We start from the raw sequence: 72,089 nt of genomic DNA on the forward strand, positions 1-72,089 counted from the left end.
GTCACAGATTAGAACCATTCTTCAAAGGCATTGGGGCATTCTTACCACTGACTTGTCTACTTCTAGGGTGGTGGGTGACCAACCACAACTTACAGCCAGAAGAGCACCTAATTTTAGAGACCTTTTGACAAATAGCCATTACAAAAGACAAACTATCAGGCTTAATCGGGGTATTGACCTTCGTGGGTCGTTCGCATGTGGGAACTGCAATATTTGCCCACATATGTGTCCCACTAGAGATCATTTTGTGAACCCCACCAACCAGAGTAGACATAGGTTATGTGCTTATATCAATTGTAAAACGACCTTTGTTGTCTATGCCCTTATCTGCCCTTGCCAACGTGTTTACGTTGGCCAGACATCTCAGGAGTTACGGCGCAGAATACAGAAACACTTCTCTACCATCAATCTGGCACGCAGTGACTCCTTGAAGGGCAAAGTACTCACTCCAGTAGCATCACATTTCTTGGCCTACCATGATGGCCAGATTTTGGGTACTAAAATCATTGGGCTGGATCGAGTACGAACAACTAATAGGGGCGGTGCATACAGACATTTACTTCTGCGCATGGAAGCGAGATGGATTTTTAATCTCGGTTCCATTACTCCCGCAGGTCTAAACGAAGAGTTGTTGTTTACAGGATTCCTCGGATAAATATCCCTTCATGTGTGGGTCTACTGCTGATGGGTCTGGAAGTGGATGTTATGGCTTATTTTGGAAACTGCCTCTCTTCATCTTCCATTATAATTTGGTGTACTTACCATCGTCTTCTTGCCTGGACCATGGACTCTGTTGGCTCTAGTGTGTCTCTTTAGTTGGGCTTGTCCCTTATGCCTAACTGTCCCAATGGACACTTTAGAATTTTCATCGCATGTATTCTGGGCTTTTTCAGGCCCATATTTGTCTACTCGTACATTACACTGGCCCAAGGGGTGTAATCGTTAAATATAACAACACAAAATATGGATTTTGGCTCATGGGGGGTGCCGTCTTTCATCATTGCGCACACTTGGCCATAATGGTCTTTTTCTCCCCTATTATCTCTAAATGGTCAGGATATGACAGGTTATATGAATTGTCGTATACTTTTGTACCAGTGTATAACTTTATAAAGTATTAACCTTACACACGTCATGTCGTTTATTTATTGTATGTATTATACTGTTTAATAAAGTTATGTCTTGGCACAATGGGGATTGCCTCAATATTTTCATCCAAATTTTCATATGTGAGGATTCTAGCTGAAGTGTGTGCGTGAATGCCCCCGGGGGATGTCTGGCTGTATATGACTGGTATATATGTGTGACTTTGGTTTGGCATTATTAAATATATCTATATCTGGGATCTCAGATAGGTCCCTATAAGTCCGACTTAGTCCCGCTATCTTGCCGGGTTTACTCCAGCATCAAATGTTATGTTTATTCGGCTCCCCCCTTCTCCCAGGTGTCAGTAGCGGGAAGTGTGCCTCGCTTTTTAGTGCATATACTTATTCATGCCACTGGTATGGCTTGGAGCTCCCCTTATAGCCTCCTCTGCCCTTTGGGACTTATACACCGGTCCCTGTATTGTGCGCTCCGTATGTAGCACTACTGTGTTTTTTAGTAGATGCTGTTATCCTCTGCTTTCGGGGATCGGTCACTGCGCATGCGCCTGTACCTTGTCCTTATTGGTCCTTATCGGCGCCTGCGCAATGTGCCGGTCTCGGCTCACTTCTTCTGCGCATGATTGCGCTATACGATTAGGACACCACGGACCTTTTGTTCACAGGTACCTGGTCCGTTTGTTCTTCCTGTCCGCCGTTTCCTCTGCGCATGTCTGCGCTGGTTTTTACGGTGCACGTATTTAGCGTTCAGCACTGACTTCCGTTTTTGCGCACACCGGAATCTCATTAGCGATCTGGCATATACTACTTAAGGCTGGTGTACGGGTCAGCACACATCTCCCCTGACGAAGCCTGGTCCGCCGGGCGATACGCGTGGGGCATCACGTCACCAGGTGGTACTTATATGGGAGGTTTCTCCCGTTTATATTGTATGTCTCAGTTATACCATTATGTATAGGTGACTTATTAATTTGCCTTTTTTGGCTCGTTGCGGTCTGGTAATCTTTTTTGGACAGTTTTTTGTGCCTGCTATCGCTTGCTTGCTCTGTGCCGTGCTTGCGGCCGTATGAGCTACTTTTTGCACTATCCTATTGCTATTATACCTCTGCGCAACACCCCATGAGCCATTGGTTTTTCTTGGGTTACCTTATTATACTGAGTCATTATATTTGTTTCCTGTGTGTTCTTGATGATGTTTTCATGTTTTTAATTATGTTTTTATTGTCCATGTTGTGTGTTTTGATCTGTTAATAAAATCAGCCTATGCCAATTTTTACATCTATTCATTGGATGGTGTGCATTTTTGTACAGTAATGCTTTTTCTTTCGGTCTATTAGTTCAGTCTCTTATTACTGTTTTTGCACCCTCAGGATTTCTCTTATTTGAGATATAGTAGTGCGCCTAAAGTTCTTTTTGTTTGATTGCAAGGAACAGTTATTCAATCAGCATGGGAAAATGGGAAAAAGGATTTTCACAGTGCTCACCAGAGTATCACAGGACCACAGGTGCCAGGTTCAATGTCGCTGGAGTCGACTTGTAAATGCAGGCAAAAAAGAAAAAAAGCACCAGATGATTTCCATAAAAATTCAAATTTTGTCTGATTTAATCCATTGTTTGTAAAAAGTTAAAAACATACATGTTGCCTGCAGGAACAGTGAAGCCAGTGCTGATTCCGCGCTGGGCTTGTGTTATGTAACAACCTCACATGAGCCCTGGGAACGTGACTGCTAAGACCCTTGAACAGCGCAGGCATGCAAAATGAGTATGAGTGTTTTTATTTGAAAGAGGACAAACATGAGGAATGACAAGGTGTTGTCCTAGTAATGGACAACCCCTTTAAGAAATACAATTTTCGGTTAAAACATTCCCAACATTCTTAACATGAAAAATGCTTCTCCCCTTTGTGATTTTTCTGATGTTAAAGAGATGATTTTAGTGTAAAACATTTCCTACATTATGAACATGAAAAAGACTTCTCCCCTGTGTGGGTTCTTTGGTGTATAACAAAATTACATTTCTTTTTAAAACATTTCCCACATTCTGGACAGGAAAAAGGCTTCTCTCCTGTGTGGGTTCTCTGGTGCGTAACCAAAACTGATTTCTGATTAAAACATTTGCCACATTCTGAACAGGAAAAAGGCTTCTCCCCTGTGTGGGTTCTCTGGTGCGTAACCAAAACTGATTTCTGATTAAAACATTTCCCACATTCTGAACAGGAAAAAGGCTTCTCCCCTGTGTGGGTTCTCTGGTGCGTAACCAAAACTGATTTCTGATAAAAACATTTCTCACATTCTGCACAAGAAAAAGGTTTCACCCCTGTGTGAGTTTTCTGGTGCGCAACCAAAGACGATTTCTGTTTAAAACATTTCTCACATTCTGCACAAGAAAAAGGTTTCACCCCCGTGTGAGTTCTCTGGTGCACAACCAAAGCTGATATCTGTTTAAAACATTTCCCACACTCTGAACAGGAAAAAGGCTTCTCCCCTGTGTGGGTTCTTTGGTGCTTAACCAAAACTGATTTCTCGTTAAAACATTTGCCACATTCTGAACATGAAAAAGGTTTCACTCCTGTGTGGGTTATTTGGTGTATAACAAGCTTGTGTTTCTGGTTAAAACATTTCCCACATTCTGAACAGGAAAAAGGCTTCTGCCCAGAGTGGGTTCTCTGGTGCTTAACCAAAACTGATTTCTCGCTAAAACATTTGCCACATTCTGAACATGAAAAAGGTTTCACCCCCGTGTGGGTTCTGTGGTGAGTAACCAAAGCCGATTTCCGATTAAAACATTTCCCACATTCTGAACAGGAAAAAGCCTCCCCTGTGTGGGTTCTTTGGTGATTAACAAGATTCCATTTCTTGTTAAAACATTTGCCACATGCTGAACAGGAAAACGGCTTCTCCCCTGTGTGGGTTCTCTGGTGCGTAACCAAAACTGATTTCTCACTAAAACATTTGCCACATTCTGAACATGAAAAAGGTTTCACCCCTGTGTGGGTTCTCTGGTGTGTAACCAAAGCCGATTTCTGTTTAAAACATTTCTCACATTCTGCACAAGAAAAAGGTTTCACCCCTGTGTGAGTTCTCTGGTGCGCAACCAAAGACGATATCTGTTTAAAACATTTGCCACATTCTGAACAGGAAAAAGGCTTCTCCCCTGTGTGGGTTCTCTGGTGCTTAACCAAACCTGATTTCTCATTAAAACATTTCCCACATTCTGAACAGGAAAAAAGCTTCTCCCCTGTGTGTCTTCTTTGGTGTCTAACAAGATAATATTTATGTTTAAAACATTTTCCACACTTGGAACAAGAAAATCTTTTCTCCACTGTGTGAAGTTTTGGATGTTTAAGAAAAGACTTTTCGATGTGAAAACTGTTTCCATATTCTGGACATGAAAATGGCTTCTTTGATTTAGGAGTATTTCCGTTTTTAATGTTTATTTTGTGACTCTGATTTTCCTTAGTTGTTGCCAATGAATCAGAAGTCAGGACCTGTTTCAAAGGATCAGTTGATAGGTCTTTGCTGTGAAGGGATGATGGTATAGCAGGAGTAATGGCATTAACTTCAATTGTATCCAGTGGGATCACAATATCATCCGATCTAAAAATTAAAGACGTCAGCTGTTCCTCTGATCTCCCGGTACAGTCATCTGCCAAGATATAAACCAGTTATTATTTTTGAATAAAATATCTTGAATGTCATTTACCATTTCTACTTCAACTGTCTGTAAAAATGGCAAGTTATGTAAAAACATTGAATTCTTCACCAAGACAATGACAGCTCACAGTCTAATAGAAAATCTAATAGGATGAACCAGTGGAGCGTGGTGTTCAACTGTTTGTTCATTCTGTCTTCCGAATATGGAACTAAAAGCCACACAGAAACATTATGTTGACGAACCTAATACCAATAAAAACTTCTATTCATCTAACAAAAAACAAGTCCCCACTCAGGTCCATCATCTGTCAGTGGAAAAACAGGAGTTTTCCATATTATTAGTGGCTCAAAGGCTCTTGAAAATTAACATGACTTCCATTAACCAATCCAGCAATAACCACTCTCCTAAAGTCAAATTTTCCCCTCACCTCTGAGCCTTTCAGTATGCCCAGACCACATGTATTTGGCTTTACTCTAGTGAGACGAACCCACTTAACCCATTATCTACCAATGTCCTTTTTTTGGGATGCCTAATCTTTTACATCTAGCAACTAAGATTTTATAATTTTTATAATTAGGTCCAATTTTTTGTGTTGTGTTTGTAAAATGAATGTTTTCAAAATAGGAAATCATGTCAATGTCATTTTTAATTGAATATTGGGACGCCCTTTTCTGAAAAATCCATAAAATGAAAATTTCTAATTTGGCAAGTAATGGGTTAATTTACGGTGTGTGTGTCTCCTGGAGCACAATCAGCGCACTATGTGTTGGGAAATAAAATGGCATATTTGCCATTCAATACAACAAAAAAATAGGAATGCACTCACCGGTCTGTTGAAGCAAAAAAATCCTTTATTGGGACATGTGCAGGAGATGACAACGCCTAATTAGGACCTGTAGAAGCGCAGCAACGCGAAACGATCGTTGTTCTTTTATTCCACGTTCTCCCTGTCGTCTCCTGCACATGTCCCAATAAAGGATTTTTTTGCGTCAACAGACCGGTGAGTGCATTCCTATTTTTTCTTGTATTGGATTTTACATTATCTTTGGATCTTTGCACCCGAGGGTCTTGTTTGTTTAGGCAGTTGTGGCAATAGCAGCGACATTAAGCGCTAGAGGTACAGACTTTTGGTCTCAGCGGTGCCGATTTTTTTCTTTTATTGCATATTTGCCATTTGTTTTCTCCTACATCCACTGTGTGCTAATTTCCGGAAATTGCCTATGGAATCAAAAATTGCCACTATTCCAATAGATTAGTTCTCTGAGGGTTATAATTTCCAAAATGGAGTCATTTTATGGGGATTCCTGCAGCTCTGATTTGCTGAAATTTTGTCATATTAGGGCTTCTGCAGATGGTGTGTCACATCTCTTCTAGGATCTGCCCCTATGATGTCAGCAGGCGTGTCCTTATTCATATGGCTGGCAGGGCTAGAAACTGAGTAGACGTTGGTACCAGAAGCTCTGGACGACATAGGCTCGATTCAGCCACTAAGATTAGGGTGCCTGGGACAAGTAGTACCTTTTAGTCTGGCAGTATGGGTGTATGTGTTGTCCAGCTGAAGTAATCTGCTCCCTTATACAGCCAATTGGATAGCACCATATTCTACGAAAGCTCGAAGCATATTGAAGGAAGCTGCCAGATACAGCCTTGTTCTTCTCTGGTTCGGTCCTCTATGTTCAGTTCACGGCTTGTGTATTTGTTTCCTGTTGTGATCCCGGCCTGTTTGCTGACTACTCTTATGTCTTCTGATTTTGTATTTTTTCTGCCTTACTGGCTCTGACCCGGCTACTTGACGACTATTGTTCTTCTCATTTCACACCACCGAACAGCAGGCAACACTGTGGGCCAAGCCAGGTGGGTCTCTATGTAAGTCCAGATCCATGTAAAGGTGTTAAAGGGTAATGAGCAAGACAATCCCTGGGATCAGGAAGATGGAGTAGATAACGGCAAGCAGGTTTGTGGTGGCCATCTTCTGAGATGGCCACAAAAACTGCTCCTAATACTTTGTGTCTGCAAGCTATTCCAGTAAGATCTGGATTCAAATAGCTAAATGGCACTCTTTCCCTTCTCAACCCTGAAATGTGCCCAGACAGTAATGTACAACCATATATAGGGAATTGTCGGATACAAGAGAAGTTGTAAAATAATGTGTGAGGTCTATCTGTTTGATATTACCCTTTGTGAAAAGTGAAAAAATTTGGGCTTATATTTTCTGAAGAATTCTAAAATTATCACCTCTTGAAGTGACACACGTCAGATTTGAAAAATGGACCCTGATTAGGAACATAAAACTGGCTGCAGGAACTGGTTATCAGAGTATTTTGGGAACTAACTACTGTAGTCAAAATCTGTGACTATAGACAATAACACATCTACTGAAATAATCAAACTCAACAAACTTCATTAGTAAACAATGAGTGATCAGAGGTAAAACCTCTCTGGAGCAGTTACAGTATAGGGATTGGTGGTTCTTGGCAATCTAAATTATGATATTTTTCTGTCAGATGAGTTTCAAGAAGAAATATTAGATAGTCAAAGATAAGAGAAGAGAAAGTATTAGCGCTCCCCATTTCAGGAGAGATTGTGCAGTAATCTGAATTCTTTAGGATTGAAAACAAATTGAAATTTATAATGTGGAGTGAATCCATGAAACCAAGGCTCGAGCCATGCCATCATCTTCTGTAGGCATAAATAAATGTATTTTACAGCCATCAGCCATGCACAGCTTAGAGCTATATCATGGCACAGGTGTAATATTTTGTGTGTAGTTTATCACAATCCTCCTTGAAGTTAGTTGGTTTTAAAGAAATTGAAAAGTCATGATAAAGGGAAATTCTGTTGTTATTGTACAGAAACTGCACATTTAATGTTGTTGATCATAAAGGCAAAGTTTGGCCAGAAAGACTGGATCTGGTCTTGTAGGGACCATATGAGCACATTCAGCAGCACAGAAGAGGAAGAAGGTAAATTCATCCAATAAGATATCAGGATTCTAGGAATCCAACAGCATCATTACCCTCCGCTTTCTCTTACAGGTCCATTATAATATTTTTCTTCAAGTGATTTTCTTACTTGTTTGCACATTCTATGTCATTTGGCTTTGTAGTTTACAGATCTGGGCAGGTAATGGTCAGTGACTACTAATCCCAGGGGATGAGTTGGATACTCCAGGTTATAAGTTCTATTGAAAAGGATTTAATTTCACAAAGTAATCTCAACATTTCCAAATAGAGCAGAATGTTGTGGTCTAAAGGCAAAATGATGATCACACGATTGTGATACGACCAGAACAGACTATCGATAAAGCAGCCACAGCTGGTGACTGAGAAGAATCTGTGACTTCTCTGCATTTTGTGGATACTACTCACCTAGGTAGTCATATGTGGGAATCTCCTCTTTACACCGCTCATCACCCCTCACATATGTCTCTGTAGTATTAATATGGGTCAGATCTTCACCCTGAAACAAATATTATAAAAGTCACCGACAGATGGAGAAGTCACATCTATGGTCAGCTCTAATCCTTCCATCTCCACCGTTCTCATTACACAAGTATAAAACATATACGGCTAATGTGCACACGTAGGAAAAGTGGTGCAGAATTTTCTGCACAAAATCCGAATCTCCTGGCAGAATCCGCAGCTGCAGATTTGCTGTGGATTTTATGCGGATTTTGTGGGGATTTACCGCAGATTTTGTGCGTATTTTCTGCAGTTTTTGCCACTGCGGATTTCTATCATGGAGTGGTGCAGAAACGCTGCAGATCCGCACAAAAGAAGTGACATGAACTTCATTTAAATCCGCATCAATTCCGCACTGATTTTTCCGCACCATGTGCACAGTTTTTTTTTTTATATTGATTTACATTGTACTGTAAATCACAGTGCAGATCTGCAGCGTTTCTGAGCGGAAAAATCCACTGCGGTTCTGCAGCACATCCGCATCGTGTGCACATAGCCTAATACTGGTGGATAAAACAAAGCTGAGCACAAGACCTTCCTCGCCATCTACACATCATGGGGGAGATCTCATGACACCTTCTCTCCATCTACCTGATGATCCTGAGGAACATTGGGATCTTCTTGTTTACAGTCCTGTGGAAGAAGAGGATGGGGACATCTCTCTGGTGTTGTCCTCTTACTGGATAGATCTGAAGGAAACACATACAAGGGCTGAATTCATTATTTACATACAGATAATTATAGGTTGTGTGCATTTAGTCCTGTCTATTACCTGGTGATGTTAGGGGTTGAGGAACCTCCATCATGATTTTCTTGTATACATCTTTGTGTCCCTCTAAATACTCCCACTCCTCCATGGAGAAATAGACAGCGACATCCTGACACCTTACAGGAATCTGACACATACAATGATACCGTCATCCCCTGATCCCTTCATAGCATTACTGTATAATGTCCCAACATTCCCAGCAGAGTCACCTCTCCAGTTAGCAGCTCAATCATCTTGTAGGTGAGTTCTAGGATCTTCTGGTCATTGATATCCTCAGAAACCAGGGGGTTACATGGAGGCCTTAGGACTGGACTCATGGGTCTTCCCCATCCCTCAGACACAGGGTCCTGACATCGCTCACTAGAGGTCTTCTTCACTACCATGTAATCCTGGTTATGGAGAGACACATTAACTAATTTCACTATAGACATTTCCAGACTCCTCACCTCTCCAGTTCTGTCCATCTGTTATTCTCATAGATAAGAATGAGGTAATGTAACGTCATCAGAATCTCTCACCTCTCCAGTAAGCCGGAAGAGGATCTCTAAAGTGAGGTGTAAAATCCTCTCCCCCATCTTGTCTCGGTCAATATCCATTCTTGATGGGTAATTCAGGAAAATTGTCTTATATAGATGATCTTCACTGAGAGGATCTGAAATTGTAGAGACCTGAATGAGAAGATGAGCTGATGTAACATCATTAAATCCTATGTAATAATACAATTATTGGAGATAATAAGGGGGAGGAGGAGATAGAACGTGTAGATGTTGTATTCTCTAGTCTTTTATGGACTGGAACATAAGTTGAATTGATGGCTAAGACATCTCCATGCTCCCAATGACTGGCTATGTTTCTTACTGCTTCAGCAACTGATTGGCTGTAGGAATCACAAGTTCGTTGGGAATGACTAGGAAATACAGAGACTGGCGGGGGACCCAAGCAGCAATGGTATATTTTCTTATTTTACAAATACAGCGTTCTTCCCTGACATCTACTAATAAAACCTATGTATTTAGGCCACTTCCTCGGAGTCGGCAGCTGAATACGTTTCTCATAGACTCATCTTCCATAACGCTAATTCTCTACTCATTTACCGACACTGCAATCGGCATTAGTAATACTGCAGGAGATATTCATTACACGGGACATGAGAAATAACTACTTCATGATGAGGACGACATCTTCATCTTCTACTACGGCTCTAGAAACAGATTTGTCCAGAGTCCGTCACTGACTCCATCACCACCGGCCGTCTATATGAATGTTTCCCATCTTCCCCACACTGTAATCTTCTATCACGTTAGATCTCATGTCTGATTCACACACAGAAGTTTGAGGCTTTTAGAAAAGCTTGTTTCTAAGAACAAGACAGGAGTTGTTTGACGTCAATATCTCCATGTACAGGGTTTTATTTTCTCTTTATATTAGGTTTTAATAGCTTTTTTTGTAGGCTTCTTTATATTACATGAAAAACACCCTAAAAAAATTGGGGATGCAGGTACTGTGGAAAAATTATACTGTGTGTGTGGGGGGCCAAGAAACTGGTACTGTACGGTATCAAGAATGGGATAAGTGAGGATTTATTATCTAGTGGTTTGGGTGGAAGAATATTGTGTGGGACATCTTGTACTATCATAATGTGTAGGGGATACTGTGGGAACATTATACTGTGTCTGGGGGCCAAGAAAGTGGCACGGTACTATGAGAGTAATACAGGTTTCCTTGGTTCCAGTCTTTCCAGTTCCAGTTGGGTCGTTTTTTATCTATCAGCGGAAAAGGAACAAAACCATTGTGATTCTTATAAGGAGACAACACAAAACCCCCCTAAATATAATATTTTATAACACCCCTACAATCTGTGACTCTTTAGGGTAAATTGCTATCTCAACATTGGATTAGAGCTGATACTATGAAGCTAAAGTGACTAAATAGACTTTCTGTCACATCCATAGTGGGGCACTTTTCCGTGATTGTCAGAACTGTCCGAGGATTATTAGAGGTGATAGTTCCCCCCAATTAGAAGGGACACCTGTGGATATTGGGGTCTTTACCTGTTACATTTCTCGTGGGTTTTACTTGGTGAAGTGCTGGAATCACTTTCCCACAAAGGGTTAAATGGCGTCTGTAACTTCAATGTCTTTCTATGAAGCTTCTTGTATGAACTTTCTTCCTCTGTTTTCTGCCATATTTCTATTACTCTCCGGAATCAGGAATGTATTAAGTCCTATGGAAACTGCGGAGAAAGAATCATTTTTAATTCTGTGTTTCCAAGATTCTTCTTGTGGGAATTGGCTGCTATATCCCCTGTGCAATATATTTCTAGTATTATTGGTTTGTAATACAGTAATTCAATGGACATGAGATGGTTGTTTGTTTATCTCCCTTTTCTCTTTTTTTATTGTGTCATGTATTATTTGTATGTAACGTGCGTGCATTTGTTCTGACATCTGATGGACCTTATGTCACGAATTTGACAGGATCTTCTCCTGAATTTTTTAATAGCATTTACAGGTAGGACCAGTCCGGAAAGCAGATAATCCAGCAAGTATTTGCCATATATTCATGCAAATTCCCTGAAGTGTCATCAATTGTATCTAGTAAAACGCTTAAGTTCTCGTTACTCGAATCCAGTAGGTTGGAGAGGCTTGACTCGAGTACCAAGTATAATGAAAGTCAATAAGAAACTCAAAATTTTTTTCCAGAAGACTAACAAGAGGGCAGAAAAATAGCTGAAATGGATTGAAAGAGCGCTCAAATGGAATAGGAACAGTATTGAGAAGATACCTGGACACATCTCTGGCTTCCAGGTCACAGTCTGACCGGGAGTGACCTATGAAGCATCTTTCTCAGAACAAGGCTCAAAAGGTTGTCTTATATTAACCCAGTGACACGATGTGGCCAGCCAGTCACAGTAAAGCCAACGTGGCTACGGCATTACCTTATATGGCAGGTAATAATACAGAAATATCATTTCAGGAGTATAAAGATCTAAATAAGAAATGCAAAAAAAGAAATCAAGCTAGCAAAGTTATCCAAAGAGAAGCAAATTGCCAGCGACATTAAACTAAATCTCAAAAAATGTTATAAATCCATTGTGATGAAACAGCTTTTTTTCTTAATTAACCAAACATCTATTTTCAGCAAGCAGGGAAAAATAGACTTATCTATTTGTTGACTTTTAAATTTTTGTGTTTCTTTCTTGTTGGTCAAAAACACAGTCTTTTGTTTGTATAAGCCTGTAATATTGACTTGTAAGTTGACATTTGATGTAACATTTTGTGCTGTTATCCTGGATGACTAAAGACACAGGATAACTGAATAATGATGTTTACTGATATGTTGATTACACATTGTCCAGGCCAGATAGTTTGTTGGCTTGCAAAACAGAGAAGGAAAAACTATGCAAATGGATTAAATAATCAAATTATGCAAGTTAATTTCATCACTATTCTTCCCCTTTGCCTGTGAATGCTGGCTTGAATGACACTTGTTAACAATAAAAAGACGTTAGGTGCCTCTGTAACATGAGACAGATATTCAGCCAAGACTTCCAAGGAACCAAAGACTCTCTACAGGAGAGCAACGAAGACATCATAGCTTCATCAAAAGGGAAACAGAATTGTCATTCTACAGGATGCCAGCTTAGGGGAACATGGCCCCTGTTGAAAGAATGCAGGTTTGCTCCATTGACCATCACTGAACCACGGATACATTTGGGGAAGTCAGGATTTCGGCCCTCCGGTAACTTGAGCCTCATGGATACATTTGTGAAAGGCAGGAATGGAACTCACTGGTCATCTGGCTCCATAGAGATTTTCGGAGAAGCCAAGTTTTGAATCTCGGGTTAAATGGCCTTGTACCTCAATAGACTGTCATCTTCCTAAGCTTAAGAATGCTGTTGGAGAAATCAGCGCAAATAGGGTCTTATCAAACGCAAAGCGAATTGATATAATCAAATTCTACTCATCAGATGGAGTTTTTGATAAAGCATATAAAGTTATCCGCTGCAGCAGATCCACGGGTCAGCAAGTGACCATGCTTTAGATGAATGAACGAGTTAATGTGGATATAATCTGTGCTGCTGAATAGATGTAGGTCCAGATGTATTTAAATTTAAGAAATCATTATACTGCCATTCTGACAAAATGTCTTTCTTCGGCCTTGCTAACTATGTTACTATGTAAAGGTGGTTTATTCAACGCGTTTCAAAGTCTAAGCGACTTCTTCATCAGGAAATACCACACGAATGCAGAGTTAGGCCGGCGTCACTCTCAGCGTAGGGAAATACGGTCCGTATTTTACATGTGTAATATGCAGAAATGTTCCCAAAATAGTGATCCGTATGTCATCCGTAGGCAGGGTGTGGCAGCGTATTTTGCGCATGTAAACCTCCGTATGTAATCCGTATGGCATCCGTACAGCGAGATTTTCTCATCGGCCTGCTAAACGGACATACTATGGATCCATGGGCTCAAATTGTCGGGAAAACATATATGGAGTCTAATATATATATATATATATATATATATATATATATATATATATACATACACACAGTGGGGCAAAAAAGTATTTAGTCAGTCAGCAATAGTGCAAGTTCCACCACTTAATAAGATGAGAGGCGTCTGTAATTTACATCATAGGTAGACCTCAACTATGGGAGACAAACTGAGAAAAGAGATCCAGAAAATCACATTGTCTGTTTTTTTAAAAAAAAATTTTCGCATATTATGGTGGAAAATAAGTATTTGGTCAGAAACAAACAATCAAGATTTCTGGCTCTCACAGACCTGTAACTTCTTATTTAAGAGTCTCCTCTTTCCTCCACTCATTACCTGTAATAATGGCACCTGTTTAAACTTGTTATCAGTATAAAAAGACACCTGTGCACACCCTCAAACAGTCTGACTCCAAACTCCACTATGGTGAAGACCAAAGAGCTGTCAAAGGACACCAGAAACAAAATTGTAGCCCTGCCCCAGGCTGGGAAGACTGAATCTGCAATAGCCAACCAGCTTGGAGTGAAGAAATCAACAGTGGGAGCAATAATTAGAAAATGGAAGACATACAAGACCACTCATAATCTCCCTCGATCTGGGGCTCCACGCAAAATCCCACCCCGTGGGGTCAGAATGATCACAAGAACGGTGAGCAAAAATCCCAGAACCACGCGGGGGGACCTAGTGAATGAACTGCAGAGAGCTGGGACCAATGTAACAAGGCCTACCATAAGTAACACACTACGCCACCATGGACTCAGATCCTGCAGTGCCAGACGTGTCCCACTGCTTAAGCCAGTACATGTCCGGGCCCGTCTGAAGTTTGCTAGAGAGCATTTGGATGATCCAGAGGAGTTTTGAGAGAATGTCCTATGGTCTGATGAAACCAAACTGGAACTGTTTGGTAGAAACACAACTTGTCGTGTTTGGAAGAAAAAGAATACTGAGTTGCATCCATCAAACACCATACCTACTGTAAAGCATGGTGGTGGAAACATCATGCTTTGGGGCTGTTTCTCTGCAAAGGGGCCAGGACGACTGATCCGGGTACATGAAAGAATAAATGGGGCCATGTATCGTGAGATTTTGAGTGCAAACCTCCTTCCATCAGCAAGGACATTGAAGATGAAACGTGGCTGGGTCTTTCAACATGACAATGATCCAAAGCACACCGCCAGGGCAACGAAGGAGTGGCTTCGTAAGAAGCATTTCAAGGTCCTGGAGTGGCCTAGCCAGTCTCCAGATCTCAACCCTATAGAAAACCTTTGGAGGGAGTTGAAAGTCCGTGTTGCCAAGTGAAAAGCCAAAAACATCACTGCTCTAGAGGAGATCTGCATGGAGGAATGGGCCAACATACTAACAACAGTGTGTGGCAACCTTGTGAAGACTTACAGAAAACGTTTGACCTCTGTCATTGCCAACAAAGGATATATTACAAAGTATTGAGATGAAATTTTGTTTCTGACCAAATACTTATTTTCCACCATAATATGCAAATAAAATGTTAAAAAAACAGACAATGTGATTTTCTGGATTTTTTTTTCTCAGTTTGTCTCCCATAGTTGAGGTCTACCTATGATGTAAATTACAGACGCCTCTCATCTTTTTAAGTGGTGGAACTTGCACTATTGCTGACTGACTAAATACTTTTCGGACACACCTCATTTAAAGATTTTTCTGTATTTTCATGACTATGAAAATTGTAAAATCACACTGAAGGCATCAAAACTATGAATTAACACATATAGAATGATATACTTAACAAAAAAGTGTGAAACAACTGAAAATATGTCTATTATTCTAGGTTCTCCAAAGTAGCCACCCTTTGCTTTGATTACTGCTTTGCACACTCTTGGCACTCTCTTGATGAGCTTCAAGAGGTAGTCACCGGAAATGGTCTTCCAACAATCTTGAAGGAGTTCCCAGAGATGCTTAGCACTTGTTGGCTCTTTTGCCTTCACTCTGCGGTCCAGCTCACCCCAAACCATCTCGATTGGGTTCAGGTTTGGAGAGTGTGGAGGCCAGGTCATCTGGCGTAGCACCCCATCACTCTCCTTCTTGGTCAAATAGCCCTTACACAGCCTGGAGGTGTGTTTGGGGTCATTGTCCTGTTGAAAAATAAATGATGGTCCAACTAAACGCAAACCAGATGGAATAGCATGCCGCCGCAAGATGCTGTGGTAGCCATGCTGGTTGAGTATGCCTTCAATTTTGAATAAATCTCCAACAGTGTTACCAGCAAAGCACCCCCACACCATCACACCTCCTCATCCATGCTTCTCGGTGGGAACCAGGCATGTAGAGTCCATCCGTTCACCTTTTCTGCGTCACACAAAGACACGGTGGTTGGAGCCAAAGATCTCAAATTTGGACTCAGCAGACCAAAGCACAGATTTCCACTGGTCTAATGTCCATTTCTTGTGTTCTTTAGCCCAAACAAGTCTCTTCTGCTTGTTGCCTGTCCTTAGCAGTGGTTTCCTAGCAGCTATTTTACCATGAAGGCCTGCTGCACAAAGTCTCCTCTTAACAGATGTTGTAGAGATGTATCTGCTGCTAGAACTCTGTGTGGCATTGACCTGGTCTCTAATCTGAGCTGCTGTTCACCTGTGATTTCTGAGGCTGGTGACTCGAATAAACTTATCCTCAGAAGCAGAGGTGACTCTTGGTCTTCCTTTCCTGGGGTGGTCCTCATGTGAGCCAGTTTCTTTGAAGCGCTTGATGGTTTTTGCAACCACACTTGGGGACACTTTCAAAGTTTTCCCAAATTTTCGAACTGACTGACCTTCATTTCTTAAAGTAATGATGGCCACTCGTTTTTCTTTACTTAGCTGCTTTTTTCTTGCCATAATACAAATTCTAACAATCTATTCAGTAGGACTATCAGCTGTGTATCCACCAGACTTCTGCTCAACACAACTGATGGTCCCAACCCCATTTATAAGGCAAGAAATCCCACTTATTAAACCTGAGAGGGCACACCTGTGAAGTGAAAACCATTCCCGGTGACTACCTCTTGAAGCTCATCAAGAGAATGCCAAGAGTGTACAGCGCTCAGTTCAGTCTTGTCCCACGCTGTAAATCCATCTGAAGGGGTTAAATAATTTTATAAGCAGGAGCCTAAGAATGCAGCTGTGCTCCTGGCTGTAAAATCTGGGGAATGAATGGAAAGCAGGGGAACATAGCTACCTAGACTAGCGGTGCTGCGCCCCCTGCTGGCATAACCTCAGATGAACTCGAGCGTGGGAATTTTTCGGATTATTTTCTCACGCTCAAGTTCATGTGAGGTTATACCAGCAAGGGGTGCAGCCCTCAGCCCCTTCCTTTCCCACTCTGGCGGAGAAAATTGAGCGGGAGCCCACGCCAAATTTTTCCGTGATTTAACCCTTTATTTTAACAGCTAGAGCCCCCAAATTGTGCACACACAGACACTTGGAACATTACTAATGAGGAATATGTAAAAAAATAAGGGATATGAAATAGTTTAATGTATGTAAACCACGTCTCATATCCTGTCGGGTTTTGGAAGGAGATAGCAAAAGCCGGCAATTGAATTACTGGCTTTTCTGCTATCTAGCACTGTTTCAAATATATATATATATATATATATATATACCCCTATACTATGTGTAGACATTTATTTTATCTATTCTATTCTAACCTGTCAGTGTGATTTTACTGTACACCGCGCTGAATTGCCGGCTTTTCTCTAGAACACCGCTGCGTATTTCTCGCAAGTCACACTGTTGGTCCGTGTGTAATCTGTATTTTTCTCGCCCCCATTGACTTTCATTGGTGGATTTTTTGCGCAATATGCTGACAAACGCAGCATGCTGCGATTTTCTACGGATGTGCAAGACCGTATAATACGGATGCGTAATATACGGCAGATAGGAGCTGGGCCATAGAGAATCATTGTACCGTGTGCAATGCGTATTTTCTGCGCCTCTCACACATCCGTAAAACACGCTAGTGTGACGCCGGCCTCAGAAGTAGGATACTGTCTTATATATACAAAATTTCAAATAACGGTACCAATGGGATCACCTGATGAGCAAATATTTAAACATTGAAATTTCATGGTATTAACCAAGTTTTCCAAATGTTTTTCTTTTTTCATCTTTGCACTATGAAATAGGAAAATTTTGGTTAATACCATGAAATTTCAATGCTTAAATATTTTACTCAAATGTACATCAATTCTTGAACATGTCATGTGCTTTATCTGTGAACATTGTCTGTTTGTCAGGTGATGCCAATGGCGCCGTTATTTGAAATTTTGTATATATAACACAGTATCCTAGTCGCTTAGACTTTGAAACACGTTGAATAAACCACCTCTCTTTATGTGAAATACATCTGGACCTACATCTATTCAGCAGCACAGATTATATCCACATTAACACGCTCATTCATCTTCCTAGGCTTGTCATTACCTCCTGTCTGTGTGCGTGCCACAGGTGGCGTCGTCGGCCCTGGAAGCTCTGAAGTAACAGCTGCTCTTATCCCGGCGAGTCAGCGGAAAGGTGAGACTCTGTAATGTGCACCATTTTGAGTATTTTGCTGGGACTATTCTATGTATTATTTGCCTGTTTTGTGGTTAAATAAAATATTGCCACACTGTTTTACCCTCACTCTGTGCTGTCTTAGTAGTATTATGCCCATGGTAAAAGGAGAGTGTGCATTCATTAGGATGATCCCTAGTCCATGCAGTTTCGGCGCACCGGTTTCAGAGCACCCGCTGACCCCCGTGCCTCTATATTAATCAATGCCAAGGAGAAAAAAAAAGATCATTTCGGCCCCTTAAAAACGCTAACAAGATAATTGTTATAGAAGACAAAGAAAAGGCTGAGATATTAAACAGGCACTTTTCATCCATGTTCACCAATGAACCGTCTGTTTCAGTTATCATTCAACAAGGCAAAGATCCAAGTTCACCATTTGAAATAATAGTTAAACATGAAAAGAAGTACTCGTGTGTCTGAGCAATTTGAACTTTGGAGGATGGCTGATGTGGTACCGATATTTAAGAAAGGTAAGAAGGTGGATCCAGGTAACTACAGTCTGGTAAGTCTACATAGGAGCGATCTGATGATCGCCGCTATGCAGCAGAGCTGACCAGGCTATACTACAACCCCTGGCAAAAATTATGGAATCTCCGGCCTTGGAGGATGTTCATTTAGTTGTTTAATTTTGTCGAAAAAAAGCAGATCACAGTCATGGCACAAAACTAAAGTCATTTCAAATGGCAACTTTCTGGCTTTAAGCAACACTAAAAGATATCAAGAACAAAAAATGTGGTTGTCAGTAATGGTTACTTTTTTTAACCAAGCATAGGGGAACAATTATGGAATCACTCAATTCTGAGGAAAAAATTATGGAATCATGATAAACAATCAAACAAAAAAACACTCCAAAACATCACTAGTATTTTTTTGTACAAATTCTGGCTTTTATAACAGCTTGCAGTCTCTGAGGCATGGATGTAATGAGTGTCAAACATTACTCTTCATCAATCTGGCTCCATCTTTCTCTTATTGCTGTTGCCAGATCAGCTTTGCAGGTTGGAGCCTTGTCATGGACCATTTTCTTCAACTTCCACCAAAGATTTTCAATTGGATTGAGATGTGGACTATTTGCAGGCCAAGACATAGACCTTATGTGTCTTTTTTTCAAGGAATGTTTTCACAATTTTTGCTCTATAGCAGGATGCATTATCATCTTGAGATGAAAAAATGATTTCATCATCCCCATTCTTTCAATTGATGGGGTAAGAAAAGTGTCCAAAACATCAACATAAACTTGTGCATTTATTGAAGATGTAATGACAACCATCTCCCCAGTGCCTTTACCTGACATGCAGCCCCATATCATCATTGACTGTGGAAATTTGCATGTTCTCCTCAGGCATTCATCTTTATAAATCTCATTGGAACGGCACCAAACAAAAGTTCCATCATCATCACCTTGCCCAATGCAGATTCGTGATTCATCACTGAATATTACTTTCATCCAGTCATCCACAGTCCACGATTGCTTTTCCTTAGCCCATTGTAACCTTGTTTTTTTTTCTGTTTAGGTGTTAATGATGGCTTACATTTAGCTTTCCTGTATGTAAATCCCATTTCCTTTTGGTGGTTTCTTACAGTTTGGTCACAGACGTTGACACCAATTTCCACGCATTCGTTCCCCATTTGTTTTGTTATGCATTTCCTGCTTTGGAGACATATTGCTTTAAGTTTCCGGTCTGGACGCGTTGTTTTTCTTGGTCTACCAGTATGTTTGCCTTTAACAACCTTCCCATGTTTTTGTATTTGGCCCAGATTTTATACACAGCTGACTGTGAACAACCAACATATTTTGCAACATTGCGTGATGATTTGGCAGCGCCCCAGAGACCTGGTCGTTGCAGTATGGCCCCAAGGCGAGTAGCGGTACGTCCGATGGCACTAAAGAGTTCTCCGAGTCCTGACCAGGTATCACCAGAACACATTACACTTCACACTCCGGCCACTAGGGGGAGCAAAAGGCTTTATTTATTGGGCCACTCCTCACACTGGTAAAACTAGGGGCTGGGGAGGAAGTTAGTCAGAAGCTGACTGGGTTGGAACCGTACAACATCCCGTGGCAGGGGGTGTTGCAGGGAGAAGACACAGGGGGGTCCCTGTCAGGTGTGGCAACCTGGCAGGTGCCTAGCGACAGAACAGAACGTTACGGAACCGCGCCTGCACACCTTGCGGCGGTATCCTAAGGAAGAGACAAGAGGGGAAGAATATTGTGGAACAGTGTAAACGAGATCAGCACAAAGGAGAGCCAGTAAGAGTCGTGCCGAGAGAGGAAGGCAACATCTTACTGAGGCGCGTAGTCGGTGGCCGGATCACCGTAGGAGTAACTGACTTCAGGCCTTACTTCAAATTCCGCTGGACAGTTGATTATAGGTTGGCTGTCTACCTTTTACACCTACGAAGACATAGGGGGCAACATTGGGAGAGGGGCGTCTCTAGGGTCCCGGAAGACCTCCAAGCCTTCCCATCAAACGGGTGGCGTTCTAGCCATACTTTATCTGGGGGAAGTTAGAAACTAGCAACATCTGAAACCAAAGAACGAGAGAGAGAGAGAGAGAGCTGTAGAGAACGAACGAAAGAGAACAGCAGTTGTGAGGACTATTCCGAATGCTCAGCAGGTAGGACTACAACACACAGGCGCTATTGGTAGGCAACAATTTCCATCTGCGAGGGAAACTCTGGATGTGCCCATCGGACCGGCCGGTCTCTGATAGCCCGGTTGAACGTGCTCTGGACTGAGTGTACTGAAGCCTTCAGTAAAAGGTAAAGAGACTGCAACCCTGTGTCCTCGTTATTGCCTGCACCTCACACCATCACCATCCACCTTACTGGGAAGCCCTGGGGACATACTTCACCTGTGGGAAGGTATACCATCCAGCTGCCATTCCATCACCCCAGCGGACCCCACAGCAGCGTCGGTCACCCTGACCGAGTACCACAGGTGGCGTCACGAACTACTGACAGACTGTACTACCATTTTCATTGGACGCCCCTTAGCAGGGTCACGACCGGGTCCAGCCACCGTGACAACCGCAGAACAGAAGGAGAAGGGACTGGTACCGAGTGACTTGTGGCCCTGTGTCTGGGGGCGCTCCAATTTACCCTCTTTTTAGAGTTTGATAATCTTCTCCTTTGTTTCAATTGACATCTCTTGTGTTGGAGCCATGATTCATGTCAGTCCACTTGGTGCAACAGCTCTCCAAGGTGTGATCACTCCTTTTTAGATGAAGACTAACGAGCAGATCTAATTTGATGCAGGTGTTATTTTTGGGTATGAAAATTTACAGGATGATTCCGTAATTTTTTCCTCAGAATTGAGTGATTCCATAATTTTTCCCCGATGCTTGGTTAAAATAAATAACCATTACTGACTACCACATTTTTTGTTCTTGATTTCCTTTAGTGTTTCTTAAAGCCAGAAAGTTGCTATTTGAAATGACTTTAGTTTTGTGCCATGTCTGTGATCTGCTTTTTTTTCTACAAAATTAAACAACTGAATGAACATTCTCCAAGACCGGTGATTCAATAATTTTTGCCAGGGGTTGTAGCTTCTAGCCTCCCATGGAGGCTATTGAAGCATGGCAAAAGTAAAATAAAATGTTTAAAAAAATATGAAAAAAAATATATATAAAAGTTTAAATCACCCCCCTTTCGCCCCATTCAAAATAAAAAAAATCAAACCTACATATATTTGGTATCGCCGCGTTCAGAATTGCCCGGTCTATCAATAGAAAAAAGGAATAACCTTTAATCGCTAAACAGCATAACGAGAAAAAAATTTGAAAAGCCAGAATTATGTTTTTTGGTCACCAAGACATTGCATTAAAATGCAATAACGGGCGATCAAAAGATTGTATCTGCACTAAAATTGTATCATTAAAGACGTCAGCTCGGCACGCAAAAAACAAGCCCTCACCTGACCCCAGATCACAGAAAATGGAGACACTACGGTATTGGAAAATTGCGCAATTTTTTTTTTTTTTTTGCAATTTTTTTTTTTTACCACTTAGATAAAACGTAACCTAGACATCTTTGGTGTCTATGAACTCGTAATGACCTGGAGAATCACAATGGCAGGTCACTTTTAGCATATAGTGAACCTAGCAGAAAAGCCAAACAAAGAACAAGTGTGGGATGGCATTTTTTTTGCAATTTCACTGCACTTGGAATTTTTTACCTGTTTTCTAGTACACGACATGCTACAACCAATGATGTCGTTCAAAAGTGCAACTTGTCCTGCAAAAAAACAAGCCCTCACATGGCCAAATTGACGGAAAAATAAAAAAGTTATGGCTCTGGGAAGGAGGGGAGTTAAAAACGAGAACGCAAAAACAAAAAAGGGCAAGGTCGTGAAGGGGTTAAAATCTGACCTTGAAATTACAATATTAAAAAAATGATCTGGATAAGATCAAATGAGGTTTAATACTGATAAATGTAGTAATGCACCCAGCACGGCAGACACTATAACAGCTTTTATAAACTGGCTGGATGATTTCCTCAGAACAAGTAACACTGTGGGTTATAGGTAAATTAGTGACAAAATGAACAATTGGTGGAGAAAGGTTGAACTTGATGGAACTAGGTCGTTATTCAGCCCATGTAACTATGTTTATTGTCTAACAGCCGTGAAACATACGGGCGGGTTCTTGAGCATAGCGCCAAAGCACACGATACTCGATCAATGCCGAGCGCGCTCACTCATCACTAGTATCTACATTATGGTGCTGGAGCCAGGAGAGGAATCATCGCATTGTGGGAGAACTTCTCTGGGCTTCTGTCCGCTCATCCTGCAGGTGTCTGAGGACTTGGGAACCGGCGAAGCCGAATTCTGTCTACAGCTGTTACGTCACTGTTCACACCACACAGAGACCCCAAAAGCATCTTCGGGCTGAAGGGGTTAATGTCCCCCCACGGATGAGGAATCTCCAGCACCTACCTCCACCTGCAGAGCCCACTCCACATATATGGCTGTTCTGTGCACACAGGACCTGTGATGAGGTCACAGGAGGGGAGGAGTCAGGGGTCACATGATCAGGGGCCTCAGTGAATGATATCCGCAGTGTAGACCCTACATGGAAACTTCTCCTCAGTCAGTGACGTTTCCGCCATTATTCCCCCTCACTACTGGCACAATTACCCCGCGCCGCCTTCTCTACACAGTGTTATGTGTGGACTGTAACGTGTGATTTCTCTGGAGACAGATAGACCCCACACATGAGGGAATTATCACCAGTTACCGGACGTCTACTACAGCTCTGGCAACAATTAAGAGACCACCACATCAAAACCCTGTCATGGGCAGCCCAATCTCCAGACCTGAACCCCATTGAAAACCTCTGGAATGTAATCAGGAGGATGATGGATAGTCACAAGCCATCAAACAAAGAAGAACTGCTTACATTTTTGCGTCAGAAGCAGTGTGAAAGACTGGTGGAAAGCATGCCAATACGCATGAAAGCAGTGATTAAAATCATGGTTATTCCACAAAATATTGATTTCTGAACTCTTCCTGAGTTAAAACATTAGTATTGTTGTTTCTACATGATTATGAACTTGTTTTCTTTGCATTATTTGAGATTTGAAAGCACTGGGTTATTTTTGTAATTTTGACCATTTTTGTTTGTCAGAAAAAAATACAAAATGTATTGCTTGGAACTTCGGAGACGTTGTCAGAAGTTTATAGAACAAAAGAGCAATTTACATTTTACTCAAAAATATACCTATAAAGAGAAAAATCAGACAAACTGAACATGTTGCAGTGGTCTCTTAATTTTTGCCAGAGCTGTATATGGCGGCATCTGATTGTGCTATCGACTCCATACTAGGAGATAAAATGCCAAAATCTCATTTATTTAACCCCTTCCAGGGAGAATGGCCTTCATAGACTATATTCAAAAGAGTCTGGCTTAGGCCGGGGACACACACAACGTATAAAAAAACGGACCGTTTTTGATGGACGAGAATCGTACAAATGTTACCAAAACATTGATCCGTGTGCAGTGCGAGGATGCGATTTTCTCGCATCAAATGATCCGTGTGACATCCGTATGGCATCCGTACTGCGTGTTTTTATCGCAGGCTTGCAAAACCAACATACGGCTATACAAGGGATCCATGTGACAAAAAAAACAAACATATATACTGTCTATATATATATATATATATATATATATATGTCAGTAGACACATATATGTATACATATTAATATTTCATCCAGCGCGATATAGCAGAAAGCCGGTAATTCAATTACCGGCTTTTGCTTTCTCCTTCCTAAACCCGACATGATATGAGACCTGGTTTACATACAGTAAACCATCTCATATCCCTATTTTTTTTGCATAATCCACACTACTAATGTCAGTAGTGTGTCTATGCAAAATTTGGCCGTTCTAGCTAGTAAATTAAGGGGTTAAATGGCGGAAAAAATTGGCGTGGGCTCCCGCACAATTTTCTCCGCCAGAGTAGTAAAGCCAGTGACTGAGGGCAAATATTAATAGCCTGGAGAGGGTCCATGGTTATTGCCCCCCCCTGGCTAAAAACACCTGCCCCCAGCCACCCCAGAAAAGGCACATCTGGAAGATGCGCCTATTCTGGCACTTGGCCACTCTCTTCCCATTCCCGTGTAGCGGTGGGATATGGGGTAATGAAGGGTTAATGCCACCTTGCTATTGTAAGGTGACATTAAGCCAAATTAATAATGGAGAGGCGTCAATTATGACACCTATCCATTATTAATCCAATACTAGTAAAGGGTTAAAAAAATACACAAACACATTAATAAAAATTAATTTAATTAAATAAACACAAAGGTTGTTGTATTAATTTATTCTACTCTCAATCCAATCACTGAAGACCCTCGATCTGTAAATCAAAAAAACATAATAAACCAACAATATACATACATTCCGCAGATCTGTAAAGTCCAACGATGTAAATCCATCTGAAGGGGTTAAAATATTTTGCAGCCACGAGCTTTGCTAATGCAAGGTTGCTCATGTCTGCAAAACCCCGGAGAATGTAGGTAAAGTAGGTCAATGACCTATATTTACCTGCATTTGCGGTGAGGCGCCCTCTGCTGGCTGTTCCTAGATCGTGGGAACTTTCCTAGAAAGCTCCCTAGCTCGAGATCATAAGAAGGCGCCCTCTGCAACCCTATGTCCTCTGTTTATTTTCCGGCACCGCACCATCCTTGTCAAACACATTGGGAGCCCTGGGGACCCAGCTTCACCTGTGGGAAGCCATACCATCCCTGCTGCCATAACATCACCCCAGAGGACCCCTTTAAGCAGCGTCGGTCATCTGTGACCGAGTACTACAGGTGGCATTACAAACTTTTATTATTTCACAAACCCCTTTAAAGACCTTTTCCTTTAACATGGGCACACAGGAACACAGACCGGGTCACCATCGCCATGACACTTCCTTTTAAGTACCGGACCCGGTATCGAGTACCCCACGGCCCTGGTGAGCGTTCCAACTTGGCATCACGAACAGGATGGACTGACCCCTTTAAAATGGTCTTGTGCGCCTCAGACTAGCTCGAGATCATAAGAGGGTGCCCTCTGCTGGTTGTCGTCTTATGATCTCGAGCCAGGGAGCTTTCTAGGAAAGTTCACACGATCTAGGAACAGCCAGCAGAGGGCGCCTCACCGCAAATGCAGGTAAATATAGGTCATTGACCTACTTTACCTACATTCTCCGGGGTTTTGCAGACATGAGCAACCTTGCATTAGCAAAGCTCGTGGCTGCAAAATATTTTAACCCCTTCAGATGGATTTACATCGTTGGACTTTACAGATCTGCGGAATGTATGTATATTGTTGGTTTATTATGTTTTTTTGATTTACAGATCGAGGGTCTTCAGTGAGTGGATTGAGAGTAGAATAAATTAATACAACAACCTTTGTGTTTATTTCAATAAATTAATTTTTAATAATGTGTTTGTGTATTTTTTTAACCCTTTACTAGTATTGGATTAATAATGGATAGGTGTCATAATTGACGCCTCTCCATTATTAATTTGGCTTAATGTCACCTTACAATAGCAAGGTGGCATTAACCCTTCATTACCCCATATCCCACCGCTACACGGGAATGGGAAGAGAGTGGCCAAGTGCCAGAACAGGCGCATCTTCCAGATGTGGCTTTTCTGGGGTGGCTGGGGGCAGATGTTTTTAGCCAGGGGGGGGGGCAATAACCATGGACCCTCTCCAGGCTATTAATATCTGCCCTCAGTCACTGGCTTTACTACTCTGGCGGAGAAAATTGTGCGGGAGCCCACACCAATTTTTTCCGCCATTTAACCCCTTAATTTACTAGCTAGAACGGCCATATTTTGCATAGACACACTACTGACATTAGTAGTGTGGATTATGCAAAAAAAAAATGGGGATATGAGATGGTTTACTGTATGTAAACCATGTCTCATATCATGTCGGGTTTTAGGAAGGAGAAAGCAAAAGCCGGTAATTGAATTACCGGCTTTAAAGCTGTCTAGCGCTGGAAGAAATATTAATATATATATATATATATATGTGTGTCTCACTGACATATATATATATATATATATATATACCTATTCTATGTGTACACATTTATTCGACCTATTCTATTCTAAGCTGTCAGTGTGATTTTACTGTACACCGCACTGAATTACCGGCTTTTCTCTCTAACAGCGCTGCGTATTCCTCGCAAGTCACACTGCTGGTCCGTGTGTGATCCGTATTTTTGGGGCTTCCATAGACTTTCATTGGCGATTCTCGGCCAAGAAACGCTGACAATCGCAGCATGCTGCGATTTCACTCGGATCCTGAATACGGCCGAGAAAATATCGGATGATGGGAGCTGCCCCATTGATTAACATTGGGACGAGTGCTGTGCGATTTTTTAGCGCACTGCACTCGTCCGTAATACGGTCTAGTGTGACCCCGGCCTAAGGGTCATATACGGCCATCCACCTCTCCAGTCGCCATGGGTTTTTTTTCTTAAAAAAATAATGGAGGGTTGCGTACATGCAAGAGATTTATAAAATCACGGTTCACAATCCCTGTCCTTTAGCCCTTACACCTGACCTGTTTAACCAATTATCTGAAGCTAAATGGTTTTCTAAACTTGACTTGAGAGAGGCATATAACCTTAGCAATGTGTTCCCAAAAACATTATTTCTGATAAAGGAGTTAAACTTCTTAGCGTTTGGCTTAGTTTTTGTTCCAGATTGAGTATCAAGCTGTCTTTTTCCTCAGGCTATCATCCAGAGATTAATGTAAAAACAGAATGTATGAGCCAGGAGGTATAGCAGTGTTTAACAGGTTTTGTTTCTTCTAAATAGGAAGATTGGGTGGAATTTCTGCACCTTGCCGAATTTGTTCTTAGTAGCCGTTCCTTTACAGCTACTGGGACCTCGCGGTTTTTGCTGCAGGGGTTTTCATCCACTATTTGGGAACTTTTCTGGGGTGCAATCCTCCATACCAGAGGAAGAAGGATTATCTTCCAGATTAAGGTCTGGAAGAAGGTCATAAGGGGTTTTTGGTAGCTGTTGATCGGGCCAAGAGATGTTCTACCACAAACATAGGAAGGCTCCTGTCTTTTGGGTGGTTGTCCTCACAAAACTCTACTCTTAAAGGTCACATCTAGGATGCTTGCTCTTAAATTCATAGGTTCTTATAAAATGATTAACATTTTGAATCCTGTGACGGGTTACTTCATATTGCCTCTAGGATCAATAATTTCTTCCATGCATCCCTGTGATGCCCCAGGTAACTGGATGTTACATTGGCATTGCTTTCCTCATGGGGAGAGTGATGCCATGCTTGGAAACTAGGAAGGATCCCTTTAACAGGTAACCAGCACATACAACACTGTTCTGACTCCAGGCCAGAAGGGGGAGCTCTGAACTCGGTTTCAGGGGAGCTTCCCTAGATATATTTATATATTCTTGCCTGGGGGAGGAGTTAGTTAGATTGTGAGAGGAGAGTGAGGAGAGAGGAAGCAGACAGAGAGTCTGAGAGAGGAAAGCTGGGGCCATGCAGACCCGTGTATCTGCAACTCCTGGAAGTCGAGAGAAAAGCAGAGCAGTCTGTAGGAGACTGACAGGGAAGAGAAGCAAAGGAGAATAAAGAGCTGGAGGGAAGCTGCAACTGAGCTTCCTCCACTCTGAAGCGCAGAATTCCGGTGGATGGAAGACCGAGGTTGTGGGGGTAACTCTATGCCCCATGTCAGAAACCGGCGGACAGGAGATTGAAGGTCGCCTGTCCACCATTAACCGAAGACACAGAACAGATAGAGCCCGGAGTCATGATAGAGATCCTGTAAAAAGGCTCGAGTTACCTATAATGCGGGTAGTGTCCAACCTAAAGGGGGACAGAAAGAACACGTGGGGACCTTGTGTGAGCTCTAAGGCAGCAAGGGACTACAACACAGCACGAGAAGGAAGGCTTCCAACAAAACCTGGTTAGGGGGATTCCAGAGTCGTTTCCAAGCCGGCCGGACCATACCAGCACCTGTGATCTGTTACACTGCACTGTGGCTGTCTACCATCAGTAAACCAGGTAAAGAGACTGCAACCCTATGTCCTCTGTTTATTTTCCGGCACCGCACCATCCTTGTCAAACACATTGGGAGCCCTGGGGACCCAGCTTCACCTGTGGGAAGCCATACCATCCCTGCTGCCATAACATCACCCCAGAGGACCCCTTTAAGCAGCGTCGGTCATCTGTGACCGAGTACTACAGGTGGCATTACAAACTTTTATTATTTCACAAACCCCTTTAAAGACCTTTTCCTTTAACATGGGCACACAGGAACACAGACCGGGTCACCATCGCCATGACACTTCCTTTTAAGTACTGGACCCGGTATCGAGTACCCCACGGCCCTGGTGAGCGTTCCAACTTGGCATCATGAACAGGATGGACTGACCCCTTTAAAATGGTCTTGTGCGCCTCAGACTGAGCTTAACTGTGAGATTATTGGAATGTAAACTGCGACCAAAGCTGCAGCCATTGCAGCACCATGTGGCACGCAGGAGGAGAAGGGCGTGTTGTCGTGGGTGGCACCTGGAGGAACGGCGTGAAAACCACAGCCACCCCTCATCAATACTACTATGTGAGAGAAGTATGCCCATCAACGAGAGAAGTCCGCATCCTGGTCTGGGATGGCGGGAAGAAGAGAAAGAACTGCCCACGAAGACAGGCGTGGTGGAGTGAAACCATAGGAAACCGAGTAGGAAATGCCAGAAAGCAGCATGGTGGATGGAGATGAGCGAGCACTGGAGCATGGGGTGGAGCAGGAGGGCTCCCCAAGCCAGCACCCGCAAAAACTGTACCAGCCACCGACGTTGGATCCGGACCGCCTGCGGAAAGAAGTGGAGGAACTTACCCAGCAGCTTGTGCGGATGCAGCTGGAGGGTGTGGCCGGGTGGATAAAGGCTTTCCTCGGGAACCTTACTAGATGACTGCCAGCAAACTTGTCCAGCCCGGAGCAAGAATGAAGATCCAGAGGGGTGCAGGATATAGTACAGCCACGTAGTATATAACACAGCCACGTACCCGCGACTTGGGATTTCCATGACAGACAGAAAAACAGACAGACAGACATTATATATATTATATATATAAATAGGGATTATATATATAGATAGGGATTTTCATATAAAGCTGCATGATCCGGTCATCAGCCAGTGTGTATAAGTGCAATAGTCAAGTATCAAGTGCAGTTATCATGTGCATAGAGGGTGTGGAGACAGATTGGATAGTAGGGTGCAAATTCAGAATAATATTTGGAAGGAGGGAACAGGGCAAAGTTAGTTTACGAAGTAGTTGATGTGGTAGGCTTGTTTGAAGAGATGGGTTTTCAAAGTGCGCTTGATTAGGTCGGGGCTAGGTATCAATTTGATCGTCTGAGGAAGTGCATTCCAGAGAGCTGGCGCAGCACGAGAGAAGTCTTGGAGACGGAGGTGCGAGGTTAGGATTACGGGGGATGTTAGTCTTAGGTCATTTGTAGAACGGAGGGCACGTGTAGAGCAATAGACAGAGATGAGAGAGGAGATATAAGGCGGTGCAGAACTGTGGAGAGCTTTGTGGTTGAGAGAGATGAGTTTATACTGGACCCTGTAGCGAATGGGTAGCCAGCAGGGGCGTAACAACTGCGGTCGCAGGGGTCGCGACTGCGACGGGGCCCGCAGCGTTTTCAGGGCCCGCCCAGTCCAGCAAACAAGTAGCAGGGGAAACAAAGGACTAGGAGACAAGTCACGCACGTATCCTGCTGGCCACGCCCACAGCTTCCCCAGACTTTCAGCAGTGTGCGGCGAGTGGGCATGTCCGTGAAGGACATGTGACCTAGCAGAAGGGCTGTGCTGTCACTGACTGAAGCTGGAGAGATGGAAGAAGGCAGCAGCTGGTGAGTGATGTGGTGCTTACACCTGACACACACACACACACCTACACACACACCTACACACACACACCTACACACACACACACACACACACACACACACACACACACACACACACACACACACACACACACACACACACACACACACACACACACACACACCTACCTGTTCTGTGCGCACAGGACCTGTGATGAGGTCACAGGAGGGGAGGAGTCAGGGGTCACATGATCAGTGGCCTCAGTGTATGCACTATGCAGGACTCTGCTGTGCTTGATTGTCATGGTGCTGAAAGAGGGGATGTTTATGTAACAGAGCCGTGTGTGTACAAGGTGTACAGAGCGGAGCCGTGTATGTGCGTAGTGGAGCAATGTGTACGGAGCGGAGTCAGGTGTGTACGAGGTCTACAAAGCTGAGCTGAGGGTGAAAGAGGTGAGCGGATTCGTGTATTTATGGGGTGTATGGAGTGGTGCTGCGTGTTTAAGAGGTGTAAAGAGCGGAGCCGCGTGTGGACGGGGTGGACGGAGCGGAGAAGCGTGTGTGTGAGGTGTACGGGGCGGAGCCGCGTGTGTACGAGGTGTAAGGAGCGGAGCCGCGTGTGTACAAGGTGTACGGAGCAGAGCCACGTGTGTACAAGGTGTACGGAGCGTAGCCGCGTGTGTACGAGGTGTACGGAGCGTAGCCGCGTGTGTACGAGGTGTACGGGGCGGAGCCGCGTGTGTACGAGGTGTAAGGAGCGGAGCCGCGTGTGTACAAGGTGTACGGAGCAGAGCCACGTGTATACAAGGTGTACGGAGCGTAGCCGCGTGTGTACGAGGTGTACGGAGCAGAGCCGCGTGTGTACAAGGTGTACGGAGCAGAGCCGCGTGTGTACAAGGTGTACGGAGCGTAGCCGCGTGTGTACAAGGTGTACGGAGCGGAGCCACGTGTGTACAAGGTGTACGGAGCAGAGTCGCGTGTGTACAAGGTGTACGGAGCAGAGCCGCGTGTGTACAAGGTGTACGGAGCAGAGCCGCGTGTGTACAAGGTGTAAGGAGCGGAGCCGCGTGTGTTCAAGGTGTACGGAGCGGAGCCGCGTGTGTACAAGGTGTACGGAGCAGAGCCGCGTGTGTACAAGGTGTACGGAGCAGAGCCGCGTGTGTACAAGGTGTACGGAGCAGAGCCGCGTGTGTACAAGGTGTACGGAGCAGAGCCGCGTGTGTACAAGGTGTACGGAGCAGAGCCGCGTGTGTACAAGGTGTACGGAGCAGAGCCGCGTGTGTACAAGGTGTACGGAGCAGAGCCGCGTGTGTACAAGGTGTACGGAGCAGAGCCGCGTGTGTACAAGGTGTACGGAGCAGAGCCGCGTGTGTACGGGCTATACACGGCTGTGGGCAGAGCCCAGCATGTGCACTGTGGGGGAGTATTGCGTGTACTCGCCAGCATCAGAATGTGCAGTGCGTATGCTCCGGAGCCGACCAGTACACCCAATACACCCCCACACTGCACAGGTCCGGAAATGACGCACTGCAGCGCCATACGAGGAAGAAACAGCACACAGATTTCAAACGCCGGGAGTGCGCTTGGAATTAGAGCGAGGGAGGACATATTACTATAGGGACATGTTAGTTATAAAATCATTTTTCTCAGCGAGTACAGGGCAGTATTAGGTCAGACTATTCAACATTGCAACACAACTATAGTGTGCGAAATGAATAGGGAAAATGTGAATTTCGGTGGGAAATATTTTGGCACGGGGGGGGGGGGCCCATTTGAAAGTTCGCATCGGGGCCCCTCACTTTGTAGTTACGCCACTGGTAGCCAGTATAATGACAGGCACAAAATGGTGGTATTGGAGAAACGGCTGGACAGAAATATGACTCTGGCTGCCGCATTCAAAAATGGATTGGAGAGGAGAAAATTTTATCAGAGGGAGACCGATCAGAAGAGCGTTGCAGTAGTCCAGACAAGAATGAATATAAGAGTGACCGTAAGAGTCTTAGCAGTTTCAAAGGAGAGAAAAGGTCGGATTCTGGAGATGTTTTTAAGATGCAGGTGAGAAGACTGAGTGAGTGATCGGATATAGGGAGTAAAAGAAAGTTCGGTGTCGAATATGACCCCAAGACAGCGGGTATGCTGGTTGGGAGTTATGGTTGAACCCTCCAGGGTTATTTCGATGTTGGGTAGAATGAGGTTAATAGAAGATAGAAACACAAGAAGTTCAGTTTTGGGGAGATTTAGTTTCAGATAGAGGGAGGACATGATGTTAGAGACAGCAGACAGACAATCCTTGGTATTTTGAATTAGAGTGGGGGTGATGTCGGGGGAAGAAGTGTATAATTGGGTCTCGTCAGCATAGAGATGGTACTGGAACCCAAATCTGCTGATTGTTTGTCTAATAGGGGCCGTGTATAGAGAGAAGAGGAGGGGGCCTAGGACTGAGCGCTGCAGAACCCCGATAGTAAGGGGACGAGGAGAGGAAGAGGAGCCGGCAAAATATACAGTGAAAGAGCGGTCAGAGAGATAGGAGGAGAACCAGGAGAGAGCTGTGTCCTTGAGGCCTATAGAGCGGAGCATAGTGAGGAGGAGCTAGTGATCCACAGTGTCAAATGCGGCAGAGAGATCCAGGAGAATCAGCAGAGAGCAATGACCTTTGGATTTAGCTGTTATTAGATCATTAGAAACAAAAGATTTATTATCCCAAATCAGAAAACGTTTCGGTCTCACAGCTGGACCTTCATCAGTAACGTTTACTGGGACAATGTATAGATTCAAGTGGCTATATGGCCTGCCCGGAGGTTGCTACCAATATAGTATTGGATATCCAGAGAGAAAAGTTACAGCCTATATGGGTGCTGTCATCGCGGCGTCCACCGCTGATTAGCAGGTACTATATTGGTAGCAACCTCCGGGCAGGCCATATAGCCACTTGAATCTATACATTGTCCCAGTAAACGTTACTGATGAAGGTCCAGCTGTGGGACCGAAATGTTTTCTGATTTGGGATAATAAATCTTTTGTTTCTTCACACCACAAAGTTGAGTGCCGGGTGCCTCATACGGTTGTGCACACGTGTTTCTAACTATATTAGATCATTAGAGACTTTAGTGAGGGCAGTTTCAGTAGAGTGTAAGAGCGGAAACCAGATTGTAAGGGGTCGAGAAGAGAGTTATCCGAGAGATAGCGGATTAGATGGGAGTGGACCAAGCGTTCCAGGAGTTTAGAGATGAAAGAAAGGTTAGAGACAGGTCTGTAGTTAGCAGTGAAGTTCTGGTCCAGGGATGGCTTTTTAAGTAAAGGGGTTATGATGGCATGTTTAAATGAGGAGGGAAAGATACCTGAAGACAGAGGTTAAATATTTTAGTCAGGTGAGTGGTGACCACTGGTGAGAGAGACTGCAGGAGATGTGAAGGAATGGGGTCACTGTTGCAGGTTGTAGGCCTAGCAGAAGCGAGGAGCATGGAAACTTCTTCTGAAACAGGCTCAAAGATGTCTAATGAGCTTGAGGTACGGCAGGGAAAGGGATCCAGGCACTGAGGAGATTGGGCTGAGATATCCTGATTGATGTGGTTAATTTTTTCTAGGAAATAAGTGACAAGATCCTCACTGCTGAGGTTGGTGATGGGGGCCTGTAGTTTAGGTTTCAGGAGGGAGTTTAAGGTTTCAAAAAGTCATTTTGGGTTGTTGGATAGTGAGGTGATGAGGGTGGTGAAGTACGATTGTTTGGCCAGATGAAGGGCAGAGTTATAGGTTTTGAGCATGTACTTGAGCAGCGCTGAAGAAAGCTTGTTTGCATAGTGTGCCAGGGCTGCCGTTGTCTGTGTCAGGTCTTTCTGTGTGTAGAAGGTGCTGATTCATCTAGAGCATTCTTCAGTGTATTATTGAAGTGTGACAATTAGTGTTGAGCATTCTGATACTGCAATATCGGGTATCAGCCGATATTCGCTGTATCAGAGTTCTGATACTGAGTTCTGATACTTTTACAATATCGAATACTGGAATTGGAAGTTCCCATAATGCAATGAGTCAGTTTTATTCTATTCAGCCAATGAGGATCCTAAGAAGTGTGGGCACATCCTGTAAGGCATGTTAGCCATGTTAACTAATGGCATGGCTGCGATTGGCTGCGCAAATGATGTCATGATGCACTATAATGGAGTGTGGGCGGTGCGTGGGCGGAGACTGTGTGTGCGGGCGGGGTCTGTGCGTGATCGACGGGGGTCTGTGCGGGCCTGCCGGGGGTCTGTACGGGCCTCTCGGGGGTCTGTGCGGGCCTGCCAGGGGTCTGTACGGGCATCTCAGGGGTCTGGGTGGGCGTGCCGTAGGTCTGTACGGGCCTCTCGGGGGTCTGTGTGGGCCTGCCGGGGGTATGTACGGGCCTCTCGGGGGTCTCTTCGAGCTTGCCGGGGGTCTGTACGGGCCTCTCGGGGGTCTGTGTGGGCCTGCCGAGGGTCTGTACGGGCCTCTCAGGGGTCTGTGCGGGCCTGCCGGGGGTCTTTGTGTCTGTGTGCAGGCATCGTCTGATGGGACTACAAGTCCCATTAGGCTATGCCTGCTACAATGACAGTGATTGACACATTAGCCAATGATGGGACAGTAGTAGTCCCATCATCCGGCTAATGTGTTGAATGTAAAAAAAAACAAACATACAATATACATACTACATGCATACAACATACATACATACAGGATACATACAACGTACTACATACAACACACTACATACATACATTACTACATACAACATACTACATACACACATACAACATACAAACAACATACTACATACAACATACTACATATATACTGCATACATACATACATAAATACTACATACATACAACATACTGTACATACTACATACATACATACAACATACTACATACATACAACATACATACAACATACCACATACATACAACATAAATACAACCTACTACATACATACAACATACATACTACATACATACATACAACATACTACATACATACAACATACATACAACATACCACATACATACAACATAAATACAACCTACTACATACATACAACATACATACTACATACATACTACATACATACAATACATTCATACATTACATACATATAGACATACAGTACATATAACATAGAGTACATACTCACCATCACTTGTCACTTTGTTCCCCGAAGCCAGTGTCACCTGTAAAAAATATTAAAATAACAAACAATATACTCCCTGATCTACAGAAATCCACGAGTGTCCCACGACGATCTCCCGTGGAGAGCAGCAGCATCAGCTGATGCAACTGCTCTCTAGGGGCTCCAGGAATACAATGACAGGAGCAAGGTATCCTTCCGCACTGTATTCCTACTCCACTGTAAAAAATAGTCGCTAGTCTCACTTTTGGCACTGCTGTGTGAGAAAGTTCCCATGCAGCATTTGCTATAAAGTCAGACCAGTGAACTACAGTAACCTCTCAGTGATGCACTGCATGAGCCGTTGTCTCCTGTCAGTGTGTCACTGGAGGTCCTATAGAGCAGTGACATCACCAGATGTTACTGTTCTATTTGGAAGATCGTCGTGGGACACTCGTTATTAATTGGACTACGTCGGACAGGGAATATAAGGTTTATTATTTTACTTTTTTGCAGGCACTGAAGTATGGTAAGTATGGTTAAATTAACCCCTTTATCCCATATGACGTACTATCCCGTCGAGGTGACCTGGGACTTAATTCCCAGTGACGGGATAGTACGTCATAGTGTTTAATGCGACATTGCGACTTAAGTCGCGGTGATCGCATTAAATTTCCGGCGCCATCTTACCTGGAGGAAGATGGCGCTGACATCCCCGGGCATGGCTTCGCCCCCCAGGCCTCTGGATCGCTGTGATTGGCTGTTCAATTCTGAACAGCCAATCACAGCGCTCCTCATTGTTTCAGCCAATCGGAGTGGCTGAAACAATGAGGTCGCAGGCTAGGATCGAGTACCGATGTACTCGATCCTAGGGCCGGTGCCAACGCCAGGCACCGGCAAAACCCCCCTGGATTGGCGCGATCGCCGATCGTATCGATAGCGCCAATCGCAGGGCACAGCGGCGGTATTACCGCCGCTGTGCCCTGCTGTACTGGCCTGGATCGGTGCTGCAATAGCACCGATCGTAGGCCAGAGCCTAGTGCAGGCCCAGCAGGGCCTGCAGAGGCTGATTGGCGCGATCGATGCGAACGACGATCGCGCCAATCAACGGGCACAGCGGCGGTATTACCGCGCTGTGCCCAGCTGTTCCCTGCCCCGTGCCCGGCTTTTCCCTGCCCCGTGCCAGCTGTCCCCTGCTCCCATACCCCCTGCCCCCTGCTGTAGCGGCCTGGATCGGTGCTGCCATGGCACCGATCACAGGCCAGTGACTAGTGCAGGCCCAGCAGGGCCTGCAGGAGCTGATTGGCGCGATCGACGATCGTGCCAATCACAGGGCACAGCAGCGGTCACGTTGTGACCGCTGTGTGCCCTGCTGGTGACCTGGCAGTGACCTGCCTAGGATCGGATGGATCCTAGGCAGTTGCCATGGTCACCAAGCCCTGCAGGGATTGGTGGGATCGATGTTATCATTCGATCCCACCAATGATAGCTCACAGCAGCGGTGTGACCGCTCTGTGACCTGTCTGTCACCTGCAGTGACCTGTGTGACCGCTCTGCAGGGGTCCTCACTCTAGCTGAGGGACTCCTGCTGAGCGGTCACACAGCCAGATCTTGTCTTGCTGGGCCTTGTGGTGCTACAGAAGCCTGTAACACCACAATCCCCTGCGATACAAAAAAGTGGAAGAAAGAAAACCAAAGAAAGAAAACCAAAGAAAGAAGAGAGACTACAAAAGGTAAGTGCTAACAGCCCCTACCCGGTCTCATTTCATCCACCCATCCCCCCCTTCCCCCTCTTCCCCCTTTTTTACCCCCTCCGTCCCTCTTTGCGCCGCCTCCGTGCGCACGTTTAGCAGCCGCCGAGCTGTTCACGCAGTTCACCGATCAACACTCGTGCTCGCTTTTTTTTCAGCAGCCCCCTTTGCCCAATTCCGTACACCCATCCCGCAGCCGCCAAACTTTGATAAGTGATGCAGTTCACTTATCAGAGCTTGTGCCTGCCGTTTTCCTTTTTTTTTTTTCACCACACCTGTGCGCACACCCAGCAGCCGCGCGAACTTTGATAAGTGACGCGGTTCACTTATCAAAGCTCTCGTGCCTGCCGTTTTTTTTTTAACACATCCCCGTGCGCTCACCCAGCCTCCGCATCTGATCCTTGCCTTCCTTTTCTTTTTTTCCCCACATCTCCGTGCGCTCACCCTGCGCGCATCTAACCCATGCTTTCCTTTTTTTTCCCCCCACATCTCTGTGCGCTCACCCCGCCGCGTCTAACCCGTGCTTTCCTTTTTTTTTTTTTTTCTCCCACATCTCCGTGCGCTCACCCCGCGCGCATCTAACCCGTGCTTTCCTTTTTTTTCCCCCACATCTCCGTGCGCTCACCCCGCCGCGTCTAACCCGTGCTTTCCTTTTTTTTTTTTTTCCTCCCACATCTCCGTGCGCTCACCCCGCGCGCATCTAACCCGTGCTTTCCTTTTTTTCCCCCACATCTCCGTGCGCTCACCCCGCCGCGTCTAACCCGTGCTTTCCTTTTTTTTTTTTTTCTCCCACATCTCCGTGCGCTCACCCCGCGCGCATCTAACCCGTGCTTTCCTTTTTTTCCCCCCACATCTCCGTGCGCTCACCCCGCCGCGTCTAACTCGTGCTTTCCTTTTTTTTTTCTCCCACATCTCCGTGCGCTCACCCCGCGCGCATCTAACCCGTGCTTTCCTTTTTTTCCCCCACATCTCCGTGCGCTCACCCCGCCGCCGCGTCTAACCCGTGCTTTCCTTTTTTTTTTTTTCTCCCACATCTCCGTGCGCTCACCCCGCGCGCATCTAACCCGTGCTTTCCTTTTTTTTTCCCCCACATCTCCGTGCGCTCACCCCGCCGCGTCTAACCCGTGCTTTCCTTTTTTTTTTTTTTTCTCCCACATCTCCGTGCGCTCACCCCGCGCGCATCTAACCCGTGCTTTCCTTTTTTTTTCCCCCACATCTCCGTGCGCTCACCCCACCGCATCTAACCCGTGCTTTCCTTTTTTTTTTTTTTCTCACATCCCTGTGCACGCACCCAGCAGCCGCTGAACTTTGGTAAGTGACGCGGTTCATTTATCAGAGCTCTCGTGCCTGCGGGTTTTTTTTTCACATCCCCATTCACACACCCAGCAGCCGCCAAACTTTGGTAAGTGACGCGGTTCACTTATCAGAGCTAGGGCCTGCTGTTTTATTATTTTCTTTCACAGGTATTTTTTTTTCCTTTAGCTTTTTCTTTTCAGAGTAGTTTGCACCAAGATATATAAGAGCAACTACGGGCGCTGCACAAGGTTTGTTTGCACTGGTAATTCTACTGCTGCAGATAAACGGACATAACTACCAAAAATGTCCTATATAAAGTGAAAAACACCAATAATCATATATATGTATGTATATCTGCGCTGTAGATTCCAGAGAAAAAAATAAATAAGAGGATTTTCTGCAAATATTATCCACCATAAAATGTATCCACAGTTATCTGATTTAGGGTATATTAATACGTTATTAGTGCGTTATATATAGTGCATATCAGATGTTAATATTTACCGGGTGTCTTTCAATAAAGGTTTCCTGGATGTATCCACAGTTACCGGGTGTATTGCAGTCAGGATCTCCTGGATAAATGCACAGCGGTAAATCTTTCAATAGCACTCCTTCCAGAGAATGTACGGGGAGGGGGTGAAAAAAACCTGTCCCGGCCGGTGACAGTCACCCCTTCTCTCACCGATAGTACTCCTGGATCTTCGGCGTGGGCCTGCACTCCCACACGCTAGCTGCCGGCGAGGTGCAGTGAAGCTGCAAGACCTCGCGTGACGTCACATACACGTGATGTTACACGTGAACGGCTGCCTAATTACACACAGCACCGAAAAGGATCTATCCAACGCGTTTCGGAGTCTACGGACTCCTTCCTCAGGGATGGTCCGGTGCAGGTCAGGAGTGCTTTATATATCATATAGCGATTGGAAGCGCCGGGTCCTATTTGTTGAAAGCAAACAATTCAATTTCGCTGTTTAACCCATTTGGAATCAGTGTGTTCATCTCAAATATCCATTTGCTCTCCTCCCTTGACATCTGGTGGATGAAGTTACCCTTCCGCCAATTCTTTTTAACAATTTTAATACCAATAACTACAATATCCTTTATAGAGCCCTCATGAAATTCTTCAAAATGTTGTGATAGAGGGTGGCCCGCAAATTTGTTATTAATATTCCGTAGATGTTCCCCTATACGTACACTCAGAGGGCGTATAGTACGCCCTATATATAATTTGTCACATGGGCATTTAATGCCATAAATGACACCTCGGGTGGAACAGGTAATGAAGTCTTTAATTTCTGCTTTATTATTTTTATAAATAATACTCGATTGTTTTTTTATATTTAATTTTCTGCATGGTAAACATTTTTTACATGGAAAAAAACCAGACAGGGTTTGTGGTATGAGGGCTGATTCTAACGATGCAGATTTGCGGACAGATGGGGCTATAATGTTGCCCAAATTGTTCGCCCTCCTATAAACAAATCTTGGGTGTTCTGTTAGTGTGTCTCCAATCACCCTATCTTCCTTGAGTAAACTCCAATGCTTGTTTACAATTTTTTTTTATAAAATGGCTATTGGAATTGTATGGCATTATTATAGGTATCCCTTCATCTTCCATGTTGTTACTTTTTTTCTCTTTTGGTTTGAGTAATTTTTGTCTTGATTGTTTCCCCACCTGTTCCTTAACCCGTGTCAGGGTCTCTTTATCGTATCCTTTCTGGCAAAACCTCTCAATCAGGATATTTGTCTCTTTGTTAAAATCCTCTGATTTGGAGCAATTTCTGTGGGCCCTTATGAATTGGCTTTTGGGAACGTTCAGAAGCCAGCTAGGTAAATGACAACTATTTAATGAAATATAATTATTTGAGTCTGTTGGTTTATGATATAAAGTGGTTTGAATCCCATTCCCCTCTATAAAAATTTTCAAATCTAAAAAATTAATTTCTTTATTACTTGTGTTCGCTGTAAATTTTAAAAAATAATTATTTTTATTAAGACCATTAATAAAATCTAATAATAAAACAGGACCCCCTGACCATATAAAAACTATATCATCAATAAAACGCTGCCATAGGACCAGGTTCGCCCGTAGGAGTCCATCCATATAGATGTAATCTTCCTCCCACTTACCGACATATAAATTAGCATAACTAGGGGCGAACCTGGTACCCATGGCAGTGCCCCACCGCTGGGAGTAGTAGTCCTTCCCAAAGCAAAAGTAGTTGTGGGTAAGTATAAAATTTATACATTCAATAATAAAAGCAATTTGGTCACCCGGTAAAATTCCATCTTTAGATAAAAAGTATTTAGCAGTTTCACAACCTTTCTGATGTTGGATAACTGTATATAAAGAAGTAATGTCGAGAGTGCCGATAATATAATGGTCCTGCCATTGAACAGTTTGCAATATACGTAAGATGTGTGCACTGTCTTTTAGATAGGATGGAAGTAAGGGGCATAATTTCTGTAAATGGCAGTCGACATATCTCGACAAATTAGTTGTAAGGCCTCCTATAGCTGAAATTATTGGCCTGCCCGGTGGGTGTAATAAATCTTTGTGTACCTTAGGTAGGTAATAAAAATAAGGGATTCTAGGGTGTGTGATATTAACAAAGTCATATTCAGATTTGTTTAAGAAACCTTTATGTAATCCCTTTTTTATCAAATTTTGCATTTCACAGATATATCTCTCAGTTGGGTCCGCCTTGAGTATTTTATATGTGCATTTATCTCCCAATAGGCGTAACGATTCTCTGTTATAATCCTCAGTATTCAAAATCACTATTCCGCCCCCTTTGTCTGCTGGCCTTATTATAACTTTTTTGTTATTTTGGAGTTGTTTAATTGCCATCCGTTCACAATGAGACAGATTATACTGATATTTGCAACATTTCTTATTTGATATTTTTCTGATGTCATTTATAACATTCTTCTGAAAAGCATTAAAAGCTTCAGAATATTCTTGAATCGGATGAAAATTCGATTTGTTTTTCAGGGAGGTATGCTGGTATGGGTCGAATATCACTGTAGCGCCATCAGTTTCCTTGCTAACATGTTTCTTCTTCATATAGTATTTTTTGATGGCCAACTTCCTCATAAATAATTTTATTCCTACAAAAGCCTCGAATTTGTTAAATTTCGTACTAGGGGCGTATTTTAAACCCTTGTTTAGTAGATTAACTTCATGTTTATTCAGCGTATAGTCACTAAGATTAAAAATCTTTTGTTCTAGCGTATTTGATTCGTTTTTTTGTTGTTGTTGTTGCTGGCGTATACTCTTTTTTTTGGTAAATTTCCCGGCCCTGCACCCCCTCTTTCGTAATTTTTTCGGACCACCTGAAAAAAAGGAAGATGACTTTGTTTAGTTTTCTGTTGTTTTAATTTCCTTTGTTCAAGGGCTCGGGTGGGTGCTTTATTAGTGGTTGGCCTTTGAGGACTTAATTCTCTTTGGTCGTTTTCAAAAGAGTTCACTCCATTTTCAAGTGGGAGGAACCTGTTCTGAATTTTCATCCGATTCAAGAATATTCTGAAGCTTTTAATGCTTTTCAGAAGAATGTTATAAATGACATCAGAAAAATATCAAATAAGAAATGTTGCAAATATCAGTATAATCTGTCTCATTGTGAACGGATGGCAATTAAACAACTCCAAAATAACAAAAAAGTTATAATAAGGCCAGCAGACAAAGGGGGCGGAATAGTGATTTTGAATACTGAGGATTATAACAGAGAATCGTTACGCCTATTGGGAGATAAATGCACATATAAAATACTCAAGGCGGACCCAACTGAGAGATATATCTGTGAAATGCAAAATTTGATAAAAAAGGGATTACATAAAGGTTTCTTAAACAAATCTGAATATGACTTTGTTAATATCACACACCCTAGAATCCCTTATTTTTATTACCTACCTAAGGTACACAAAGATTTATTACACCCACCGGGCAGGCCAATAATTTCAGCTATATACAACTATATACAACTTCAGCTATATACAACTAATTTGTCGAGATATGTCGACTGCCATTTACAGAAATTATGCCCCTTACTTCCATCCTATCTAAAAGACAGTGCACACATCTTACGTATATTGCAAACTGTTCAATGGCAGGACCATTATATTATCGGCACTCTCGACATTACTTCTTTATATACAGTTATCCAACATCAGAAAGGTTGTGAAACTGCTAAATACTTTTTATCTAAAGATGGAATTTTACCGGGTGACCAAATTGCTTTTATTATTGAATGTATAAATTTTATACTTACCCACAACTACTTTTGCTTTGGGAAGGACTACTACTCCCAGCGGTGGGGCACTGCCATGGGTACCAGGTTCGCCCCTAGTTATGCTAATTTATATGTCGGTAAGTGGGAGGAAGATTACATCTATATGGATGGACTCCTACGGGCGAACCTGGTCCTATGGCAGCGTTTTATTGATGATATAGTTTTTATATGGTCAGGGGGTCCTGTTTTATTATTAGATTTTATTAATGGTCTTAATAAAAATAATTATTTTTTAAAATTTACAGCGAACACAAGTAATAAAGAAATTAATTTTTTAGATTTGAAAATTTTTATAGAGGGGAATGGGATTCAAACCACTTTATATCATAAACCAACAGACTCAAATAATTATATTTCATTAAATAGTTGTCATTTACCTAGCTGGCTTCTGAACGTTCCCAAAAGCCAATTCATAAGGGCCCACAGAAATTGCTCCAAATCAGAGGATTTTAACAAAGAGACAAATATCCTGATTGAGAGGTTTTGCCAGAAAGGATACGATAAAGAGACCCTGACACGGGTTAAGGAACAGGTGGGGAAACAATCAAGACAAAAATTACTCAAACCAAAAGAGAAAAAAAGTAACAACATGGAAGATGAAGGGATACCTATAATAATGCCATACAATTCCAATAGCCATTTTATAAAAAAAATTGTAAACAAGCATTGGAGTTTACTCAAGGAAGATAGGGTGATTGGAGACACACTAACAGAACACCCAAGATTTGTTTATAGGAGGGCGAACAATTTGGGCAACATTATAGCCCCATCTGTCCGCAAATCTGCATCGTTAGAATCAGCCCTCATACCACAAACCCTGTCTGGTTTTTTTCCATGTAAAAAATGTTTACCATGCAGAAAATTAAATATAAAAAAACAATCGAGTATTATTTATAAAAATAATAAAGCAGAAATTAAAGACTTCATTACCTGTTCCACCCGAGGTGTCATTTATGGCATTAAATGCCCATGTGACAAATTATATATAGGGCGTACTATACGCCCTCTGAGTGTACGTATAGGGGAACATCTACGGAATATTAATAACAAATTTGCGGGCCACCCTCTATCACAACATTTTGAAGAATTTCATGAGGGCTCTATAAAGGATATTGTAGTTATTGGTATTAAAATTGTTAAAAAGAATTGGCGGAAGGGTAACTTCATCCACCAGATGTCAAGGGAGGAGAGCAAATGGATATTTGAGATGAACACACTGATTCCAAATGGGTTAAACAGCGAAATTGAATTGTTTGCTTTCAACAAATAGGACCCGGCGATTCCAATCGCTATATGATATATAAAGCACTCCTGACCTGCACCGGACCATCCCTGAGGAAGGAGTCCGTAGACTCCGAAACGCGTTGGATAGATCCTTTTCGGTGCTGTGTGTAATTAGGCAGCCGTTCACGTGTAACATCACGTGTATGTGACGTCACGCGAGGTCTTGCAGCTTCACTGCACCTCGCCGGCAGCTAGCGTGTGGGAGTGCAGGCCCACGCCGAAGATCCAGGAGTACTATCGGTGAGAGAAGGGGTGACTGTCACCGGCCGGGACAGGTTTTTTTCACCCCCTCCCCGTACATTCTCTGGAAGGAGTGCTATTGAAAGATTTACCGCTGTGCATTTATCCAGGAGATCCTGACTGCAATACACCCGGTAACTGTGGATACATCCAGGAAACCTTTATTGAAAGACACCCGGTAAATATTAACATCTGATATGCACTATATATAACGCACTAATAACGTATTAATATACCCTAAATCAGATAACTGTGGATACATTTTATGGTGGATAATATTTGCAGAAAATCCTCTTATTTATTTTTTTCTCTGGAATCTACAGCGCAGATATACATACATATACAGTGGGGCAAAAAAGTATTTAGTCAGTCAGCAATAGTGCAAGTTCCACCACTTAAAAAGATGAGAGGTGTCTGTAATTTACATCATAGGTAGACCTCAACTATGGGAGACAAACTGAGAAAAAAAAATCCAGAAAATCACATTGTCTGTTTTTTTATCATTTTTTTGGCATTTTAAGGTGGAAAATAAGTATTTGGTCAGAAACAAACAATCAAGATTTCTGGCTCTCACAGACCTGTAACTTCTTCTTTAAGAGTCTCCTCTTTCCTCCACTTATTACCTGTAGTAATGGCTCCTGTTTAAACTTGTTATCAGTATAAAAAGACACCTGTGCACACCCTCAAACAGTCTGACTCCAAACTCCACTATGGTGAAGACCAAAGAGCTGTCAAAGGACACCAGAAACAAAATTGTAGCCCTGCACCAGGCTGGGAAGACTGAATCTGCAATAGCCAACCAGCTTGGAGTGAAGAAATCAACAGTGGGAGCAATAATTAGAAAATGGAAGACATACAAGACCACTGATAATCTCCCTCGATCTGGGGCTCCACGCAAAATCCCACCCCGTGGGGTCAGAATGATCACAAGAACGGTGAGCAAAAATCCCAGAACCACGCGGAGGGACCTAGTGAATGAACTGCAGAGAGCTGGGACCAATGTAACAAGGCCTACCATAAGTAACACACTACGCCACCATGGACTCAGATCCTGCAGTGCCAGACGTGTCCCACTGCTTAAGCCAGTACATGTCCGGGCCCGTCTGAAGTTTGCTAGAGAGCATTTGGATGATCCAGAGGAGTTTTGGGAGAATGTCCTATGGTCTGATGAAACCAAACTGGAACTGTTTGGTAGAAACACAACTTGTCGTGTTTGGAGGAAAAAGAATACTGAGTTGCATCCATCAAACACCATACCTACTGTAAAGCATGGTGGTAGAAACATCATGCTTTGGGGCTGTTTCTCTGCAAAGGGGCCAGGACGACTGATCCGGGTACATGAAAGAATGAATGGGGCCATGTATCGTGAGATTTTGAGTGCAAACCTCCTTCCATCAGCAAGGGCATTGAAGATGAAACGTGGCTGGTTCTTTCAACATGACAATGATCCAAAGCACACCGCCAGGGCAACGAAGGAGTGGCTTCGTAAGAAGCATTTCAAGGTCCTGGAGTGGCCTAGCCAGTCTCCAGATCTCAACCCTATAGAAAACCTTTGGAGGGAGTTGAAAGTCCGTGTTGCCAAGTGAAAAGCCAAAAACATCACTGCTCTAGAGGAGATCTGCATGGAGGAATGTGCCAACATACCAACAACAGTGTGTGGCAACCTTGTGAAGACTTACAGAAAACGTTTGACCTCTGTCATTGCCAACAAAGGATATATTACAAAGTATTGAGATGAAATTTTGTTTCTGACCAAATACTTATTTTCCACCATAATATGCAAATAAAATGTTAAAAAAAACAGACAATGTGATTTTCTGGATTTTTTTTTCTCAGTTTGTCTCCCATAGTTGAGGTCTACCTATGATGTAAATTACAGACGCCTCTCATCTTTTTAAGTAGTGGAACTTGCACTATTGCTGACTGACTAAATACTTTTTGCCCCACTGTATATAGTTTGCACCAAGCACTATCCCCCCACACTTACACATAGTTACCAATAAAGTACACTCAAGCACCACACTTACAAAAAAAATGTCCCGCTCGTCCCGTTCGTCCCAACAGCGCTATTCAGTGGAGGAGGCATATGCTTTCCTTGCCTCCGACACTGATAGCGAGGGAGAGCATCCCACTTTTCTTTATTTTTCTGATTCTTCCTCATCCTCTTCCCACTCCTCATCTTCCTCCTCCGGCCCTGCGGAACCGCCATGCAGACGCCGCAGGACAGAAGATGAGGCTAGAACCCACCATTGCTGAAGACGAACCAGCACACCCCACTGCGGATCCCATATGGACCAGGCCCCCCGAAAATTACGAGCCACTGATTCCTGATTTTGTGGCAGAATCAGGAATCAAGTTTGACACCACCGGCCTCACAGAACTAGACTTTTTCAAAGTCTTTTTCTCTGAGGCTTTCGTCAACCTCATGGTGGAGCAAACTAATCTGTATGCTCGGCAATTTTTGGACCAAAACTCGGGTTCATCATATTCTAACTGGTCTCCTGTAGACGCAGTTGAAATGATGCAGTTTTGGGGCCTGGTCCTCCATATGGGGATTCTGAAAAAGCCTGAACTTCGGCAATATTGGAGTGTGGATATTTTATATAACACTCCAGTATTCAGAATGGTCATGACCCGGACGCGTTTTGAGGCCATCCATAAGTTCCTGCATTACAACGATAATGCACGGTGTCCCGCACGAGATGACCCCAACTTTGACCGTCTGTTCAAAGTTCGGCCGGTCATCGAACACTTCAACAAAAAGTTTGCAGAAGTGTACGTGCCTCAAAGGGACATCTGCGTGGATGAGTCCTTAATTCATTTTAAGGGGCGGCTCGGATTCCGTCAATACCTGCCCAGCAAGAGGGCCAGGTACGGAATCAAACTCTACAAGCTGTGTGAGAGTACCTCAGGGTACACCCACAGCTTTAGAGTCTACGAAGGGAAGGACAGCAGGATTGAACCGCCTGAGTGTCCTTCTATCCTGGGAGTGAGTGGGAAAATTGTGTGGGATTTGGTGCACCCACTGCTGGATAAAGGTTATCACCTCTATACCGATAACTTTTATTCCAGCATCCCACTCTACAAATCTCTCTTTGCGCGAGGTACCGCAGCCTGTGGTACTGTCCGCAAAAATCAGAGAGGCCTCCCAAAGACGCTACTTGGGCAGATTCTCAGAAAAGGTGAGAGCAAAGCCCAATGTAGCGACCACCTGCTGGTTGTCAAGTACAAGGACAAAAGGGATGTCCTTCTGTTGACCACCATACACGGTGATGGCAGCGCCCTCAGCACTGTTCGGGGTACCTCTGCACAGGTCTTCAAACCGGACTGTGTACTTGGGTACAACAAAAACATGGGGGGCGTTGATCTCTCCGATCAACTCCTCCAACCGTACAGTGCTTTGAGAAAGGCCAGGGTGTGGTACAAAAAGCTGTCCGTGCACATCGTACAAATGGCAATGCTCAACGCTTTCCTGCTGTCACGATGTGCACGCAACACCGATACGTCGTACCTTCATTTCCAGGAGGTAGTGGTTAAGGCCCTGATGTTTGGCACGAGGGAAGGAGCGGGCCCCAGTACTTCTGGAACTGAAGGTGCACGTATCGTACCAGGCCAGCATTTTCCTGGGGTGGTCCCGCCAACTGAAAAAAAAGGTAAGCCACAAAAAAGGTGCCGAGTGTGCTACAAAAGAGGAATTCGAAGGGACACCATCTATCAATGCGACACCTGCCCCGACAAACCTGGCCTGTGTATGAAGGATTGCTTTAAATTGTACCACACCTCCATGCACTACTAATTTACTTTCCAGGAAATAGAATAATTCCAAAGTTGGCACATCTACGTAAGTTCTCTGGGGGTCTACTTTCCAAAATGTTGTCACTTGTGGGGTTTTTTCCTGTTTAGGCACATCAGGGCCTCTGCAAACGGAACATGACGCCCGCAGACGATTCCATCAAAGTCTGCATTCAAAAACGTCAGTACTTCCCTTTCGAGCCCCAACGTGTGCCCAAACAGTTTTTTCCCACATGTGGGGTACCAGCGTACTCAGGGCAAATTGGACAACAACTTTTGTGGTCCAATTTCTCCTGTTACCCTTGGGAAATTAAAAAATTGGGGGCTAAAAGATCATTTTTGTGGGCAAAAAATAGGATTTTTTATTTTCACGCCCGGGCGTTATAAACATTAGTGAAACACTTGGGGGTTCAAAGTTGTCACCACACATCTAGACAAGTTCCTTAGGGGGTCTAGTTTCCAAATTGGGGTCACTTGTGGGGGGTTTCCACTGTTTAGGCACATCAGGGGCTCGTCAAACGGAACGTGACGGCCGCAGACGATTCCATCAAAGCCTGCATTCCAAAACGTCACTACTTCCCTTCCGAGCCCTGACGTGTGCCCAAACAGTAGTTTTCTCCCACATATGGGGTACCAGCCTACTCAGGACAAATTGGACAACAACTTTTGTGGTCCAATTTCTCCTGTTACCCTTGGGAAATTAAAAAATTGGGGACTAAAAGATCATTTTTGTGGGCAAAAAATAGGATTTTTTATTTTCACGCCCGGGCAATATAAACTTCTGTGAAGCACTTGGTGGATAAAAGTGCTCACCACACATCTAGATAAGTTCCTTAGGGGGTCTAGTTTCCAAAATGGGGTCACTTGTGGGGGGTTTCCACTGTTTAGGCACATCAGGGGCTCACCAAACACGACATGGCGTCCGATCTCAATTCCAGCTAATTTTAGCTTGAAAAAGTCTTATGGCGCTCCTTCCCTTCTGAGCCCTGCCATGCACCCAAACAGTGGTTCCCCCCCACATATGGGGTATTGTCTTACTCAGGACAAATTGGACTACAACTTTTATGGTCCAATTTCTCCAGTTACCCTTGTGAAAATAAAAAATTGGGGACTAAACGATCATGTTTGTGGAAAAAATACGTTTTTTTTATTTTTATGCACGGGCGGTATAAACTTCTGTGAAGCACTTGGGGGATAAAAGTGCTCACCACACATCTAGATAAGTTCCTTAGGGGGTCTAGTTTCCAAAATGGGGTCACTTGTGGGGGGTTTCCACTGTTTAGGCACATCAGGGGTGTTAAGGACTGGCGGAACGCTGTTGTGAATTCTGTGGCAGAGCTCCCTCCTGTGGTCACAAGTGGTACTTCGGCTGTTTCTCTCTGTGAGCTTCTGTTGGTGGAGGGAAGTGGTACTGCGGCTTCTGAGTTTACTCCCTCAGGTGATCTGGTGAGGTCGTTAGGTGCTTCTCTACTTAACTCCACCTAATGCTTTGATCCTGGCTTCCTGTCAATGTTCCAGTGTTGGACTTGCTTTTCCCTGGATCATTCCTGTGGCCTGCTGCTCTGAATAGCTAAGTTCTTCTTTGCTATTTGTTTGCTGTTTTTTCTGTCCAGCTTGTCTAATTTGTTGCTGGAAGCTCTGGGACGCAAAGGGTGTACCTCCGTGCCGTTAGTTCGGTACGGAGGGTCTTTTTGCCCCCTTTGCGTGGTTTTCTTTAGGGTTTTGTGTAGACCGCAAAGTTACCTTTTCTATCCTCGATCTGTTAAGAAAGTCGGGCCTCACTTTGCTGAATCTATTTCATCTCTACATTTGTCTTTTCATCTTAACTCACAGTCATTATATGTGGGGGGCTGCCTTTTCCTTTGGGGTATTTCTCTGAGGCAAGGTAGGCTTATTTTCTGTCTTCAGGCTAGTTAGTTTCTCAGGCTGTGCCGAGTTGCATAGGCAGAGTTAGGCGCAATCCACGGCTGCCTCTAGTGTTGTTTGGAGAGGATTAGGGATTGCGGTCTGCAGAGTTCCCACGTCTCAGAGCTCGTTCTATGATTTTGGGTTATTGTCAGATCACTGTATGTGCTCTGACCGCTATGTCCATAGTAGTACTGAATTGCCTTTCATAACAGAACGCACCAAGTACAAGATGAAATGGAACTAGGTGCGTTCACAGTCCGAGGTCCACCGTGCAGGTAAAAACCCTGCTGCTAGTAAGACGGACTATATGGCGGTACTATAAGTATACACGCACGAGTTAACTTCACCCTGCGTGAAGGAAGCGATCCTGTTGCGTCACAGGACCGCGGTACCGCACATCGAGCGCGAGCAAGACGTCAGCGAACTCAACCCCAACTAGGATTGAAGTCCGATTAGACACTTGCTGGCACAACACCGCAACTGGGTGTGTAAGGAAACTAAATAATAATATAAAGGCACAAGAGTGCGTGCGGTGCCGCACTGACGGACGCCACTAACCACCCAGGCTTGGGTCAGGAAAGCGCAGAGCAAGCGCACGGCGCCGTACAGGCGGACACAGCAATAGGTAGCTGTAATGTGTGTTACGTGCTGTTGGATAAGTCGGGCGCTAGATAGCAAACATACACCTTCCGCGAACAATCATTCAATAGGGAGGGTTATTTAAAGAGCGACTTTCACTCACAACACACACATATTTACAAGACAATACTAGCCGTGCGGTCATGTGCAGTTTATATAGCTGCAGCACAGGAAACAGCTACAGAAGTTTTGCCCTTTCAGGACCTGCCAAAAGGACCAATGGGATGTGCTGCAGTACCTGAGCATGTGACCCTCGATCTCCAACAGGAGATCCTGCCCTGGGCATGCTCAGACAGAGAAAAGCAGGACTTAGATCCAGAAACGTCCACTCGCCGCTGCCCAGCACTGGCTTCAATGGCAGAAGCAGGAAAAGCAGCAGTAACTCTTTGCACAGAGTCAGACTGAGCGAGACGCTGGGATCGATGTCCCTGCTGAGCAGACTCCACTGCGGCTGGAGAAGAATGGGAGACCGCAGCGGAGACGGATCGAGATTCCCCCTGTGCAGCAGAGGAAACTCGACTCCTAACAAGGGGCTCACCAAACGCAACATGGCGCCGATCTCAATTCTAGCTAATTTTAGCTTGAAAAAGTCTTATGGCGCTCCTTCCCTTCTGAGCCCTGCCATGCGCCCAAACAGTGGTTCCCCCCACATATGGGGTATTGTCTTACTCAGGACAAATTGGACTACAACTTTTATGGTCTAATTTCTTCAGTTACCCTTGTGAAAATAAAAAATTGGGGACTAAACGATCATGTTTGTGGAAAAAATACGTTTTTTTATTTTTACGCACGGGCGGTATAAACTTCTGTGAAGCACTTGGTGGATAAAAGTGCTCACCACACATCTAGATAAGTTCCTTAGGGGGTCTAGTTTCCAAAATGGGGTCACTTGTGGGGGGTTTCCACTGTTTAGGCACATCAGGGGCTCACCAAACACGACATGGCGTCCGATCTCAATTCCAGCTAATTTTAGCTTGAAAAAGTCTTATGGCGCTCCTTCCCTTCTGAGCCCTGCCATGCGCCCAAACAGTGGTTCCCCCCCACATATGGGGTATTGTCTTACTCAGGACAAATTGGACTACAACTTTTATGGTCCAATTTCTCCAGTTACGCTTGTGAAAATAAAAAATTGGGGACTAAACGATAATGTTTGTGGAAAAAATACGTTTTTTTATTTTTATGCATGGGCGGTATAAACTTCTGTGAAGCACTTGGGGGATAAAAGTGCTCATCACACATCTAGATAAGTTCCTTAGGGGGTCTAGTTTCCAAAATGGGGTCACTTGTGGGGGGTTTCCACTGTTTAGGCACATCAGGGGCTCACCAAACGCAACATGGCGCCGATCTCAATTCTAGCTAATTTTAGCTTGAAAAAGTCTTATGGCGCTCCTTCCCTTCTGAGCCCTGCCATGCGCCCAAACAGTGGTTCCCCCCACATATGGGGTATTGTCTTACTCAGGACAAATTGGACTACAACTTTTATGGTCTAATTTCTTCAGTTACCCTTGTGAAAATAAAAAATTGGGGACTAAACGATCATGTTTGTGGAAAAAATACGTTTTTTTATTTTTACGCACGGGCGGTATAAACTTCTGTGAAGCACTTGGGGGATAAAAGTGCTCACCACACATCTAGATAAGTTCCTTAGGGGGTCTAGTTTCCAAAATGGGGTCACTTGTGGGGGGTTTCCACTGTTTAGGCACATCAGGGGCTCACCAAACGCGACGTGGCGCCGATCTCAATTCTAGCTAATTTTAGCTTGAAAAAGTCTTATGGCGCTCCTTCCCTTCTGAGCCCTGCCATGCGCCCAAACAGTGGTTCCCCCCACATATGGGGTATTGTCTTACTCAGGACAAATTGGACTACAACTTTTATGGTCTAATTTCTTCAGTTACCCTTGTGAAAATAAAAAATTGGGGACTAAACGATCATGTTTGTGGAAAAAATTCATTTTTTTATTTTTACGCACGGGCGGTATAAACTTCTGTGAAGCACTTGGGGGATAAAAGTGCTCACCACACATCTAGATAAGTTCCTTAGGGGGTCTAGTTTCCAAAATGGGGTCACTTGTGGGGGGTTTCCACTGTTTAGGCACATCAGGGGCTCACCAAACGCGACATGGAGTCCGATCTCAATTCCAGCTAATTTTAGCTTGAAAAAGTCAAATGGCGCTCCTTCCCTTCTGAGCCCTGCCATGCGCCCAAACAGTGGTTCCCCCCACATATGGGGTATCAGCGTACTCAGGACAAATTGGACAACAACTTTTGCAGTCCAATTTCTCCTGTTACCTTTGGGAAAATAAAAAAATTGTTGCTAAAAGATTGTTTTCATGACTAAAAAGTTAAATTTTCATTTTTTCTTTCAACATTGCTTTAGCTCTCATGAAGCACCAGAAGGGTTAATAAACTTCTTGAATGTGGTTTTGATCAGCTTGAGGGGTGCAGTTTTTAGAATGGTGTCACTTTTGGGTATTTTTTGCTATATAGACCCCTAAATGTGACTTCAAATGTGAGGTGGTCCCTAAAAAAAATGGTTTTGTAAATTTTGTTGTAAAAATGAGAAATTGCTGGTCAACTTTTAACCCTTATAACTCCCTAACAAAAAAAAAATTTGTTTCCAAAATTGTGCTGATGTAAAGTAGACATGTGGGAAATGTTAATTAAGTTTTTTGCGTGACATATCTCTGTGATTTAAGGGCATAAAAATTCAAAGTTGGAAAATTGCGAAATTTTCTAAATTTTCGCCAAATTTCCATTTTTTTCACAAATAAACGCAGGTAATATCAAAAATTTTTTAGCACTATCATGAAGTACAGTGTGTCACGAGAAAACAATGTCAGAATCGCCAAGATCCGTTGAAGCGTTCCAGAGTTATAACCTCATAATGGGACAGTGGTCAGAATTGTAAAAATTGGCCCGGTCATTAACGTGCAAACCACTCCCGGGGCTTAAGGGGTTAAAGGGAACCTGTCACCCCGAAAATCGCGGGTGAGGTAAGCCCACCGGCATCAGGGGCTTATCTGCAGCATTCTGTAATGCTGTAGATAAGCCCCCGATGTTACCTGAAAAAGGAGAAAAAGACGTTATATTATACTCACCCAGGGGCGGTCCCGCTGCTGGTCAGGTCAGATGGGCGTCTCTGGTCCGCTGCGACGCCTCCCATCTTCATTACAAGACGTCCTCTTCTGATCTTCAGCAATGGCTCCGGAGCAGGCGTACTTTGCTCTGCCCTGTTGATGGCAGACAAAGTACTGCAGTGCGCAGGCGCCGGGCCTCTGACCTTTCCGGCGCCTGCGCACTGCAGTACTATCCTCTGCCCTCAAGAGGGCAGAGCTAAGTACGCCTGCGCCGGAGCCGTGGCTGAAGATCAGAAGAGGACGTCTTGTAATGAAGATGGGAGGCGCTGCAGTGGACCAGAGACGCCCATCCGACCTGACCAGCAGCGGGACCGCCCCTGGGTGAGTATAATATAACGTCTTTTTCTCCTTTTTCAGGTAACATCGGAGGCTTATCTACAGCATTACAGAATGCTGCAGATAAGCCCCTGATGCCGGTGGGCTTACCTCACCCGCGATTTTCGGGGTGACAGGTTCCCTTTAAGAATAATAAAATACTTTTTTCTGGCTGTGTCTTTATTTTGCTTTTAACTCTTTCACTACTCTAGGATTAATAATGGATAGGCGTCTTATTGACGCCTCTCCATTATTAACCTGGCTTAATCTCACCTTACAATAGCAAGGTGACATTAACCCCTTATTATCCCTTATCCCACCGCTACACGGGAGTGGGAAGAGAGGGGCTAAGTGCCGGAATTGGCGCATCTTACAGATGTGCCATTTTTGGGGTGGCTGCAGGCTGGTATTTGTAGCCGGAGGGGGCCAATATCCATGGCCCCTCTCTAGGCTATGAATATCAGCCTGCAGCTGTCTGCGTAGCCTTTCTGGCTATAAAATATATGGGGACCCCATGTCATTTTTTGGGGGGGTCCCCCTATTTTAATAGCCAGTAAAGGCTACGCAGACAGCTGCGGGCTGATATTCATAGCCTGGGAGGGGCCATGGGTATTAACCCCTTCCCAGGCTACAAATATTGGCCCCCAGCCGTCGGCTTTCCCCCTCTGGCGCAGAAAATTGCGCGGGAGCCCACGACATTTTTTCCCCCGTTTTTTTCTTTATGTTCATTAATCAACATCGACCTATCTATGGATATATCTATCTACAGATATATCTATAGATGCATAAATGTTTCTATCCATATATCTATCTGACTCATTTCACATATCAGGTTTTTGCCTTCAGGCACAATCCGGCGAGTTTTGAAAAAAAAGATCCGTTTTTCTTTTGCTTGATCCGTTTTTTCTCATAGAGTTGTATTAGTGCCGGATTGAGCCTGATGGCCACACGTTTCATCCGTTTTTTGCCGGATCTGTCAAAAAAGCTGTTTCCGCCGGACGGAAAACACATACAGAGGAACGTTTTTTCTGTCTGGCGAAAAAACGCACAGCGACGGATCTGGCGAAAAACGTATGAAACTGAGATGTGAAATGATGAATACGGCCTCCGAATCCGTTTTTTCATGCATGTTTCCATTCAAATCATGCACATTTTCCATTTATTTATTTATTTTCAAAAACTGCATCAGAACTGCACAAAAAACTGCATAAAAACACATCAAAAACCGTACCAAAAACTACACCAAAGTGACAAGTGATTGTGAGTATGTACGCTATGTTATATGTACTGTATGTCTATATGTATGTAATGTATGAATGTATTGTATGTATGTAGTATGTATGTATGTAGTATGTACGTAGTATGTTGTATGTATGTTGCATGTATGTAGTATGTTGTATGTATGTATTATGTAGCATGTATGTTGTATGTATTTTGTATGTATGTATGTAGCATGTATATAGTATGTTGTATGTATGCAGTATGTATGTAGTATGTATGTAGTATGTATGTTGTATGTAGTATGTTGTATGTACAGTACAGAGCAAAAGTTTGGACACACCTTCTCATTTACAGATTTTTCTGTATTTTCATGACTATGAAAATTGTACATTCACACTGAAGGCATCAAAACTATGAATTAACACATGTGGAATTAGTATACTTAACAAAAAAAGTGTGAAACAACTGAAAATATGTCTTATATTCTAGGTTCTTCAAAGTAGCCACCTTTTGCTTTGATGACTGCTTTGCACACACTCTTGGCATTCTCTTGATGAGCTTCAAGAGGTAGTCACCGGGAATTGTTTTCACTTCACAGGTGTGCCCTGTCAGGTTTAATAAGTGGAATTTCTTGCCTTATAAATGGGGTTGGGACCATCAGTTGTGTTGTGCAGAGGTCTGGTGGATACACAGCTGATAGTCCTACTGAATAGGCTGTTAGAATTTGTTTTATGGCAAGAATAAAGCAGCTAAGTAAAGCAAAATGAGTGGCCATCATTACTTTAAGAAATGAAGGTCAGTCAGTCCGAAAAATTGGGCAAACTTTGAAAGTGTCCCCAAGTGCAGTGGCAAAAACCATCAAGCGCTACAAAGAAGCTGGCTCACATGAGGACCGCCCCAGGAAAAGGAAGACCAAGAGTCACCTCTGCTTCTGAAGATAAGTTTATCTGAGTGACCAGCCTCAGAAATCGCAGGTTAACAGCAGCTCAGATTAGAGACCAGGTCAATACCACACAAAGTTTTATCAGCAGACACATCTCTACAACATCTGTTAAGAGGAGACTTTGTGCAGCAGGCCTTCATGGTAAAATAGCTGCTAGGAAACCACTGCTAAGGACAGGCAACAAGCAGAAGAGACTTGTTTGGGCTAAAGAACACAAGGAATGGACATTAGACCAGTGGAAATCTGTGCTTTGGTCTGATGAGTCCAAATTTGAGATCTTTGGTTCCAACCACTGTGTCTTTGTGTGATGCAGAAAAGGTGAACGGATGGACTCTACATGCCTGGTTCCTACCGTGAAGCATGGAGGAGGAGGTGTGATGGTGTGGGGGTGCTTTGCTGGTGACACTGTTGGGGATTTATTCAAAATTAAAGGCATAGTGAACCAGCATGGCTACCACAGCATCTTGCAGCGGCATGCTATTCCATCCGGTTTGCATTTAGTTGGACCATCATTTATTTTTCAACAGGACAATGACCCCAAACACACCTCCAGGCTGTGTAAGGGCTATTTGACCAAGTAGGAGAGTAATGGGGTGCTACGCCAGACGACCTGGCCTCCACAGTCACCAGACCTGAACCCAATCGAGATGGTTTGGGGTGAGCTGGACCGCAGAGTGAAGGCAAAAGGGCCAACAAGTGCTAAGCATCTCTGGGAACTCCTTCAAGATTGCTGGAAGACCATTCCAGGTAACTACCTCTTGAAACTCATCAAGAGAATGCCAAGAGTGTGCAAAGCAGTCATCAAAGCAAAAGGTGTCTATTTTAAAGAACCTAGAATATAAGACATATTTTCAGTTGTTTCACACTTTTTTGTTAAGTACGAGGGGCGATCCAAAAGTAATGATAATCAATACTAAACACAATGAAAATAGTCAAAAAATTTTTTTATTTTTCTACATAGTCTCCTAACAAGTCTATAAATTTAGTTCATCTCTTTTCTAGACTTAGAATTCCCTTAGAAAAAAATTCTTGATCTTGACCCTCAAAAAACTCCTCAACAGCGGTTATCACGTCACTATTGTCGTCAAATTTCTTGCCCCGTAGGTGTTCCTTGAGCCGGGGAAAGAGAAAGAAGTCACTGGGGGCTAGATCTGGCGAATAGGGGGGGTGTTCCACCAGTTCAAAGCCCGCTTCTTGAATAGTAGCCATGGCAACTGCAGCTTTGTGAGCTGGCGCGTTATCTTGGTGAAACGGCACTCCAGTCCGCAGTTTGCCACGCCTTTTCTCCTTGATAGCCTCCCGCAATCTTCTTATTTGTTCTGCGTAGTAGGAGCCCGTAATAGTGGCTCCCTTCTCCAAATAGTCCACCATAATAATTCCTTCAGCGTCCCAAAAAACGGACGCCATAACCTTCCCTGCTGAGCTTGACACTTTGAATTTCTTCAGCGTCGGTTTGACGGCTCGTTTCCATCTCATCGATTGATGTTTAGTTTCGGGATCAAAGTGGTGGATCCAGGTCTCGTCCATGGTCAAAAAACGTGACAAAATATTTTCCTTGTCTGCTTGGAACTTTTCGAGATTTGCTATTGAAATGTCAACTTGTTTCTTCGTTTGCTCGTCGGTTAACATTTTTGGCACCCAACGCGCGGAGACCTTTCTCATATGCAATTCTTTTGCAAGGATTCTTTGAATACTGCCATATGAGATCCCTGTGACCTCAGCTACATGCCTGATAGTCACTCTTCGATCTGCCAATACAACTTCTTCAACTTTTTTCACATTTTCTTCATTGAGGGACATGGATGGGCATCCTTCACGATGTTCATCTTCCGTCGATGTTCTTCCCAGCTTAAATTCCTTGGCCCAGCTTGCAACTGTGGGATATGGAGGAGAAGAGTCCCCCAATGTTTCCACCAAGTCGCTGTGTATGTCTTTGGTAGTCATTTTTTTCAAGCAGAGGTATTTGATGACACCTCTGAGCTCGTTTTTTTCCATTTTGATGTTCACTCCTCGGCAGTTCATATTCAAATGAATGTAGCTCCCGGGAATCGTGGTCTATTTAAGTGATTTTTTTTTCCTGGACTAGTGGGTACCTAAGAGAGAAGAAAACATATTATTTTAATTTCTGTGGGCAATAGAAATAACCGATTATCATTACTTTTGGATCGCCCCTCGTATATTATAATTCTACATGTGTTAATTCATAGTTTTGATGCCTTCAGTGTGAATTTACAATTTCCATAGTCATGAAAATACAGAAATACCTTTAAATGAGAAAGTGTGTCCAAACTTTTGGTCTGTACTGTATGTTGTATGTATGTGGTATGTTGTATGTACTGTATGTTGTATGTATGTAGTATGTATGTAGTATGTTGTATATATGTATGTAGTATATATGTTGTATGTATGTAGTATGTAGTACGTATGTAGTATGTATGTTGTATGTATGTGTTTTTTTTTACATTCAACACATTAGCTGGATGATCGGACTACTACTGTCCCATAATTGGCTAAGGTGTCAATCACTGTCATTGTAGCAGGCATAGCCCGATGGGACTTGTAGTCCCATTGGACGATGCCTGCACACAGACACAAAGACCCCCTGCAGGCCCGCACAGACCCCCGAGAGGCCCCTACAGACCCCCGGCAGGCCCGCACAGACCCCCGAGATGCCCGCACAGACCCCCAGCAGGCCCGCACAGACCCCTGAGAGGCCCGCACAGACCCCCGAGAGGCCCGCACAGACCCCGCCCGCACACACACAGACACGCAGTCCTCAGAACCTAATGTTCATGTTATTCAAAGGCATAATCCAAGAAAAAAATAACTAAAAGGTACAAAGCAACCTAAAAAATAAACAAAGCAAACTAAATATAGCTATATGTGGCATAATCCATATGGAGTGGGCAACTCAGCTGCTGGCAGTAATGAACAAAGAGAATTGCCAAAGACCTTGGTCAAAGGTACACCACATATATTGCCAGTGTACCATGTAGAAATCCACATTAACCCCTTAAGCCCCAAGGGTGGTTTGCACGTTAATGACCGGGCCAATTTTTACAATTCTGACCACTGTCCCTTTATGAGGTTATAACTCTGGAACGCTTTAACGGATCCCGGTGATTCTGACATTGTTTTCTCGTGACATATTGTACTTCATGGTAGTGGTAAAATTTATTCGATATAACTTGCGTTTATTTGTGAAAAAAACAGAGATTTGGCGAAAATTTAAAAAATTTCGCAATTTTCCAACTTTAAATTTGTATGCCCTTAAATCACAGAGATATGTCACGCAAAATACTTAATAATTAACATTTCCCACATGTCTACTTTACATCAGCACAATTTTGGAACCAAAATTTTTTTTTGTTAGGGAGTTATCAGGGTTAAAAGTTGACCAGCAATTTCTCATTTTTACAACACCATTTTTTTTTAGGGACCACATCTCATTTGAAGTCATTTTGAGGGGTCTATATGATAGAAAATACCCAAGTGTGACACCATTCTAAAAACTGCACCCCTCAAGGTGCTCAAAACCACATTCAAGAAGTTTATTAACCCTTCAGGGGTTTCTCAGGAATTTTTGGAATGTTTAAATAAAAATGAATATTTAACTTTTTTTCACACAAAATTTATTTCAGCTCCAATTTGTTTTATTTTACCAAGGGTAACAGGATAAAATGGATGCCAAACGTTGTTGTACAATCTGTCCTGAGTACGCTGATACCCCATATGTGGGGTTAACCACTGTTTGGGCGCATGGCAGAGCTCGGAAGGAAAGGAGCGCCATTTGACTTTTCAATGCAAAATTGACAGGAATTGAGATGGGATGCCATGTTGCGTTTGGAGAGCCCCTCATGTGCCTAAACATTGAAACCCCCCACAAGTGACACCATTTTGGAAAGTAGACCCCTTAAGGAACTTATCTAGATGTGTGGTGACCACTTTGACCCACCAATTGCTTCACAGAAGTTTATAATGCAGAGCCGTAAAAATAAAAAATCATATTTTTTCACAAAAATGATCTTTTCGCCCCCAATTTTTTATTTTCCCAAGAGTAAGAGAAGAAATTGGACCTCAAAAATTTATGTCCAATTTGTCCTGAGCACGCTGATACTCCATATATGGGTGTAAACCATTGTTTGGGCGTATGGCAGAGCTCGGAAGGGAAGGAGCGCCATTTTACTTTTCAATGCAAAATTGACTGGAATTGAGATGGGATGCCATGTTGCGTTTGGAGAGCCCCTGATGTGCCTAAACATTGAAATCCCCACAAGTGACACCATTTTGGAAAGTAGACCCCTTAAGGAACTTATCTAGATGTGTGGTGAGCACTTTGACCCAACAAGTGCTTCACAGAAGTTTATAATGCAGAGCCGTAAAAATAAAAAATCATATTTTTTCACAAAAATGATTTTTTCGCCCCCAATTTTTTATTTTCCCAAGGGTAAGAGAAGAAATTAGACCACAAAAGTTGTTGTGCAATTTGTCCTGAGTGCGACGATACCCCATATGTGGGGGTAAACCACTGTTTGGGCGCATGGCAGAGCTCGGAAGGAAAGGAGCGTCATTTGACTTTTCAATGCAAAATTGACTGGAATTAAGATGGGACGCCATGTTGGTTTGGAGAGCCCCTGATGTGCCTAAACATTAAAACCCCCCACAAGTGACACCATTTTGGAAACTAGACCCCCTAAGGAACTTATCTAGATGTGTTTTGAGAGCTTTGAACCCCCAAGTGTTTCACTACAGTTTATAACGCAGAGCCGTGAAAATAATTTTTTTTTTTCACAAAAATTATTTTTTAGCCCCCAGTTTTGTATTTTCACAAGGGTAACAGTATAAATTGGACCCCAAAAGTTGTTGTCCAATTTGTCCTGAGTACGCTGATACCCAATATGTGGGGGGGAACCACTGTTTGGGCGCATGGCAGAGCTCGGAAGGGAAGGAGCGCCATTTGGAATGCAGACTTAGATGGATTGGTCTGCAGGAGTCACGTTGCATTTGCAGAGCCCCTGATGTACCCAAACAGTACAAACCCCCCACAAGTGACCTCATATTGGAAACTAGACCTCCCAAGGAACTTATCTAGATGTGTTGTGAAAACTTTGAACCCCCAAGTGTTTCACTACAGTTTACAACGCAGAGCCGTGAAAATGAAAAATCCTTTTTTTTCCCCACAAAAATGATTTTAGCCCCCCAAATTTTTATTTTCCCAAGGATAACAAGAGAACTTGGACCCAAAAAGTTGTTGTCCAATTTGTCTCGAGTACGCTGATACCCCATATGTTGGGGTAAACCCCTGTTTGGGCGTACGGGAGAGCTCGGAAGTGAAGGAGCACTGTTTTCCTTTTTCAATGCAGAATTGGCTGGAATTGAGATCGGACTCCATGTCGTGTTTGGAGAGCCCCTGATGTGCCTAAACAGTGGAAACCCCCCAATTATAACTGAAACCCTAATCCAAACGCACCCCTAACCCTAATCCCAGCTGTAACCCTAACCACACACCTAACCCTGACACACCCCTAATTCTAATCCCAACCCTAATCCCAACCGTAAATGTAATCCAAACCCTAACCCTAGCCCTAACCCTAGCCCTAACCCTAATGGGAAAATGGAAATAAATTCCTTTTTTTTTAATTTTATAATTTTTCCCCAAGGCTAGGTTCACATTGCGTTAGGGCAATCCGTTTAGCGCTAGCGGATTGCGCTAACGCAATGTCTTTTTAGGTGTCGCGTTTAGTGGTCGCGTTAACGTCCCCGCTCTGGAAGATCGGGGATCGGACCTCGGTCGCGCCGCGGACGCTGCAAGCAGCGTCCAAGGCGTGACACAAAAGAACGGCACCTTGCTAGCGCGAGCCAAAAATGGCACGCTCTAGCGATGCGCTACACCCGAAAATCACATTGCTGTCAATGCTAACGGACCCGTTGCCTGGCGTTAATTGTGACATTTTCGCCGTGCAACGCTGTCCGTTAGCGTTAACCCATTAACGCAATGTGAACCTAGCCTAACTAAGGGGGTGATGAAGGGGGGTTTGATTTACTTTTATAGCGTTTTTTATATCGGATTTTTATGATTGGCAGCCGTCACACACTAAAAGACGCTTTTTATAGCAAAAAAGTTTTTGCGTCTCCACATTTTAAGACCTATAATTTTTCCATATTTTGGTCTACAGAGTCATGTGAGGTCTTGTTTTTTGCGGGACGAGTTGACGTTTTTATTGGTAACATTTTCGGACATGTGACAGTTTTTGATCGCTTTTTATTCCGATTTTTTGTGAGGCAGAATGACCAAAAACCAGCTATTCATGAATTTCTTTTGGGGGAGGCGTTTATACCGTTCCGCGTTTGGTAAAATTGATGAAGCAGTTTATTCTTCGGGTCAGTATGATTACAGCGATACCTCATTTATATCATTTTTTTTATGTTTTGGCACTTTTATACGATAAAAGCTATTTTATAGAAAAAATAATTATTTTGGCATTGCTTTATTCTGAGGACAATAACTTTTTTATTTTTTTGGTTATGATGCTATATTGCGGCTCGTTTTTTGCAGGACAAGATGCCGTTTTCAGCGGTACCATGGTTATTTATATCCGTCTTTTTGATCGCGTGTTATTCCACTTTTTGTTCAGCGTTATGATAATAAAGCGTTGTTTTTTGGCTGTTTTTTTTTTTTCTCTTACGGTGTTTACTGAAGGGGTTAACTAGTGGGCCAGTTTTATAGGTTGGGTCGTTATGGACGCGGCGATACTAAATATGTGTACTTTTATTGTTTTTTATGTGTTTTTTTTTATAAAGAAATGTATTTATGGGAATAATATTTTTTTTTTCTTCTTTATTTAGGAATTTTTTTTTTTTTTTTCACTTTATCCCAGGGGGGGACATCACAGATCACCGATCTGACAGTGTGCACAGCACTCTGTCAGATCGGTGATCTGACATACAGCCGGGCAGGATTAGAGCTGCAGCTGCAGCCTGATCCTGACCCGGAAGTGCTCCCTGCAGGACCCGGATGCAGCCCCGCGGCCATTTTGGATCCGCGGCCTGCAGGGAGAAGACGCTCGGTACAAGGTGACTACATCACCGTGTATCGATCGTCTCAGGGAAGCCCGCAGGGAGCCCCCTCCCTGCGCGATGCTTCCCTGCATCGCCGGCACACCGCGATCATCTTTGATCGCGGTGTGCCGGGGGTTAATGTGCCGGGAGCGGTCCGTGACCGCTCCTGGCACATAGTGCCGGATCTCAGCTGCGATAGGCAGCTGACACCCGGCCGCGATCAGCCGCGCTCCCCCCGTGAGCGCGGCCGATGGCATATGACTAACTGTTGTGAATTCTGTGGCCAAGCTCCCTCCTTTGGTCGTGAGTGGTACTGCGGCTGGTTCTGTCTATAAGCTTCTTTTGGTGGATGAGAGTGGTACTGCGGCTTCTGAGTTTCCTTCCTGTGGTGGATAGGTTGCAGCAGATTTGGACTCATGGAGTGGACAATTTGACTTTGTCCCAGGAGAAGGCTCAACGTTTCGCTAACCGCAGGCGCTGTGTGGGTCCCCGACTTCGTGTTGGGGATTTGGTTTGGTTGTCATCTCGTTATATTCCTATGAAGGTTTCCTCTCCTAAATTTAAGCCTCGTTTCATTGGTCCATATAGGATTTCTGAGGTTCTTAATCCTGTGTCTTTTCGTTTGACTCTTCTGGCTTCTTTTTCCATCCATAACGTGTTCCATAGGTCATTGTTGCGGAGATACGTGGCACCTGTGGTTCCATCTATTGATCCTCCTGCTCCGGTTTTGGTTGAAGGGGAATTGGAGTATATTGTGGAGAAGATTTTGGATTCTCGTGTTTCGAGACGGAAACTCCAGTATCTGGTTAAGTGGAAAGGTTATGGTCAGGAAGATAATTCCTGGGTCTTTGCCTCTGATGTCCATGCTGCCGATCTGGTTCGTGCCTTTCATGTGGCTCATCCTGGTCGGCCTGGGGGCTCTGGTGAAGGTTCGGTGACCCCTCCTCAAGGGGGGGGTACTGTTGTGAATTCTGTGGCCAAGCTCCCTCCTGTGGTCGTGAGTGGTACTGCGGCTGGTTCTGTCTATAAGCTTCCTTTGGTGGATGAGAGTGGTACTGCGGCTTCTGAGTTTCCTTCCTCAGGTGATGAGGTTAAGTCGTTAGGTGCTGCTCTATTTAACTCCACCTGGTGCTTTGATGCTGGCCTCCAGTCAATGTTCTAGTATTGGTCTTGCTTCCTCCTGGATCGTTCCTGTGGCCTCTCTATCCTGCATAAGCTAAGTTCTGCTTGTGTTATTTTTGTTTGCTATATTTTCTGTCCAGCTTGCTATATTGGTTTTTCTTGCTTGCTGGAAGCTCTGAGACGCAGAGGGAGCACCTCCGTACCGTTAGTCGGAGGGTCTTTTTGCCCCTCTGCGTGGTTGTTTGTAGGTTTTTGTGTTGACCGCAAAGCTATCTTTCCTATCCTCGGTCTATTCAGTAAGTCGGGCCTCACTTTGCTAAATCTATTTCATCTCTGTGTTTGTATTTCATCTTTACTCATAGTCATTATATGTGGGGGGCTGCCTTTTCCTTTGGGGAATTTTCTCTGAGGCAAGGTAGGCTTATTTTTCTATCTTCAGGGCTAGTTAGTTTCTCAGGCTGTGCCGAGTTGCATAGGGAGCGTTAGGCGCAATCCACGGCTACCTCTAGTGTGGTGTGTTAGGATTAGGGATTGCGGTCAGCAGAGTTTCCACGTCTCAGAGCTCGTCCTATGTTTTTGGTAAATGTCAGGTCACCTTGTGTGCTCTGAACTTCAAGGTCCATTGTGGTTCTGAATTACCTGTTCATAACAGTACTGGAGGCCCAAAGTACTAATGCTTCTCAATAGAGGGAAAAGAGAAGTTCTGAGACCATTTTTTTTTCCTTGCACTGTGTTCTGTCTTTCTTTTCCCCTTTACATCAGGGTGGTTCAGAACACAGGTGTGGACATGGACATTCAAGGTCTGTTCTCTTTGATGGATAATCTCGCTATAAATGTACAGAATATTCAAGATTTAGTGCTTCAGAATCCTATGTTAGAACCTAAGATTCCTATTCCTGAGTTATTTTCTGGCGATAGAGCAAAGTTTTTGAATTTTAAAAATAATTGTAAACTATTTCTGGCTCTGAAACCCCGCTCCTCTGGTGACCCAGTTCAACAAGTTAAGATCATTATTTCTTTATTACGTGGCGACCCTCAACACTGGGCATTTTCCCTTGCGCCAGGAGATCCTGCATTATGTAATATTGATGCGTTTTTTCTGGCGCTCGGATTGCTGTACGACGAACCCAATTCAGTGGATCAGGCAGAGAAAAATTTGCTGGCTCTGTGTCAGGGTCAGGATGAGATAGAGATTTATTGTCAGAAGTTTAGAAAGTGGTCAGTGCTCACTCAATGGAATGAAGGTGCACTGGCAGCTATTTTCAGAAAGGGTCTCTCTGAAGCCCTTAAGGATGTCATGGTGGGATTTCCTATGCCTGCTGGTCTGAATGAGTCTATGTCTTTGGCCATTCAGATCGGTCGACGCTTGCGCTAGCGTAAATCTGTGCACCATTTGGCGGTATTATCTAAGCATGAACCTGAGCCTATGCAGTGCGATAGGACTTTGACCAGAGCTGAACGGCAAGAACACAGACGTCAGAATGGGCTGTGTTTCTACTGTGGTGATTCCACTCATGCTATCTCCGATTGTCCTAAGCGCACTAAGCGGTTCGCTAGGTCTGCCACCATTGGTACGGTACAGTCAAAATTTCTTTTATCCGTTACTTTGATCTGCTCTTTGTCTTCCTATTCTGTCATGGCATTTGTGGATTCAGGCACTGCCCTGAATTTGATGGACTTGGAGTATGCTAGGCGCTGTGGATTTGTCTTGGAGCCCTTGCAGTGTCCTATTCCATTGAGAGGAATTGATGCTACGCCTTTGGCCAAGAATAAGCCTCAGTATTGGACCCAGCTGACCATGTGCATGGCTCCTGCGCACCAGGAGAATATTCGCTTTCTGGTGTTGCATAATCTGCATGATGTGGTCGTGTTGGGGTTGCCATGGCTACAAGTCCATAACCCAGTATTAGATTGGAAATCAATGTCTGTGTCCAGCTGGGGTTGTCAGGGGGTACATGGTGATGTTCCATTTCTGTCTATCTCATCATCCACCCCTTCTGAGGTCCCAGAGTTCTTGTCTGATTACCGGGATGTATTCGATGAGCCCAAGTCCAATGCCCTACCTCCGCATAGGGATTGTGATTGTGCTATTGATTTGATTCCTGGTAGTAAGTTTCCTAAGGGTCGACTGTTTAATTTATCTGTACCTGAGCACGCCGCTATGCGGAGTTACGTGAAGGAGTCTTTGGAGAAGGGTCATATTCGCCCGTCATCGTCGCCATTGGGAGCGGGTTTCTTTTTTGTGGCCAAGAAGGATGGTTCGCTGAGACCTTGTATTGATTACCGCCTTCAAAATAAAATTACGGTCAAATTTCAGTACCCCTTGCCGCTGCTGTCTGATTTGTTTGCTCGGATTAAGGGGGCTAGTTGGTTCACCAAGATAGATCTTCGTGGTGCGTATAATCTTGTGCGTATCAAACGGGGCGATGAATGGAAAACAGCATTTAATATGCCCGAAGGCCATTTTGAGTACCTGGTTATGCCATTCGGACTTTCTAATGCTCCATCAGTGTTTCAGTCCTTTATGCATGACATCTTCCGAGAGTACCTGGATAAATTCCTGATTGTATACTTGGATGATATTTTGGTCTTCTCGGATGATTGGGAGTCTCATGTGAAGCAGGTCAGAATGGTGTTCCAGGTCCTGCGTGCTAATTCTTTGTTTGTGAAGGGGTCAAAGTGTCTCTTTGGTGTTCAGAAGATTTCATTTTTGGGGTTCATTTTTTCTCCTTCTACTATCGAGATGGACCCTGTTAAAGTTCAGGCCATTTATGATTGGACTCAGCCAACATCTCTGAAGAGTCTGCAGAAGTTCCTGGGCTTTGCTAATTTTTATCGTCGCTTCATCGCTAATTTTTCTAGCATTGCTAAACCATTGACTGATTTAACCAAGAAGGGTGCTGATGTGGTCAATTGGTCTTCTGCTGCTGTGGAAGCTTTTCAGGAGTTGAAGCGTCGTTTTTCTTCTGCCCCTGTGTTGTGCCAGCCAGATGTTTCACTTCTGTTCCAGGTTGAGGTTGATGCTTCCGAAATTGGAGCAAGGGCTGTTTTGTTGCAGAGAAGTTCTGATTGCTCGGTGATGAAACCATGCGCCTTCTTTTCCAGGAAATTTTCGCCTGCTGAGCGAAATTATGATGTTGGCAATCGAGAGTTGCTAGCCATGAAGTGGGCATTCGAGGAGTGGCGTCATTGGCTTGAAGGAGCTAAGCATCGCGTGGTGGTCTTGACTGATCACAAAAACTTGACTTATCTCGAGTCTGCCAAACGGTTGAATCCTAGACAGGCTCGTTGGTCGCTGTTTTTCTCCCGTTTTGACTTTGTGGTTTCGTATCTTCCGGGCTCTAAAAATGTGAAGGCGGATGCCCTGTCTAGGAGTTTTGTGCCCGATTCTCCGGGTTTGTCTGAGCCGGTGGGTATTCTCAAAGAGGGGGTAATTTTGTCTGCCATCTCCCCTGATTTGCGGCGGGTGCTGCAAAAATTTCAGGCTAATAGACCTGACCGTTGCCCAGCGAAGAAACTGTTTGTCCCTGATAGGTGGACGAATAAAGTTATCTCTGAGGTTCATTGTTCGGTGTTGGCTGGTCATCCTGGAATCTTTGGTACCAGAGATTTGGTGGCTAGATCCTTTTGGTGGCTGTCTCTGTCGCGGGATGTGCGTTCTTTTGTGCAGTCCTATGGGATTTGTGCTCGGGCTAAGCCCTGCTGTTCTCGTGCCAGTGGGTTGCTTTTGCCCTTGCCGGTCCCGAAGAGGCCTTGGACACATATCTCTATGGATTTTATTTCGGATCTCCCCGTCTCTCAAAGAATGTCGGTCATTTGGGTGGTTTGTGATCGCTTCTCTAAGATGGTCCATTTGGTGCCCTTGTCTAAATTGCCTTCCTCCTCTGATTTGGTGCCATTGTTTTTTCAGCATGTGGTTCGTTTGCATGGCATTCCAGAGAACATCGTTTCTGACAGAGGTTCCCAGTTTGTTTCGAGGTTTTGGCGAGCCTTTTGTGCTAGGATGGGCATTGATTTGTCTTTTTCCTCGGCTTTCCATCCTCAGACAAATGGCCAGACTGAACGAACCAATCAGACCTTGGAAACATATCTGAGATGTTTTGTTTCTGCTGATCAGGATGATTGGGTGTCCTTTTTGCCTTTGGCTGAGTTCGCCCTTAATAATCGGGCCAGCTCGGCTACTTTGGTTTCGCCGTTTTTCTGCAATTCTGGGTTCCACCCTCGTTTCTCTTCAGGGCAGGTTGAGTCTTCAGACTGTCCTGGTGTGGATACTGTGGTGGATAGGTTGCAGCAGATTTGGACTCATGGAGTGGACAATTTGACTTTGTCCCAGGAGAAGGCTCAACGTTTCGCTAACCGCAGGCGCTGTGTGGGTCCCCGACTTCGTGTTGGGGATTTGGTTTGGTTGTCATCTCGTTATATTCCTATGAAGGTTTCCTCTCCTAAATTTAAGCCTCGTTTCATTGATCCATATAGGATTTCTGAGGTTCTTAATCCTGTGTCTTTTCGTTTGACTCTTCCGGCTTCTTTTTCCATCCATAACGTGTTCCATAGGTCATTGTTGCGGAGATACGTGGCACCTGTGGTTCCATCTATTGATCCTCCTGCTCCGGTTTTGGTTGAAGGGGAATTGGAGTATATTGTGGAGAAGATTTTGGATTCTCGTGTTTCGAGACGGAAACTCCAGTATCTGGTTAAGTGGAAAGGTTATGGTCAGGAAGATAATTCCTGGGTCTTTGCCTCTGATGTCCATGCTGCCGATCTGGTTCGTGCCTTTTATGTGGCTCATCCTGGTCGGCCTGGGGGCTCTGGTGAAGGTTCGGTGACCCCTCCTCAAGGGGGGGTACTGTTGTGAATTCTGTGGCCAAGCTCCCTCCTGTGGTCGTGAGTGGTACTGCGGCTGGTTCTGTCTATAAGCTTCCTTTGGTGGATGAGAGTGGTACTGCGGCTTCTGAGTTTCCTTCCTCAGGTGATGAGGTTAAGTCGTTAGGTGCTGCTCTATTTAACTCCACCTGGTGCTTTGATCCTGGCCTCCAGTCAATGTTCAAAAAAAAAAACCTTTAATCAAAATATATGTGGAATCCTAGACCAATATTGTATATATTACAAAATGACATGTCCAACATAACCCACCACATCGAGACCCCCACAGGTACAAAAAATGATAGGGCAGGACATAATGATCCCCCTCATAGAAAGAAATCAGAGAGCATTCAATACTCATCTGCAGGTCCGTGGTGGATATACAGCAATGTTAGATAGATCCAAATAACATGGGTCCGTGGTGGGTATGTGGTTTCATCAGATGGATCCGGACATCTAATCAAGCAAAGACAGCAGTCTCCCCGACCAATGCCCGACGCGTTTCCCCCCCATATAGATAGAACGGGGGTTCATCAGGGGTATTGTAGCCGCAAGCAAGAAAAAGATAGGAGCTGTAGTGTACTCACCAAGTATGTCCATATAAATACACGTGGGTAAATGTGGAGCACGCCAAGTCGAGACTACCTCCGGAAGTGACATCATCCGGAGGGGCCAGCGCTGGGTGAAGCGCACAGTGCGTTCCATAAAAGGAATAGGACCGCACATGCGTCATAAAAATGCACGCCTCTAAAAAGTCTCGAGAGTATGGCATTATGAGACGGACACTCTGACAGTGAAACGCAGCAGTGCGTTCCATGTGGCGCATGCGTCATGGATAAGATAGAACAGATGCCGCTTAAGTGAGGTGCACAATGCGTGCCATCATAGGAGCATACAGCGCAAGCGTCATGGAAATATAACGCTAGATGAAACGCCTAATGTAAAACGCTGTCAAAACACAACGCTGTAAAAACACAATGCTGGATACATCCAGTAATAGGAAAATATCAACCTAAATAGTTTATTCAAATACAGAGTGTAACCTTGATAATGGCTAAGATGTACGCCACATGGATTAAATAATATACACTTGTATATAATAACCCACGTACAGAAATTCACGGCCTTATTGACCATAGAGAGAACGAGTAAGTCCACGCGCAAGAGTGAATAGATACCACAGCACACATTAGGACAACAACCAAAAAGAAAACGAAAAGAGAAATAAATCAGTATAATGTCCCGGAAATGAGACAAACAGTAAACATTGTATGAATATACCTGGCTATAGCACTAATATCAAAGGACTTGGCAAGGGGCTAGATAAAACCAGTGAAGGTCAGCTGTTCGTTGAGGCCCAGAGGGCTCATTGATCTCATTAGATAAATCCATCTTGTTTCACGCTGTATAATTCTTTTGTCCCAGTCACCCCGTCTTACCAAGGGAGGGATAACTTCAATGACCCTAAAACTCAGTGGAGTTTCTCTGCAGTGCCGGATATCCCCGAGATGTTCGCTTATCCGAACCCTCAGTTCTCTTTTTGTTTTGCCCACATAGTCCTTAGGGCACGAACACGTGCAGAGATACATGACACCTACTGTTTTACAGTTAGCGAACTGTCTCATGGAGAAGATCCTATCCGTAGCTGAACTCTGAAAGGTGTTAGAAACACAAATAAATCTGCAAAAAGAGCAGTGTCCACATCTAAATGTACCGGTTGATCTATTGTCCAGCCAGGTACCCTGTTTTTTAGGGGGTACAAAATGGCTCTGAACAATGCTGTCCTTGATTGACCTCCCCCTTCTGTAAGTTATTGATGGATGTGGAGAGATAAACCCACTAACATCTGGGTCAGACCTCAATATTTGCCAGTGTCTCTTAAAGATGTAAAACACTTTTTTGGACTGATCATCAAAGGTACCAATGAGACGTGTGGTAGATGTTGCACCAGTCTCAATTTTTGGTATCAGGAGAGACGTCCTGTTAGAGTCCAAGGCTGTCTCAAATGCGGAACCAATCACATCATCGGGGTAACCCCTATCCCTGAAACGGTGTTTAAGTTCAGTGGATCTAGATTTAAAATCACTCAGGGACGAACAGTTTCTTCGTAATCGAAGAAACTGTCCCTTTGGGATACCGCGTTTCAAAGGGAAGGGATGATGACTCTCCCATCTTAGAAGGCTGTTTGTAGCTGTTGGTTTGCGATAGATGGACGTACCGAGGGAGCCATCACTCAGTCTTTTAATGAAGACATCAAGAAAGGTGATGTTGTCACCCCCTATTTCAAAAGTGAAATAGAGACCTTCCAATGTGGTGTTCAAATAGCTTAGGAAGTCAGAAAAAGAACAGGCATCACCTTTCCATAGGACAAGGATGTCATCTATATATCTGCCCCAGAAAATAATCCTGGGGCACCATGTAGCATCCTCGTCCTTAAAGACAAAAGTGTCTTCCCACCAGCCCAGGAGCAAATTAGCATATGTGGGAGCACAAGGGCTCCCCATTGCTGTGCCCCTGAGCTGGTGGTACCACTTCCCATTGAAAAGAAAATAGTTCCGTTGAAGTACAAACTCCAGAAGTTCAATCAGAAAAGCGTTATGTGAAGCAAAATGGGTGCCTCTACTGCTCAAAAAGTATTTGACTGCTCTGAGACCATCCTGATGGCGGATACTGCTATACAGTGCCTCC

At 43.9% G+C, this 72,089-nt stretch overlaps 1 protein-coding gene across 1 annotated transcript; it reads right to left on the bottom strand.

Annotated features, from left to right (window-relative positions):
* Positions 1 to 2,862: 2,862 nt before the first annotated feature.
* Positions 2,863 to 23,040, bottom strand: LOC138663498 (oocyte zinc finger protein XlCOF7.1-like). The gene is made up of 8 exons (XM_069749733.1): positions 22,985 to 23,040; positions 11,039 to 11,220; positions 9,506 to 9,639; positions 9,197 to 9,376; positions 8,991 to 9,114; positions 8,810 to 8,907; positions 8,126 to 8,216; positions 2,863 to 4,748 (listed from the first exon to the last, which is right to left on the bottom strand). Exons 3-8 carry the CDS (start codon positions 9,581 to 9,583, stop codon positions 3,058 to 3,060), a joined length of 2,262 nt encoding a protein of 753 aa, XP_069605834.1. The 5' UTR covers positions 9,584 to 9,639; positions 11,039 to 11,220; positions 22,985 to 23,040; the 3' UTR covers positions 2,863 to 3,057.
* Between the last annotated feature and the right edge of the window lie 49,049 nt (positions 23,041 to 72,089).

The sequence above is a fragment of the Ranitomeya imitator genome, chromosome 2, assembly GCF_032444005.1.
Source record: "Ranitomeya imitator isolate aRanImi1 chromosome 2, aRanImi1.pri, whole genome shotgun sequence".
Taxonomy (NCBI): Eukaryota; Metazoa; Chordata; class Amphibia; order Anura; family Dendrobatidae; genus Ranitomeya; species Ranitomeya imitator.

Coding starts and splice junctions, on each gene's coding strand:
- LOC138663498 (XM_069749733.1), bottom strand. CDS start 9,583: ATGGATATTGACCGAGACAAGATGGGGGAGAGGATTTTACACCTCACT. Junction 8,908..8,990: donor TCAACCCCTAACATCACCAG/GTAATAGACAGG, acceptor TGTTTCCTTCAG/ATCTATCCAGTAAGAGGACA. Junction 4,749..8,125: donor TCCCACATATGACTACCTAG/GTGAGTAGTATC, acceptor ATATCTTGGCAG/ATGACTGTACCGGGAGATCA.